The sequence below is a fragment of the Neoarius graeffei genome, chromosome 5 (assembly GCF_027579695.1).
Source record: "Neoarius graeffei isolate fNeoGra1 chromosome 5, fNeoGra1.pri, whole genome shotgun sequence".
Classification (NCBI taxonomy): domain Eukaryota; kingdom Metazoa; phylum Chordata; class Actinopteri; order Siluriformes; family Ariidae; genus Neoarius; species Neoarius graeffei.
The window spans coordinates 12297233-12369321 of NC_083573.1; the positions used below are offsets into that span (position 1 = coordinate 12297233).

Sequence of the window (72089 nt, forward strand, 5' to 3'; positions counted from 1 at the left end):
GGCAAGCTGGAGCCTATCCCAGCTGACTACGGGCGAAAGGTGGGGTACACCCTGGACAAGTCGCCAGGTCATCACAGGGCTGACACATAGACACAGACAACCATTCACACATATGGTCAATTTAGAGTCACCAGTTAACCTAACCTGCATGTCTTTGGACTGTGGGGGAAACCAGAGCACCCAGAGGAAACCCACGCGGACACGGGGAGAACATGCAAACTCCGCACAGAAAGGCCCTCGCCGGCCACGGGGCTCGAACCCGGACCTTCTTGCTGTGAGGCAACAGCGCTAACCACTACACCACCATGCCGCCCCAAAATGTTTTATATTTTAGGTTTTTCAAAGTAGCCACCTTTTGCTTTGATGACAGCTTTGCACCCTCTTGACATTCTCTCAACCAGCTCCATGAGGTCATCACCTGGAATGGTTTTCCAAGCACTTGTTGGTTGCGTTTCTTTCATTCTGCAGTCCAATTCATCCCAAACCATCTCAATCGGGTTTAGGTTGGGTGATTGTGGAGCCCAAGTCATCTGGTGCAGCATTCCTTCACTTTCCTGCTTGGTTAAATAGTCTATGCATAGCCTGGGGGGGGGGGGGGGGGGGGGGGGGTTGGGTCACTGTAATGTTGAAAAACAAATGATGGTTCCACTAAGCGTAAAACAGATGGGATGGCATTTTGCTGTAGAATGAGGTGGTAGTGATGTTGATTCAGTGTGCATTCAGTTTTGAATAAGCAGCCCCACACTATCACACCTCCTCCTTCATGTTTCACAGGGGGAACCAGACATACAGACGGGCTCTGTTCCTCTTTTCTATGTCTCACAAAGATATTGTGGTTGAAACCAAAAATCTCAAATTTGGAGATTTCCACTGGTCTAATGTACATTCTTGTGTTTCTTGTCCCAAGCAATGCTCTTCTTCTTATTGGCCTTCTTCAGTAGTGGTTTCTTTGCAGCAATTCAACTGTTTGATGGGTTTTGCAACTGCACTTGAAGATGCATTCAAAATTCTTGCATTTTTCTGGATTGATGGACCTTTATGTCTTAAAGTAATGATGAACTGTCATTTTTCTTTACTTAGTTGACTTGTTCTTGTCATAATATGGATTACTACATTTGTCAAATAGGGCTATTTACTGTATACCAACAGTACCTCAACACAACACCACTGATGATCTCAAACGCATTAAGGCTACTAAAGATTGACAAAACCCAAAAATAAACTCCTTAATACTGACAGATAATATTCATACAAGACATCTTTGTGTGTTCACTTGTTCATATTTGTACCTGTATACTGTGTATATATTTTATTTTAAAAGAAAAAAAAAAACAAATGTCCCTGGGTGCTGCCATCTCACTCTCTCCGAGGTTCAAATATCACATTCTGAGTACAAATTGTGACACCACCTAAACCCTACATGAGTTACAGAGGCTAGTGGATCTCATGGGTACTGTAATGGCACTCCGTTAGCTCTTCCTTGGTTACTGTACCATTTCTAGAGTCAGTCGAAAAAACACTCTTTTTCCACGCGAGCGACGAGACATGACAACTTCCCTTGTCTTTCTCAAATGTTTACTTAAAAACAACAAGGTAAATCACAAGGTCTGGCGCACGGTCAAAAGACTGTGTTGCTTCCACCGTGTTCTGACTTGAAACTAAGATATACACAGTCAGTTACCATAGTTACCACTATAGTGATGCCACATCATAAGATTTAAAACATGGAACTCTTTTCTATGTTCTAAACTCTTTTCTATGTTCTTTTTCTATGTACTAAACTCTTTTCTATGTTCTTAAATTATCATCATTCATTTTTAACTGTTTTTAACTTAAATTATTATTGCTTAACTGGCCCTTACATTACCCGGCCCCTAATTGGTTAGGCAGGAAGACTAAGCAATTACAAACTTAAACATTCAAATTACTTTCAATATCTCTGAACAGTCCAACTGGCTTCTTATGATTTTTCCTTTTTTCACATCTTCTCACTCAATTGTCTCTTCTGACGCTGCTTCTTCCAACAAGCACAGTTTGTTGACAGGTTTTTCCAAGATGTTGGTCTTGGTTTTTATCTTCACTCTTCGCACCATTCCGCTGGAATCCAGTAATGTTTCGACTACTCTTCCCATGAGCCAGGAATTGCGAGAAGAGCTGTCCACTAGTAACACAACATCTCCAGTAATAAAGTTTCTCTTTGGTCTCGACCATTTCTGGCGTTCTTGGAGGAGAGGAAGGTACTCACGCATCCATCTAGTCCAAAATAAATCTGCAAGATATTGGACTTGCTTCCATCGCTTTCTTGTATATGTGCCATCTTTGTTGAAGATGCCTGGTGGCACACTGGGTTGAGACTTCAGCAGCAATAAGTGATTAGGTGTTAGAGACTCAAGGTCATTCACATCATCTGAGATACTTGTGAGCGGCCTGCCGTTGATGATACTCTCGACCTCACACATTATTGTCTGAAGACAATCATCATTCACAGCTTGTTCTTTCAACAGGGAATTGAGGATTCTTCGCACTGTGCAAATCTGTCTTTCCCAGATCACGCCCTGGTGGGAAGCTGCTGGACTGTTAAATATCCACTTTTTTCCCTTTGGTTGCAAAGCTCTTTCAATCTTATCATTATCCAGGTGCTGTATGGCTTCTCTCATCTCCCTTTCAGCACCCACAAAGTTTGTGCCATTGTCAGAGCACATGATGGTGACTTGACCCCCTCTGCTTACAAAACGTCGAATGGCATTAATGCAGGAGTCTGTATCGAGGCTGTCTGCAACTTCAATATGCACAGCTCTGAGGGTGAGGCAGGTAAACATCACACCATATCTCTTGACTGTACTCCGGCCCCGCTTGACATCAAACGGCCCAAAGTAATCAACACCTGTGTTCGTAAAAGGTGGTTTGTCGGACATAAGGCAGTCCTCAGGTAGGTTCGCCATCTTTTGCTCTCCGACCTTTCCATTAGTCCTGCGGCACACTGTGCACTTATTGATTATCTTTCGGATGGCAGAATTGGCTTGTGGGATCCAATACTTGCATCTTAGTTGTGACAAAACATAACTCCGTCTGCAGTGTCCTGTTCTTTGGTGTATGTCTCTCAAAATCAGTGTGGCGACTCTACTGTGCTTAGAGAGTATCGCTGGATGTTTGACATTTTCTGGCATGGCCGACTTGTTAAGTCTTCCTCCGACTCTCAAAATGCCATCTTGAAGGACTGGGTCTAGTTTGAACAGCCGACTGTTGCAACTGACTTGTTTGCCTTTTTGCAGAGCTTTGATTTCTTCTCCAAATTTCTGTCTTTGGCTAAACATAATTATCTCCTTTTCTGCGGCAGCCAGATCATTCAAGGTAAGTGATTTCCGTTCTATTGTTGTTTTGCATTTTTCCATATGCTGTCCTAACTTTGACCTTTGCCTTTCAGGGTCCTTTTCAGTTTGACTGATTGTTCTTGTGAACTCTTTTCTTTCATCCTTCAGTTGCTGCAAAGTTTTCTTTACCTTTAAAATCCAGGCAACCAACCTTTTTAGCTTATGCCAGTCAGAGTAGTAGTAGATCAAATTGTTAATTGGTTCCATGTTATCTTTGACTTCGATTGTGTTGACTGTAACTGTGCTTTTGACTTCTGGATCATCTTGAAGGCTTTCTTTCCTTTACATAGGTTGTGTTGGCCAATCGCATTCATTGTTCAGCAAGAAGTTTGGTCCATTAATCCATGTTCCTCCTTGCATCAAACTCTTGGCCTTCAAGCCCCTGCTAGCTTGATCTGCAGGATTTTCTGCTGTTCCAATCTAGTTCCATTGAGAAGGCTTGGTGGCTTCTCAAATCAGCGTGACTCTGTTTGCAACGAAAGTTTTGAATCAAGCAGTTTCACTGTCAATATATCTGAGCACGGTTGTGCTGTCTGTCCAGAAGATAGACGGTTGCAGTGGAACTTGAAGTTCTTGACATAACATCTTGTCTATGTTCACTGCGACGACTGCTGCCGTCAGCTCGAGTCGGGGAATTATGACCTGTTTGAGTGGAGCCACTCTTGCTTTCCCCATCAGGAAGGAACAATGATTCTTGCCTTGCTTGTTCTCTAGCAGTAGATAAGACACAGTGCCATATGCGTACTCTGAGGCATCTGAGAAATGATGCAAACGTGCTGCAGCGATGCATCCGAAGTCTGATGGTTTCAAACATCTGTCCACATGGAACTTGGAGAGGTGAGTAACATCTTCTTTCCATTTTTTCCACTCCTCAGCATGTTTTTCAGCGATGTTCTCATCCCAATCACGTTGCTCTTTACAAAGCCTTTTCAACAGGAGTTTAGCAGGCAAGATGACCGGAGCCAGGAACCTGAGGGGGTTGTAGATCGAATTGATGATTGATAAAATGCCCCTTCTTGTTATCGGTTTGTCTTGCAGCTTCATACTGTAGGTGAAAATATCTGTTTCTGTATTCCACTGTACGCCGAGAGCCCTCTCGACTGGTAGAGCATCGTGGCTTAGATCCAGATTCTTTACTTCACTGGCTCGGTGTGCTTCTGGGATGGACATTAACACCTTTCTGCTATGGCTCGTCCATTTTGTTAAAGTGAAGCCTCCACTGGCACGCAAAGTGCGAAGATCATGAACCAAGGTCACTGCATCATCTTCTGTAGCTACACCTTTCAGACAGTCATCTACGTAAAAGTTATGCAGGACTGTTTGCACTTTGGGGGATGCAGTGGCTTTGTGGTTCTCAGCAGTTCTTCTCAGTGCATATGAAGTGACACTTGGCGATGAGGTGGCCCCGAAGAGGTGCACTGACATCCTAAATTCCTCCATAGGCCCATCCAAATTGCCTTTGGGCCACCATAGAAAGCGGAGGAGATCTGTGTCCTCTTCTGGGACCTTGACTTGGTAGAACATAGACTCAATGTCTGCCATCATGGTTATTGGCTCCTCACGAAATCTTAAGAGGACGCCAACCAGTGTGTTGGTCATGTCGGGTCCCTGAAGTAACTCATCATTTAAGGACCGGCCCTGAAACAAGGCTGTGCAGTCGAAGACCACTCTTAACTTTCCTTTTTTAGGGTGGTATATTACCCCGTGATGTGGTATATAAAACACCCTGTTGTCATCACGGTTCAGCTGATGTGCTGGAACTTGAACAGAGTAGCCTTTGTCAATAATGGTGTCCATGAAGGCCTTGTACTCTTCATAGAACCCAGGATTCTTCTTGAACTTTCTGAGTGGAGTGGCTATGCGCTGTTCTGCCACACAACGATTATTAGGCATTTGAAACCTTCTGTTCCTGAGTGGCAATCCAATGCTGTAATGTCCATTCTCTAAAGTTGCTGTTTCCTGCACAGACTGCAGGAATTATTTGTCTTCTTGTGACAACTCTTCTTTGTCGTCATAGTTACGCTCTGGGAAGTCAGCATTGTATTGTTGGACCAGCAACTTCTCAATTTCCATCACAGAGATCCTGTTCACTGAACATTGAGGTGGTTTATTCTCTGTGTTGTCCAGCTCTTTTCTTATCAGTCCCCCCAGGATTTCGCGGGCCTTTTTTGTGATTGTTGCGGGCTAAAATGTCTGATGTTGCAGGGGGTTTTCAAAAAAAATTGCGATGAAAGTTGCGGTGTTTTTTAGGTTTTTGTTGCGATTACATTGTGGGAGGAAGTGAAAGTAGGGAGAAATTGTTGTGATTTTCTTTTTGTGATTAAAATTGAGTGATATGTTAAATATTAAGTTATTACTGAAAAAACTATTGAATAAAATAACAAATACACTGAGAAATGATCCTATAAAAAACTTTACCAATATAAAAGATTACCAGGACTACAAAAATGCAGAAAAATAGGCTTTACTTATCCGAATGCACCTGTTGGTTCAGAAGTTAAAGTGCATAGAACCTCACAGCACAACATGAAGTTACCTTAAAATATAATATAAATGCCTCAGCTTTCATGTAAGAAAAAAAACTATTAATACTAGTACTGTGTGCAGGCAGTCTCTCCTGAAGACTAAATTAAACAATAATTATAAACTAATAAAATAAATGGCTCAGGCTTCATAGAAGGAAAAAAACAATTTGAACAGAATCTCACAGTATGATGCTGAAGCTGCCTAAATAATGGAAAATAAAATACCATTTTGGCAAAAAATGTTGGCATCCATTAATTTCTTGTATTAAGTAAAAAAAAATAATATAAAGTGCACACAGTCCTTCACTGTAAACATAACACACTTTCAGTAACAGAATTTAAGCCTACAAAAACAGGGCATCTGCACATTTTTCAAGTACAAATTTAAAGACTTTTAAGACCTTTTCAAGATCTCTAAATGGAAAAATTAAGACTGTACCATGGCAAAGAAAATGATAAATATGACAAAACTGTTTTCTGCAATAGTTTTTTTTTTTACTAACTTTAAGAAGAATGCACCCAATTGGTGAACAACAGGGTGCATCAATGGCAACTGTTAGACATGCAAACAGCTGAAGCAAAGTCGTGTGTTTTGGGCCTGCAGAACTACTGTAGCAGCAAGGAGAAGACTGGTGTTTACTGGAGAAAACACCATGAATCATTTCAAAAACGAAAACAATAAACGGCAAGTAGAACCAGCTGAACAACCTTAGCCGGCATTATTTCAATCTCCAAAGATTATCTTTGATGATGTGTGATTTTGTGTCCGACAGCAAAATCAGTCTGAGTGTCGTACAGTATACAGCTGGCTGAGGAAGTTCTCGAGTATCTTCTGCATTATAGCAGGTAACAGCATAAACCTGTTTATGCAGTCATACAATCATCAGAGCGTTACATTAAAACACAGAAAAATAACTGTCACCTTTCATAACCATTATCAATATCAATCAATGTGTTGTAATAACTGTAAACTAATTATCAGTGCAATTGTTATATCAATGTTCATTATTCAAAAATAATCATTAATTATTATCTATAATCCATGAATAATTTTGTATTACTACTACTAATAATAATAGCTACTTTTTTAATAATAATAAAAAATTAACTCAATTTTACATTTTAATAATCACTACTTATTAGCTATATTAATTAATAATTAATAGAGTAGCAATTATAATTCAGTATTATTAATTACTACTTAATTAATAAGCAGTGATTATCAAAATGTAATTTAATAATAAGTAGTAAATATTATCAACCAATAAATTATACTAATAAATAATAGTGATTATTAAAATGCTATAAAATTGAGTTAAGATTAATTAAAATTATTATTAAAAACGTAGTTATTATTATTAGTAGTAGTGATACAAACAATTATTCATGGATTATAGATAATTTGTTTTTAATAGTGAACATTGATATAACAATTGAACTGATAATAATAACATTAACAACAAGTATTACTAGTAGTATTATTGTTTATTATTATTATTATTATTATTATTAGTAGTAGTAGTAGTAGTAGTAGTACAGTTATTTTATATCAATGTTCACTATTTAAAAAAATTCTCTAATCCATGAGTATTTGTTTGTTTTCTACCAAGTACTACTTTTTAATAATTATTTGTAATAATTTTTAATAACTTAATTTTATAACATTTAATAATCCCTAGTACTTATTAATCACTAATTCATAAGTAGTAATGATTAATAATCAATAATAATTACTATTACTACTAATTATGTTAGGGTTTTGCTGGGATTCGAACCTGGTTCGTTGGTGTGATGATCCAGCAAATCCCCACTAGGCCACCAGGGGAATGACTCAAATGCAGAGGCGTGAGGCGGAAGTAGAAAAAGAATCAAAAGGTTTATTTATACTATATACACTATATACAGGGCAAAACAAAAAACAACAAACAAAAACAAAGAGTATAATTCAAAAAGAAAAAAGGCAAAAATGCAAAAGCTCAGAAGATCCACAAAACACAGTACAAAGGAAACTGGAGATAAACATAACAGCACAAAGACTCCGTGACAAGAGGACTGAACTCAGGGGTATAAATACACAAACTAATTAAGGACACAGGTGAAGATAATTAGGACTAACAGGCAATTAACAAAAAAAAAAAAACACAAAACACAGGAACAGTGGCGGCCTCTAGAGGCCAAAATAAATATGACACGAAAAGGAAATAACAGCGGCCTCTAGAGGCCAAAACAGTCCAAGTCCTAACAGGACCCCCCCCCCTCTAGGAGCGTCTCCTGACGTTCCCAGGGCGATCCGGATGGGCCGAATGGAAGTCCCGACACAGTTCTTTATCCAGGACATCCCGAGCAGGAACCCAGCAGCGCTCCTCAGGACCATAGCCCTCCCAGTCCACCAGGTATTGCAACCCGCCGCGGACCCGGCGGGAGTCAAGCAGGCGATGCACAGTGAACACAGTCTGCCCCTGGAAGATGCGGGGGGGTGGGGGGTTCCTAGGGGCAGGGGCATATGTAGACGTCAGTACAGGCCGCAACAGGGAAACATGGAAAGTGGGGTTGATCCTCAGAGTCCGGGGCAACTGAAGCCGGTAGGAGACAGGGTTCACCCTGCGCACCACCTTGAAGGGGCCAATGTAGCGAGGAGCAAGCTTGCGGTTCTCCACCCGCAGCGGAAGGTCCTTAGTGGACAGCCAAACCCGCTGCCCAGGGCGGAAAGTGTGTGCAGGTCTTCTGTGGCGGTTGGCCTGAGTCTGGTTGGTTCTGGAGGTCTGTATGAGGGTCTTCCTGACCTTGCTCCAGGTCTTGCGACACCGTCTCACATATTGGTTGACCGAGGGCACCCCCGCGTCCTCCTCCTGGTCCGGGAACAGAGGTGGCTGGAACCCGAATTGGCACTGGAATGGCGACAGCTTGGTGGCCGATGACTGCAGGGTGTTGTGGGCGTACTCTGCCCATGGCAGCCAGGTGCTCCATGATGTCGGGTTATCCATAGCCAGGCCTCGCAGGGTGGTTTCCAGGTCCTGGTTGAGCCTCTCCGTCTGACCATTGGACTGTGGGTGAAACCCAGAGGAGAGGCTGGCAGTGGCTCCGATGACCTTGCAGAACCCGTGCCACACTCGGGAGGAGAACTGGGGCCCTCGGTCTGAGACGATGTCCTGTGGAAGACCAAAGACTCGGAAGACATGATTAAATATAAGTTTCGCTGTTTCAAGAGCAGAGGGGAGTTTGCACAGAGGTATGAAGCGGCAGGCCTTGGAGAATCTGTCAACAATGACCAAAATGACCATGTTACCTTGTGACTCAGGGAGACCCGTGATGAAGTCGACTGCCACGTGGGACCAGGGACGCCGGGGAATGGTCAGAGGATGCAGGAGACCCTGGGGACGCTGTCGTGGGTTCTTGGTTCTGGTGCAAACCTCACAGGACAGGACAAATGACCTTACTTCCTGCTCCATGTTAGGCCACCAGAAGCGTCTTTTCAGGAAGTCCAGGGTCCTCCGAGCTCCCGGGTGGGCGGTGAGAGGGGAAGAGTGACCCCACTGGAGAACCTTGGCCCGGGCTTGATGTGGGACGTACAAGAGGCCCGGTGGCCCCGTCCCAGGACCGGGGTCCTGGCGTTGGGCTCGTCGAACAGCCTCCTCAATATCCCAGCGAACAGGGGCCACAATCCGGGACACCGGGATAATAGGCCCGACTTCATTCTCCCTGTTAGTGGCAGAGAACAGCCTGGACAGTGCGTCAGGTTTGGTGTTCTTGGAGCCGGGACGGTACGAGAGGGTGAAGTCAAACCGACTGAAAAACAGGGCCCACCTAGCCTGTCGAGGGTTCAGTCTCTTGGCTTGCTGGAGGTACTCCAGGTTCTTGTGGTCAGTCCAAACCAGGAATGGATGTTGCGCTCCCTCCAGCCAGTGCCTCCACTCCTCAAGGGCCAGTTTGACCGCTAGCAGTTCTCGATCCCCCACATCGTACCGGGACTCCGCAGGACTCAGGCGGTGGGAGAAGTAAGCGCAGGGGTGCAGCTTTCCTTCCGAACGTTGAGAGAGTACCGCGCCGACACCACTGTCCGAGGCGTCCACCTCCACGATGAATGGTTGGGAGGTGTCCGGGAGGACCAGAATGGGTGCCGTGCAGAAGCGGGCCTTGAGGTCTTTGAACGCCTTTTCTGCCTGAGGAGACCAGCCATAAGATCCACCTGTCCCTTTGGTGAGGTCTGACATGGGTGCTGCCACAGAACTGAAGTTCCTGATGAACTTGCGGTAGAAGTTAGCGAATCCTAAGAACCGCTGAACCTCCTTAACGGACTTGGGAGTAGGCCAGTCCCGGACGGCCAGGGTCTTGGCAGGGTCCATTTGGAGTTGGCCTGTCCGTACAATAAATCCCAGAAAGGAGACCTCGGGAACATGAAATTCGCATTTCTGGGCCTTGGCGAACAGATTGTTCTGTAGCAGCCTCTGGAGAACCTGGCGGACATGGTGGCGGTGCTCCTGCATGGTCTTGGAAAAGATAAGGATGTCATCGAGGTAGACAAAGACGTACAGGTTAATCATGTCCCTTAAGACGTCGTTGATTAGGGCCTGAAAAACAGCTGGTGCGTTGGTGAGTCCAAAGGGCATGACCTGGTATTCGTAGTGCCCAGACGGGGTGTTAAAGGCAGTCTTCCACTCGTCTCCCTGTCGGATACGGATGAGGTGGTATGCGTTCCGTAGGTCCAACTTGGTGAAGACGGTGGCGCCTTGGAGCAGGTCGAAAGCAGTGGACATCAGCGGAAGGGGATATCGGTTGCGCACAGTGATCTTGTTCAGGCCCCTGTAGTCAATACATGGTCGAAGCCCCCCATCCTTCTTGCCGACAAAGAAGAAGCCGGCACCAGCAGGTGAGGTGGAGGGTTGAATGAACCCAGAGACCAGGGCGTCTTTGAGGTATTCCTCCATAGCCTTGCGTTCTGGCTGAGAGAGGGAAAACAGTCTGCCACGAGGAGGGGTAGTCCCAGGGAGCAAGTCGATGGCACAGTCGTAGGCCCGGTGCGGAGGAAGAACGGCAGCCCTGCTCTTGCTGAATACCTCCTTGAGATCCCAGTACTCTGTGGGAACTTGAGATAACTCGGTGAGATCAGGGGGCTCGGCAGGAGACACAGGAGAGCTAGAGAGCAGACAAGAGGCATGGCATGCAGGGCCCCATTCCACAACCTGGCTTGTTACCCAGTCTATGCGAGGGTTGTGGCGAGTAAGCCAAGGAAGGCCTAGAATAACTGGGAACTCAGGTGAAGGAATCAGGTGCAGGGATATTTCTTCCTTGTGACCTTGAGACTGGAGGAAGACTGGAGAAGTAACTTGGGTGACTCTTCCATCACCTAATGCTTGGCCATCGAGGGCAGACACAGACAGAGGGACTTCAAGAGGTGCAGTAGGTATATTGATGCTTTGGGCGAAGTGAATATCCATAAAGTTCCCAGCCGCCCCTGAGTCTATCAAAGCTTGACAAGAGTGGACAGACTCACCCCAGGAGATGGAGACCGGGATGTAGATTCCTTGGCCAGGGAGTCCGGGAGAGAGGGTAGGCCCCGTCACAACCCTCCCTCGGCTGGACGGGGCGGTCCTTTTCCCAAGAGTTCGGGACATGATGCTCGGAAGTGACCAGGCTTGCCACAGTAGATGCAGCACTTGTCCCTCCTTCTGCGCTCCCTCTCAGATGCGGAGAGGCGAGTACGACCCACTTGCATGGGTTCTGGACAGTCACTGAAGGAGGTAGACGGTCTCCAGGTAGAGGTAGGGAGGCTGGGGGGGCTCAAGGCTTGGTGGCGTTCTCTCATCCTGTTGTCCAGACGAATAGCATGTGAGATGAGGGTTTCGAGGTCACTTGGGCATCCAATAGAGGCCAGACCGTCCTTGATGGGGTCAGACAGACCATGGTGGAAGGCTGACACCAGGGCAGTCTCGTTCCATCCACTTACTGCTGCGAGCGTTCGGAATGAGATGGCGTAATCTGCGACGCTTCCTCCTTGCCGGATGGACATGAGCTTTCGGGCTGCGTCGGTACTGATGTCTGCCTGATCGAAGACCCGAAGCATCTCTTCAGAAAACAGCTGGAAATCAAAGCACTCCGGTCCCTGTCTTTGCCAGATAGCAGTAGCCCAGGCTCGCGCCTTACCAGCTAATAAGGTGATCACAAAGGCAATCTTGCGGCGATCCGTAGTGTAGGTGGTAGGCTGAAGCTCAAAGGTGAGTTGACACTGGGTAAGGAACTCTCGGCACTCACTGTGCTTGCCGTCATACCTCTGTGGTGCAGGAAGGCTGGGTTCGCGAGGTGAAGAAGGCAGCATGGCAGGAGGCACTGGAGCAGGAGTGGGAGCTGGATCAGGAGCAGGAGATGCAGGCAGAGATGTCAGCTGTGCCAGGGTTTTCCCAATTTGCTGAAGCAGTTCCTCGTGGCGAGCAAGGGCCTCACGTTGGCTGGTGAGCGTACATGGTCGCTCCGAAGCGTGTCAAAGCTGCCATAATTCCCTGAAGGTTGGCCGGGTAGACAGTTGAAGCAGCCTCTGCTGAGTCGGTCATGACGGAGTCTTTCTGTTAGGGTTTTGCTGGGATTCGAACCTGGGTCGTTGGTGTGATGATCCTGCAAATCCCCACTAGGCCACCAGGGGAATGACTCAAATGCAGAGGCGTGAGGCGGAAGTAGAAAAAGAATCAAAAGGTTTATTTATACTATATACACTATATACAGGGCAAAACAAAAAACAACAAACAAAAACAAAGAGTATAATTCAAAAAGAAAAAAGGCAAAAATGCAAAAGCTCAGAAGATCCACAAAACACAGTACAAAGGAAACTGGAGATAAACATAACAGCACAAAGACTCCGTGACAAGAGGACTGAACTCAGGGGTATAAATACACAAACTAATTAAGGACACAGGTGAAGATAATTAGGACTAACAGGCAATTAACAAAAAAAAAAAAACACAAAACACAGGAACAGTGGCGGCCTCTAGAGGCCAAAATAAATATGACACGAAAAGGAAATAACAGCGGCCTCTAGAGGCCAAAACAGTCCAAGTCCTAACAAATTATTTTTAGTGGTTGTTAATATTATTCTTATTATTATATTAAAAACACTGTTGTAGACAATAAGTAATAAAACTAAAAAACTTTTTGTACAAATTATTTATATTGTACTATATTTAGAATTATTGTATTTTCTGGAGTTCTTTTTAATTGAGTTTTGAAATAAAGGTTGTTTATATATTTATATTAAACTTAGTACAATAAACAATGTTAATTATGTAAAACAATGATGCTAATCATTATTATTATTATTATTATTAGTAGTAGTAGTAGTAGTAGTAGTATTTCCTATAAGTCCCATTTTCCACCTGACTCTTGTGCCCATGCGTGAAGGCCTCTTGACCGCTTGACCTCTAACACACGCGCGCGCGTCATGTCCATGAAAAACCAGTTTCCCAGTCCGCCGTGTCCCCAGTGCTGCGTTACCGTCTTTAAACACATTTGTGCGATCCAGCGCTTGTTATCGCAAACGATTCGTCTCCTTATTTTGGGGGTATTCGTCATCCCCCAACCACTTGTCATTAAACAGACATCTTCCCATAATTATCAATGCTTTCTACCGCCCACGTAAGCTATCCGCGTATCTCTCACTCTTCACAACCACCACACCATACCACACTGCCTCCAGTAGCCTCCTAACGTTAGTTCTTGATCTACGGAATGCACAGAACACACAGAACCAATGCTGCCCCCAAAAGGTATGCAGGTCACTTTTAAAATTACGGTTAAAAAAATACCCCAAACCGGATGGAGACATTTCACTCGTTCGGTCCAATATTAAATTTAATACCTCCCTTTCGAAAATCCCAGTCATTCCAAACAATTTAAGACGTTTTTAGGCCTTGAAAACCGAAAGTTGTATTTAAGGCTTTTTAAGGACCCGCGGGAACCCTATTCAAGCAGGGCTGCATGTTCCGCTTCTTGTTTAATGCGTGTTGCTGAGACTCGTCTTGTGGATGACGTGCGACTAACTTGAGATCCACATGGGCGGCTGTGCCCATCATCATTGACATCTACCTGAGAAACGCTGTCACTTGGTGTAACAGTATCTTGGAGGTCAATGTCCTCATCCTTCTCTCTTTGCAGTACAGATTCGTGTACGTCTGCAATCCATTTTTTAGTTTCTTTCATAAATTTTGTGATGGATGCCATTTTGGGTTCAAACCATTTTTCCTGGTCATATATTTTTTCATCTTCAGCCAAAAGATTTACGACTTCATTGCTGTGGCGACTAAGCCCCTGTAAATGAAGTGCAAAATCATTTTCCATCACTTCTTTGACTCTTTGTAAATTTTGAGCATCACTCTTCAATGTCTCCATGTCCCTTATTTTACTTGTGAGAGCTCCCAAGTTGTGTTTCCTCAGTGCTATGTGCCTTTGTAATTTCTCCTGTAGTGCTTTCTCTGTCAGCTTGCGTGACCTTCCCTGTTCCATTGTATCCTCAAGACATCTTGGCTCCTTTTCATTAGCCATCTTATATTGCAGAGTAAAGGCTCAAGTAGTATGCAAAAGTTTAAAAGCACTTTTCTTCAAAGTCACTTTTCTTCATAAAACGAGTGCAATACAACCTTTCAAAATAATGCCAAACTCCACATTGTTTGACTCAAGACTTGCATTACAATTCACAGGGGAAATCCGCAACTTGTATTTTTTGTTTGCAATCGTCCTTTAATTTTGGCTCGAGCTCCGTAATTATCCACTTCACGTCTGCTCGTCTTACTGCACTTGGATATTACGAGGATCTATCAGTACCTTGTCTTGGAGAATATTTCAAACAATAGTCCGTTTCTGCTTCAGTATCCTTGGGTGAGCTCTCCTTCTTTCCTTTCATGCAACAGGCCGCGCTCTCTCACACATACACAGTGCAACTCCAGCTCTGCTGCTCCGCTCGTTAAGCTAGTCTTTTGACTAAATGTAATGGCACTCCGTTAGCTCTTCCTTGGTTACTGTACCATTTCTAGAGTCAGTCGAAAAAACACTCTTTTTCCACGCGAGCGACGAGACATGACAACTTCCCTTGTCTTTCTCAAATGTTTACTTAAAAACAACAAGGTAAATCACAAGGTCTGGCGCACGGTCAAAAGACTGTGTTGCTTCCACCGTGTTCTGACTCGAAACTAAGGTATACACAGTCAATTACCATAGTAGTTACCACTATAGTGATGTCACATCATAAGATTTAGAACATGGAACTCTTTTCTATGTTCTTTTTCTATGTTCTAAACTCTTTTCTATGTTCTTAAATTATCATTTTTAACTGTTTTTAACTTAAATTATTATTGCTTAACTGGCCCTTACAGGTATATCGCTTCTAAATTGCTGTAAACAATCCAAAAGATGCCCGAGTGTCAAACATTTGGGTGTAAAAATAAGCCCAATCATTGGAACAAATGGATAAACTGTTGTTATAAAGTTTTATTTTTAATTTAAATGTGCAGAGGGCACATCAGGGCACTTGCCGTGATCAGCAAACAGAGTTTATTTCTGGGTTTTGTTTCACTTTAATTAACTTTTGACAAGGCACACCTGTTAATTGAAAAGCAATCCATGTGACATACACTACCGTTCAAAAGTTTGGGGTCACCCAGACAATTTTGTGTTTTCCATGAAAAGTCACACTTTTATTTACCACCATAAGTTGTAAAATGAATAGAAAATATAGTCAAGACATTTTTCTGGCCATTTTGAGCATTTAATCGACCCCACAAATGTGATGCTCCAGAAACTCATGGAGATATTGCACCAAAAACCAGACATTTAGTAGAATTTAGCTAGAATAGTCATTTACCACATTAGCAATGTATAGAGTACATTTCTGATTAGTTTAAAGTGATCTTCATTGAAAAGAACAGTGCTTTTCTTTCAAAAATAAGGAAATTTCAAAGTGACCCCAAACTTTTGAACGGTAGTGTACATACATACATACATACATACATACATACATACACTTTATTTAAAACACGGTAAAATCATCAGTGGTACATACAAACAAAAACAAAAGTTTACATGACACTGGTTTCCATGATTGCCGTGTGTGAGCCCGCCGTCGGGAAATATTTATCAAGACTTTGCTTAAAAATAGAAAGCGAGCTAGCACTTCGCATTTTGCTAGGCAAATTATTCCATATCTTTGCTCCATAATAACTAAAACTATGTTTCCCATAGTTTGTTTTTGGAAATGGAAGTGTTAACTTATTTTCATTATTTCTAAAATTATATTTTGAGTCACAGGTATGAAACATATCTCTTAGGTACGTGGGAAAGAGACCATGCAGTGTTTTAAACATCGCCACCCCTAGATGCTTTTCTCTTCTAGTGAAGATGTCATCCCACTGCAAGAGGTGTCTAAGGGTAGCTGACCTAGTGTCATAATCTGACTTTGTTATAACTCTGGCTGCTCGATTTTGCAATTTCTGTAATTTTTCATTTAGCTTGTTACTAATATTATGCCAGACTGGACTGCAGTAATCAAAATGTGGCTCAATTAATGCCTTATAGATATCTACTGAAGTGCTAAGTGAGACATATGGTCTCACACGTTTAAGTGTGCCAATGCCTGAGAAAATTTTTTTTACATAACTCTGATATTTTTATCCCAATTTAAATTTTTATCTATATAAACACCTAATGATTTTGTATAATCTACGCGCGAGATCCTTTTCCCTTCAATATTCACATTTATTATATGACCATTTGTTCTCGCTTTTAACCATTGCCTTGAGTCCATTATCATAAATTCTGTTTTTGTGACATTCAAACTCAATTTATTTGCCTTGAGGCATTGATTCAAACTGGTCAGTTCGATGTTAATTTGTTTTTCAAGGTCATCAAGGTTTGGGGCCGAAAAACTAATGGTCATATCATCGGCATACATCCTGGGGGTGGAATTTTCTAAGCAGTGTGGAAGATCATTAATATACAAAAAGAACAAGAGAGGGCCAATTATTGACCCCTGTGGTACACCACATGCCAATGTACAGTTGTCAGACATGTGTCCATTGACAAAACATCTATGTTTCCTTTCACTTACGGTAGGTATGACCTGAACTAATTTAAGCTATCATTATTTACCCCATAGTACCTTAGTTTTGTGATGATAATTTTGTGATCTGTAGTGTCAAAGGCCTTCTTAAGGTCGATAAAAATCACACCATTTAGAAGGCCTTTGTCAATATTGACTGACCAACTATTAGTTGGTTCAAGAAGTGCTGTTAAGGTACTATGGAGTGATCGAAACCCCGACTGACAATTTTTCAATAAATGATTGTTATTAAGATATTCATATAATTGATTATAAATGACTTTTTCGAATATTTTGGTAACTACTGGTAAAACAGAAATAGGTCTATAATTACTAGGATCAGTTTTGGTGCCTTTTTTAAAAATGGGAGACACCCTTGCATATTTCCATTCAGTTGGAAAAATAGCGCTATCAATAGAGCGATTAAAGATAACAGTTAGTGAGGGCAATACAATTTCCACTGCCAATTTTAAAAGTTTGCAGGGGATCTTGTCAAGTCCAGTCACCTTATTTTTCTCAAGTTTCATGATAAGTTTGCAAACTTCTATTTCACTAATTCTTTTAAAAGAAAAGGTTTTCTCAGTTTGGATGAGATATGATTCTGGCTTAATGTCGGTATCTGGAATTTCTCGAGACAAATTCTCACCAGTATTCGCAAAATGAGTATTCATTGCCTCCACAATATCATCTGCGCCTGTTAAGCTATCTCCATCTATTTTAAGTTCTACAATACCTGTAGGCTTTTGCTGGCGTGAGTTCAGCTTGTTTATCAATTTCCAAGTTTTGCACATATCGCCTTTGTTACTTTGAAAATTATTTGTGAAATAATCACTCTTTGCTTTTCTAATAGCACTGTTAACGGAGTTTCTTTCTTTTCTATACTCGCTCCAAATTGAATAATCACCCGTTTGTTCGGCTTTCTTTTTAAGAAAGTCACGTCTATGCATTTGAGATAACAAATCGTTAGTTATCCAAGGCGAGCATTTTTTTCCCTATTCTTTGTTGACACAGCTTGTCTAAACAATTTGAAAATTTGTTTTTCCATAAACTCCACATGTCGTTATGGTCCGTTAACGATGCTATTTTGTTCCATTGTTTATTTTTTAGGTCATCGAGGAAATTTTCCACATTTAAATTTTTAAAAGATCTTCTTTCAATTATTTGTTTGGTACCTCGATTTACATAATGAATTTTTCTTGTCATATAAACAAGGGAATGATCGCTTATTCCTAAATGCCTTACATCTGAGTCTATTATTTTTTCAGGCGTGTTTGTAATGCATAGGTCAATCAGAGATTTGGAAGTTTCGGTTACACGGGTTGGTTTCGTGATTAACTGCTTAAGACCAAATATGTCCAGCACATTCAATAATGAACGCGAAACAGAGTCCAAGCAGCCTGGTAATAAATTTGCATTACAATCACCAGCTAAGTAAAAATCGAGACCCAGTGAATCTATTTTTGCGATCATCTCTTCGAAAGCTTCAAAAATTTCTGGAACCGGCCATGAAGTTCTTTGAGACCTATACCACGTAGCCACTAAAAATGGCCTGGAGTGTGGGTTTGTGATTTCGATGGCAAGAAATTCAAGTTGTTCGTGTTGAAGATCTTTTTGAATTCTGTAACTGAGATTACTTTGAACATATAAACAAACTCCACCGCCATTGTGGCCATTTAAAGGGCGATCTTTCCTTATAACTTCATAGCCAGGTGTGTGTATATATATATATATATATATATATATATATATATATATATATATATATATATATATATATATCATTGTCCTGCACAGATTTGTCAATTTTCATTTCATTTATGGCTAAGATATCTATCTTTTGTTCCAAAATAAATAATCTAAGTTCATCTATATGTGTCAATAATCTATTAATATTAAGGCAGGCAATCAAAAATCCTTTACTCGATATAATATTAGAATCTTTCAAAAACTTACCCTGCGCAGGATGTATATTATGAGAATTCTTGTTTACCTGTGACTCATTTATAACATTGGGCTCACAGGCAGCAATCATCTAATTTTCTCCCTTATTATTGATATGCTTAATGAGATTCTTTGCTAGTTCGGCCGTTCCGTCCTTATTTAGGTGAAGCTTGCTGTTGTTGACATGAGCTGGCCCAATCGAAGAATTGTCGATAAACCCCCAAGAATTTTGGGTGCAAAACTTTTGCAAGATCTTATTTGTTTGCCGAATCTTTCCTTGTAGGGCAGGTTTATCATTTCGCTCTGTAAGACCTGAAATGGATACTTTGACATGGGCGTCTATACTTATCTCATTTGCCAGGTCGACGACCTTCTCAGCAGTTTCTCTTGGCGAGTTGGTATCCAGATTGTTTGTACCAACATGTAAGATAATTTCATTCGTTTTTTTCCAGAGAAGAGGTTTTACGTGATCTTGCATATCTTCTGTGGTTGCACCACAGAAAGAATGTACCTCTACTTGTTTGGTTCTTGACATCTTGTTTCCCTGTAGAAACTTAACAATCGAGTCTCCAGCTACTACAACAAGCCCTTTTCTACGCTCGCTGCTTCCATTATCCTCGTTGTTTCATTGCGGTTTTTGACCAATCGGCTCAGTCGAGCTGTTTTTATCCTTCCTGTTTTGTCTTTTACCCTGAACTATCATCCATTCTGTCCCATTTGCCGATTGATCTGCCAGTGGCATGTTATTTTCTGTAGAACGAACATTGTGTAATTCTCTTGCCATTATTTGGTGGCCAAGATTAAGTGAATCTCGTTCCTGCGTCAGTGCCATGCAACATTCCTCCAGCATTTTCACTCGAAGCCTAAGTTCGTCATTTTCACATTTTAATGCGTCAAGGGGCTTGGCGTCTTCAATGGAAGGCTTTAGTTGGTTTATAAATTCCCAGATTTTACCCACTTCTTTTTTTAAGATCTTCGATATCGTGGTCCGCTGATCTTTCGCCAGCTTTGGATGGAGGCACGGGGTCAGAGATCATGCAATCACCGTTCCCTTCATCGGCGTCTTCATGCAGTCGGCCATGTTGGGTCAAACTGTCTGATATAAAATCTTCATCAGTTTCTTTTTCCCTAATCTGGTACTTCTCCCCTTTCCAGCCATAATATTCTCACGAACTTAGTGTTTTATATTAAATGGAAGCAAGTTATGTTACAAAAATAAAAGCTTTTGGTGATTTTTGGTCATTTTTTCGGGAGCACTTCAAATATGCGTCTTTCCTGTTTCCTGCTCTCTCTCTCTCACCTCATGATGCTGGTTAAGCTTATGCCAATAGCGTGCAAAGCATCATCAAGGTAAACGGTGGCTACTTTGAAAAATTTTAAATATAAAATATATTCTGTCTTTTCTTTTTCCACATAAGCCCATACATGTTCCATGTTATTTCATAGTTTTGTTGTCTTCAGGATTGTTCAATTATGTAGAACATAGTCAAAATACAGAAAAACCTCTGAAGGAGTAGGTGTGTCCAAACTTTTGCCTGGTAATATAATGTGCACCTTATCTGATGAACCAGATGCAAAACAACTAGGAAAAGAGGAAACCAAGAAACCACAGCTTAGAACTGAAGTATAACAAGACTGCCACATTCAAGACAAACAGAGGCAGTTATACAGACCTGTCAAACCTGAAGACAAGCAGTGTGTAATTGTAGTTCCGGAGGGGATGGGATGGTGGTGGGGTGGTGGTGTTTATGGTAACCATGAGTTGCTTGGATGTAAAATGCCAATGCTCTGTTAAAAAAGCCAATGCTGTGTCAATACAATGTGACAAAGCAGCAATACTCTTTGTAACAGTGCAAAGAAAAGTTTGCAAGCAGGAAAGTAGAAAAATTTCACAAATATTAATAACATTAAATGTAACTATAAATGGATCAATGCTATGAAGTGTCTTCCTATAATCAATAAAAATGCATAATAATTAGTGGCTGTGGTGTCAAAGGAATAAACACCATGGGACCCTGGGGGTTTTGTTTGTTTGTTTGTTTGTTTGTTTGTTTGTTTGTTTGTTTGTTTTAAATTTAGGTAGAACAGTATGTTAGATTATATTTAGCCCCCATTTTCAAAATTCTTTGTTATATATTTGTAATAATTATACAGGAATTACATAATAATAGTTCAATCTTTTAAGCAGTGCGAAGAGCAGAGTCAACTGATAAACCGTATATGCAAAATCTTTATTCCATTTATCATCACTAGTGAATGAATGAATGAATGAATGAATGAAATAGCCATGAATGTCAAGGATGAAGTTGTTTTGTCTCCAAAGGTTAAAAAAAAAAAACTAAGCAGAATTTAAGACAGCCTCCACCAATTGACCAAATTTCTGACGAAATGAAGTCACTGCGCATTTTGTGGGAACTAGGGTTTTGCCCAAGCGTCATCATAATCTTAAGAAGTAAGCGCACGACCTGTAACACTTCTAAAATATTGGTTTCTTTGGGTGGTTTTTTGGATTTCCTGTGATTGTGGTCATGAGAAAATTGTAAGCCCATCCTTCCACAGCCGTGTGAGTAGTGGTATGAAACCTAAGTATGAACAAGCACAAAGACTCAAAGAATATATAATTGCAAACTTGCACATTTTTCTGCCATTCTAGACATGCTCACAATCATCATTAGTGCATCATAACCTAATATTGAATGTATAGTGTCTTGCACAAGTATTCACCCATTTTCCACATTTTGTAGTGTTACAACCTGTAACTGAAATGGACTTAATTTAAATTATAATGTCGTGAATCTACACAAAATAAGCCAAAAATATTTACAAATAAAAATGTAGAAGTTGTCATTTCATAAGTATTCACACACTTTTTTGAGACATTCAGATTAATAATTTGTGGAATGGAGTTGAGCTGTGTGCAAGTCACATGACCTCTACTTAAAAACACATTCCTGAAAGGCCACACAGTTTGTTAGAGAACCTATTGAAATAAACAGCATCATGGACATAATTTTCTGGAACTAAGCTTTGGAAAAGTGTCAGAGTTTGATTTAAAAAAAAAAAAGTCAACACCTTGAACACTGTGCTTAGTATCTACAACCTTGACTTTGGTCAGTAAAACAATCAAGAGGCCAAAGGTAACTATGAACATAGCACTACCAGCACCATGTTTCACAAGGGGTGACAAAATTAGTTCTGATATAACAATACATTTTTATTTGTAAATAGTTTTGCAAACTACATTGATCTACTTGCACCCACTTACTCACTCACCCACTTCAACATTTTTAAATGTAAATTTGTGGCATGTATTTTCAGTGAAGTCCATTGCAGTAGCACTACAAAATCTTCAAGACACAATCAGCCACTCAAAACATGTTTAGTTTCCTGTGTTGCCTTCTTTGGTTTTGCACTCGAGCCACCAGGCTAATTTTGCAGAGGAAAAATAGAAGTAATTTTTTTTCTTCAAATAACATCAGAATAATGATATAATCTAAATGAACATTTTTTTGTGAAATAGCAGGGATAATGCTTATTTGTAAGCAGAATAACATGATCATCTGATGTTTTGTTCATGTTTACAGTTGCACTGTGGCCTAAGTCACATCAGCAAGTCTTTGTCATGTCATTGAAGAACCAGATTTAACAAGAATAATTTAAAATATATTCACAAACACAACACATATGTTTTCAGAGACAAAGGGGCATCAGTATAAGCTTTTTGGGAATTGTTGGCATCTACATCAGATTTTATCTGGTGACAGATACCATAAAGTGGATTATTTAATATTTTTTGTGGAACCACAAATGGTTGTAAGAAAACTATACAGAATGTTATGACAGTGACATTTTTCAGTCTGCTTCTCTGACACATCCATCACTACATTTACTTGCACAACATATTCCAGGTTTTGTCCTTATTCTGAAAAAGACAATACAAAATTATGCCTAAGCTGTTTAAATGGCTAATGAAAATGAATATTCCGGTAATATTCCTGTTTACACGCAGCCTTGCATACTCTATCATAACACAGCCCCTTGTTGGTTTATGTACAATGCACAGAGCTGACCATAAACAGGTAAGAGGCCGTGCGTCACATGCTGCTGGAAAACCCCAACTGAGACACGTATTACAAATGCACTGTACATGTCCAAAGAATGTTCCTAAAACCTGAATAATATCAACATATCCCACATGTTTTTCTCAGAAAATACTAAATTCAGAATAAAGCCAAATTTGGAATATCCAACTGGAAAATGCTGTTTACATGACCTGTATCAAATAATGACATATCAAATAACACAATGTGTCAAATAATCAAATCATAGTAGCATATTAGGAACTTGTAATGCACAAAACTTTGAAGTCACAACCGCAATTGTGGATCTGCCCACTGATCTAATGTCACATTCAGTCATCCCTGGTATGACCTCAAATCAAAGCCTGAGCATCACAAAACAATTGCATAAGTGACTACATTCTATGAAACCACTGATAGTCTGATGATATACTGTACATACTGTAGCACTTAGATTTTTCACTGGCTGTTACACTAAGCCACTTGAATTTGCTTAGTTTTCAGATGAGAACTGTACTAATGGGTGGAGGAAAGTTTTTCAGGTTTTTCGTTACACCTCATGCACGAGTTTCACAAACAGAAGAAGTCTTCCTGAGTAGTCAATGCCTTGCAAGCTCAAAACAATGTTCAACATTAGTGCAAAAGAACAACAGGCACTAGTTTGGTTTCAATACGTCAAGAGCCAATCGTGTGCTTGCTCTGAACAAATATAATTAAGTGCAGCCTCTTATGCACTTTTGCAAAGAGCCCCCATACTCTTCACAAAACGGAAGTGTCAAAACCAGAGACCTCAAACACCTGTTATCTTATTTCAATTTTGGCTTTGAGGTGCATAGGCCAAGTCCATCAATTTTGAATTTTGTAAGTATTTTTGTCATTATTATCCCCCGTACTTATTGTTTGCACATTTTATTATATAGTTATTTTGATTTTTGTTGTATGTATGCATTCATTTTGATCTCTTTGTCTTTTGTGGTTCTTCACAGACATTCATACTTATTTTTAAGTACAAACTGTACAATTTAGCAGTTTAGTGACTCATTTTTTTTTGTTGTTGTTTTTGAGCTGGTATTTGCCCTTTTCTGTTACCAAGCACCATAGAAACCTGTGGTGCGCAAAACATTTCTGTGTTCACCTTCACAGGCGGTTTACCCAGCTTTAGACATTTTATCTCATTTTGACTTTTTCTTTATGTCTATCTCAGCAAAATTGTTTAGCATCATTAAATGGCAGCAATGTTGAAAAACAGTAGCAGTCCTTGGCCAAACACAACACACAGGTGAGAAATTTTAACACATATTAGAGGCAGTGAGTATAATGGCTAGTCGAATAGACTTTTAAAACAAATCAACTTTTCTGTATTTATTTAAAATGGTGTACATTCATGGGTATAAATTGTAGTTCTCTTGTGTTTTTTTTTTTTTTGCACTACAGTGTTTCATCAAGTCTCAATGCCACTGAAGGGTTGGAGAGAAATTATCTAAGGTGAGAGAGACTGCAATATCTTAAACATCTTCTTGGAAAAAAATCTTCCTTCATAAGGACATGCATATAACCAGCATTAATGAAATAACACAGGTGTAGACATGAGCAGGTTATTTCAGTATTTTCAGAATGACACAAAAAGTTTAATAAAGTAAAAGAGCTTGTATTGGCTTTTATCTGCAAAGTGTTGAATTGAAAGAATTTATCTGTCATTTGTACCATGTTCGCTGCAACAGAAAATATAAAATATATTTTAGAAGTAGATATATTTAAAATAACATTAGTACAATAATAAATATACTCCTGGCGACTTGTCCAGGGTGTACCCCGCCTTTCGCCCATAGTCAGCTGGGATAGGCTCCAGCTTGCCTGCAACCCTGTAGAAGGATAAAGCGGCTAGAGATAATGAGATGAGATGAGATGAATAAATATACTGCAGCCTTAAGACTTTGAAGAAGTTACACCTTTACTTGAGAAGCAAAAAAGGTTCACACCAGTGAAGTAGAACTCATTCCAGGCTTCTTCAGGTATTGCAAAAGGTGGTGTCATTTTGGATTACTTTAAGATGTGGTTTTGGTTTATAGAACATGGTTAGATCATTTGATACAGAAAGTCAGTACAGTGTGTACCTACTTCCTTTGTTCAAAGCCTTTATTCATGTCCTAACCCTACCTCAAGAAGTAATGTGACCAGTCTATACTGAAGAAACACAAAAATAAAAACAGGGAGCAAAATGACAGCATTGGTGCTTGCAGATGAAAAATTCTTGATCTTTATGAGACCATCGGTGCAGGTCACATGGTAAAATGTGGTGTAGGGAAGAAATAAAATGCTGATTCATAGGATTTATAATAAGCGCAATTTATTGTCTTCTTTATTTATTGTTTAATAAATAAAACAGCAAAACAATTTACGTCAGCCCTGTGATGATCTGGCGACTTGTCCAGGGTGTACCCCACCTCTTACCCATAGTCAGCTGGGATAGGCTCCAGCTTGCCTGCGACCCTGCACAGGATAAGCGGTTATGGATCATGGATGGATGGATGGATAAGACAATTTATTGTTTTAGTCACGTACTAATTTCTATGATAAATTATGTAAGGAATAAAAAAAATCACTTTATAGTAAAATAATCAAAGGCAGGTGATGTTATAAGGCTTTTAAATTTTCCTATAACAGTACTTCATGGATCCTTTTATTCCTCTTCTACAACAGAACTTTCCCAGCAATTGCATTTTTTATGACTAATGAACATATTATACGCTTTATCCCTTTATTATTTAATGGGTTTCATTTATAAACCTGGATACAAAGGAATTTATTCAAATATCATGAATCGGAAGTGTGGAAAGGTTGTCATCACAAATATCCTGTCAGCTGGAAAAACGTTCATGTCCAATCAAGGCTTGATTGATCAGTTTCAAATTTTATATTTGGTGAGTTACTGCAATGTATTTATGAATTATGTGGTCAAGGATAAATTATTTATTTAACTTCCGCATTTAATGAAATTAATTTTATATGAATGACTTGAAAGACAGCAATCCAAAAGAAATACATAAATCAAGAAAATGAAGACTCACCATTGAATTGAATGGTGGGAATTTGGTTTGGCTTATTAAAACATTTATACACAAGTTTCCCAACATTGTGGAACATTCACAAAACAAATTTATTAAAAACGTTTTTAATATAACGAAAAAACGCGAAATGCAAAGTTCTTTGTCCTGAAGAAACTCCTGTTGTGGAAAACTCATAAAAATTTCAGCTTCACGTCTGACCATTACAAAGTGCTGACACTGGAGACTCTATCCAAAAGTGTGAAATAATTGTCTCTAGGCTTTACCATATCAATAATTATACTGTATTGCCAAATGTTTGTGGACACCTGACCATAACATCCACACAAACTTGGTAAACAAGGTTGGAGTGGAAGCACTTCGAGTGGGACATTCAAAAAGCACAATCGGTATGGATGTGATGGTCAGGTGCGGTATAGACCTCACTTTGTGTGCAGGGGCCTTGTTATGCTGAAACAGGTCTGAACCTTTACTTCCATTATAGGGGAATTGTAATGGTAGAGCATATAAATAAATCCTCAACAATTGTGTGCTTTCAAGTTTGTGGCAGCAGTCTGGGGAAAATCTTCATGGGGTGTCATGGTCAGGTGTCCATAAACTTTTGGCAATATAGTGTATATCATCCACCCCAGTCCCTGTCTAAGTTGTTATAGAAATGAAAATATATTCAAACGAGTGCAGGAATAACGTGTATTAGAAATAAGATCAGTACTTGCCACTACCTATAGACTTTCTCAAGTACTGTTCTATAATATATATATATATATATATATATATATATATATATATATATATATATATATATATTAGTATGATCGTTAACTATTCTGGCCAAAGGTTTTTTGCCCATATGTAGGCCTTCCCCAGGATTAACTATGACTATAAATGGGTATTTAAAAAACAAACAAAAAAAAAAAAGTGTTGTAATAATAATCAACTTTTTGGTGGAAACAGAAACTCCATTTAGTGTCAAGTCAGATCACATTAGCCACTTGTAAATTATTTTCCTATAACAGCATACCCATGTGGGCGGCACGGTGGTGTAGTGGTTAGCGCTGCCGCCTCACAATAAGAAGGTCCGGGTTCGAGCCCCGTGGCCGGCGAGGGCCCTTCTGTGTGGAGTTTGCATGTTCTCCCCGTGTCCGCGTGGGTTTCCTCCAGGTGCTCCGGTTTCCCCCACAGTCCAAAGACATGCAGGTTAGGTTAACTGGTGACTCTAAATTGACCGTAGGTGTGAATGTGAATGGTTGTCTGTGTCTGTCAGCCCTGTGATGACCTGGCGACTTGTCCAGGGTGTACCCCGCCTTTCGCCCGTAGTCAGCTGGGATAGGCTCCAGCTTGCCTGCGACCCTGTAGAAGGATAAAGTGGCTAGAGATAATGAGATGAGAGATGAGATGAGCATACCCATGTGTGTGCATCAGGACTGGGATCCTGCAGGAGAAAGCAAAATAAAAGAAGCTTGTGGGAAAGGGTTGCCAGATTTGATCAAAACTTACACCCTAGCTACACTTCAAAAACTATACAAAAAGGCTTAAAAAAATCCCAAAATGTAAAATAGGAATATAAGAAAACAGACATATTGTTGTTCTTTTTTCTCAGTTTTGTAATGAGAAAGAAGTTAGCAATTGTGCTCATGATTTGTCATATCTATAATATGCAGAGATTATAATATGGAACCTGGCAACCCTACAGATGGAAGCCAGACCAACGAGATGCCCGAAGAGATGAACTATTCATTTTTTTTTTCCATGAGTGGTTTGTTCATGAAGCCTGACCTAAAATAAATAAAATCATGTTTCTACTATATTTCTTTACAAACTAAATAAAATATGCTTTCATATAAAGATCTGAAGCTCCATGTACATCACTCATGCAGACAATATGCTGTGTACAGGGCTGCATGTGTCTGCTGGAGTCTCCAAAAATATTCATTTAATTAACTGTGGTTTCATAAAAACAGCAAAAGCTTATTCACTTTGTGTTCTCTTCTCACTGTTTTCAGCTTCAGCCCACCATATGACTACTATGATTATTACAAATATGGCCCTGGTCACGAAAAACCATGTGATTACCAAACCCAAGCAAGCCATTTTCTCCCAGTACTGTACTCCCTGTTCTTTGTGGTGGGCTTCCTGGGCAACATGCTAGTGCTGTGGGTGATCCTGAGAGGTGCTCAGATGAAAAGCATGACTGACGTGTCTCTCCTAAACCTGGCCATCGCTGACCTCCTACTGATCTTCTCTCTCCCCTTCCTGGCTCACTATGCCCGAGGTACCTGGGTTTTTGGTAGTGTCATGTGCACTCTGGTCCTCAGTGTGTACCACATCGGCTTTTATGCTGGCATTTTCTTTATTGTGCTGATGAGCATCGACAGATACTTGGCAATCGTCCATGCTGTGTTTGCCTTAAGAATCCGAACAAAGACTTATGGGATTTTAGCTAGCATGGCCATCTGGATTACAGCTACTGCAGCATCATTTCCTGAGTTACTATATCTTGGACTCAAAGAGAATGACACTGAAGTTAGATGCAGTTCTTATCCAAATGATGCAATTAACAATGATGTGAGAAGTGCAGCGTTCATTAAAATGAATGTTTTAGGCCTGCTGATTCCTCTGAGTATCGTGGGATTTTGTTACTCGATGGTGCTCCGGAGGCTTCTGATGCTTCGTACATCCAAGAGACTGGCCATTCGTCTTGTTGTTGTGGTGATGGTGGTCTTCTTCTGCTGTTGGATACCATACAACATTGCAGCATTCCTCAAAGCACTGGAACTGCGGGGAATCCTGCCTTCAGATTGTAACTTAAGCAGAAAGATCCAGCTGATGCTGCAAACCACTGAAGCCGTGGCATACTCACACAGCTGCCTCAATCCATTCCTCTATGTGTTTGTGGGTGAAAAGTTCAAGAGGCACCTCGCCAGGCTCCTGCGCAAGACACCGTGCTTCCAAGTACAGTGTATGAAGCGTTACATGACCCAGGCCGCGGTCTCTGTGTATTCACACACCACAAGTCTGGATGAACGCTCATTTGGCGTCTGATTTAATTTGTGTATACTGTATGTATTTCTACTCCTGAGCATATTCAGAGTTGAGTTACGTATATGTAGTAAGGATTTAATACCAAAATGGAGCACATCATTATTCAGACATCAGACATAATTCCAGCAGATTTAAGAGCTATTCAGAAGTTACTCAAGAGTTATACATGTTGGGTGGCATTTGAGTAAACCACATGGGTATCTCAGTTGCGTACAAATCTGACCCATGGTTGACATTGGAGGCGATGGCGTCTTAACTGGAGACATTGCTAATTCTGAGGACTTTTTTTTTTAGATGAAATTATGAACAACACGTAAAGTGAGCTCTAAGTGTAGCAGATGAATGCTCCATCAGCTTATCACTCAAACTTTAGCCAAACCATGGCTACATAAAGCATTGCATATAAATCATATGGTGGTACAAAAAATACTGGAGGTGGCCTAAATGCTAGTGAAAAACCCTATCCCATCTCTGATCCACCAAAAATCTTGCAACCTCAGAGTGTTAATTACAGTTAGATCATTTCAATAATCTACACAGAATTCCAAATTGAATACCCTTCTAAAATGATTCTGAGGAACTTTCCCTGGGTAAATATTCAAAAATTTTTGGGCTTAAGTTGCCAACTCTGAATATGCTTCTTTAATTTTTTTCTCTCTCAATGCCTGGGTCACTAAAGGATAATTGGGCTGATGTTGAGGGCAATACGCTCCCACTGATGATTGCAGAAAGTGTCCAGATTAAAGTTGGGTGCAACCCAGATAAAAACAACTTATATTAATTATGTTCAGTACTTATGAGTTTAAATCCTATTGTGTGTGGGTAACACAGATTGCCAAGTGTGAAAAACCTGATATCCTGTTTGAAAGATAGGAATTAACCAGGCATTAGATGGGTGTGAGGTTGTATATGTATAGGTGATTTTATCTTTTATGTTAAATTTTAAAATAGAGACTGACTTTAATATTAGTCTAGTTTGCATATTGTCACATTCTTGTGTAAAATATTTCAATCTGAATTGGTAGTTTTGTTGATTAAGTGATCTTTATTTATCAAGAATATACCTGTATATCACACACACATACGTATATATATATATATATATGAGTGATTCCACGCTTATGGGTACTGAAATGGGGACATGAACTCATGAACTTATTTTTAAAAATTCACCTAAAACCATTAATTTTTTTACCATCAGGTCACAAAACATGTAATCTTTAATGAATGATATGTTAAAAGATAACTTTAATTTTCTGAGATGTAATAAAAACATATTTATATGCCAAAGTCAGAACGTAACAGAAGTGTTGTGGACATATATATTCTCAATTTTAACAATGTAGAATTACTTTTTGAAACATAGGAAGGTGATGTTTTAGCAAATATAATTAATAAACATGTGTAGTAGAATAAACATACACATTCTTCAATAAGATTAACATGGTATATAGCTAGATTGTAATTAATTTGTAACAGACGCGAGATGGACAATCGTAACAGAAGTAATGTAACAGACATCATTTTGGAACTCATAGGCTTGACTTTGGCATATAAATATGTTTTTATTACATCTCAGAAAATTAAAGTTATCTTTTAACATATCATTCATTAAAGATTACGTTTTGTGACCTGATGGTAAAAAAATAAATGGTTTTAGGTGAATTTTTAAAAATAAGTTCATGTCCCCATTTCAGTACCCATAAGCGTGGAATCACTCATATATATATATATATATATATATATATATATATATATATATATATATATATATATATATATATATATATAGCTGGTGGTTTTTTTTTTTGGCTTATTAACTTCAAGAGAGGGAAACTCAAGAGGCTGGGGAGGAAATTACTTTCCATAGCTGCTAACTTTGTTAAATTGTTGTTGTGGTATAAGAGGAATACAACACTTGATGTCTCAGCATGTTTAGCATTCTTTAACGTGTGTGTGTGCACACACACACACGTTAAAGAATGCTAAACATGCTGAGACATCAAGTGTTGTATTCCTCTTATACCACAACAACAATTTAACAAAGTTAGCAGCTATGGAAAGTAATTTCCTCCCCAGCCTCTTGAGTTTCCCTCTCTTGAAGTTAATAAGCCAAAAAAAAAAACACCAGCTGGCCATGTTGCCAAGAAGCTACAAATCGCAAAGTCCCCTGTGGCAGAACCCTTACTAACACTGGCAATGGAGAATCCTTCCATGATTACAATTATTTTGTCAAGTGGCAACATGTTTTTAATCATTTTGTTATTGGCCTTAAATTACTGTATGTGAAGCATCTGATAGACATGTCCCTTTGAGCGAGCAGTTAGGAATGCATTTTTAACCTTTAATTTGACTTTCAGTCAGAACGACTGTCAGAACAACTGTCAGAACCTCAGTTACTGTATAGAAAATTAATCAACACCTTCTGACAAATCAGAACTGAGAATTCATCAGTGCTGTTTTCAAAAAAGCATTTATGCCATAAATAAGTGTAACTACTAAACACCTGTAAGGAATTACCATTTTAACTTGCTTTTGCCTTGTCTTAATTGTGCACTGGATTTACAGATGTCCTTAACTTTCTTATTGGACTCATGACTGACATTTAAAATTAAAAAAATTAAAAACAATGTGGCCTCTCATAACTCATGTCAATGATTTTCTTTATCCCTTAATGTACAGTATGGGATACGGTCATAACATACATCAGCAACAATGAGGCCCAAAGTCTTTATGTAATTCTGGAATTGAGATTTATTTACAGTATGTGGGTGGCACGGTGGTGTAGTGGTTAGCGCTGTCGCCTCACAGCAAGAAGGTCCTGGGTTCGAGCCCCGTGGCCAGCGAGGGCCTTTCTGTGTGGAGTTTGCATGTTCTCCCCGTGGGTTTCCTCCGGGTGCTCTGGTTTCCCCCACAGTCCAAAGACATGCAGGTTAGGTTAACTGGTGACTCTAAATTGACCGTAGGTGTGAATGTGAGTGTGAATGGTTGTCTGTGTCTATGTGTCAGCCCTGTGATGACCTGGTGACTTGTCCAGGGTGTACCCTGCCTTTCGCCCGTAGTCAGCTGGGATGGGCTCCAGCTTGCCTGCGACCCTGTAGGACAGGATAAAGCGGCTAGAGATAATGAGATGAGATACAGTATGTGTTTGGGAAATAAAAGGTTTTAATATTTTTATTTGAACCATCATATTTCATCTATGGTTTAGCTGTAAAATTGAAGATTTTTAACCCTATGGCAAGACGGGTGCCAAATGAAAACTAAGCTTTGCTCCTTCGGTCAAATCAAACATGAATAAAATTCACCCTGCAGGAGAAAGGATGTGGGATGTGAAAAATTTGCTTTTGGTAGTGATTATATTTGCTTCTCAGCCACTTCTTTTTTTCTCTCTCTAGATCCTTTTTTTCTTTTTCCTGTGAGGATTTTCATGTCAGCAATGTTGGTGACCAAATGTTTTCCCGAGTTTATTCTCATTTCAGAATATATTGCTTTAAAAGCAGGTTAATTCATTTCAAACTGGTTCAGAAACCTTTGTATTAACATTTTAAAGTATATCTAAATACCCTGCTTACACACAATCTCTCTTTTTTAATTTGTGTGATTTGTTTATGTGTTCGTATTTATTTCTGTAAAAAGAAAAAAAATGCTGTTTTGCTTGGTAAAAAATGGTGGAACCTGGTTTAAGAAGTTCTCAAGAAGTTGTTTCTGAGATATTGCAAAATAACAGTAGTTCTTGGTAGCTAACAGTCCTGTGAGAAAATAAAGAGAAAATAAAATAAATGAACAAAACAAGTGAATACACTTACGATTATGTAGATGTTGTTCAATTTAAAACCTCAAAACTAGTATCATATTATAAGGTGTGAAAACTAGGTCAAACCGCAGCCCCCTTACCATCAACACTACCAAAGCAGGCTTGTGCTTACTTCATATGAAACTTTCTCATGCAGCAACATATCCAAAAACACCATCGCACAGTGCAAATAAATCTACTTTTTTTTTTTTTTACAGGAATCTTGAGTTCTTTTGGATGATACATTTCTGTCATTCAGTCTGCCACAGGTAGAACTGAGTCATAATTTCATAACCAGCTACAGCAGGAAACTCATTTTAAAAATATTTGGATGTCACTCATGGATACTTGCAATCTCTCTGAGTCTTAAGGACATGAACTACAACTTAAATAGTCAAGTTTGCATTGCGATTACAAAAGTTGAATTCACAATCTTGCAATTATTTGCTCCTCCAGATGATGAACTGTAACATCTGCAGGGTGATTTTTTTCTTTTTTTTCCTTTTGTGGTATCTTCTTGCCAAGACAGCAGCATGATTCATTGTGTGCAGCATATGAAATTGAACTTTGCTGTTTGAGATACCAAGTTTCATACATTTATTTTTACAGTGTAAGTCTGCACTAACTTTTTGTCTTCAGTTTTGTTAATCTAGTTCAGTATATAGAGTTGTAGTAGAGATAGTTAGTGTAAATGACATCTGCTACTGTGATGAGGAGGAGGAGGACAGGAAGACACAGGAGCAAGCCAGTTTGTAGATTCAAGATGATCTAGCCAGTTTCTAGATTCAAGCCAGTTTGTAGATTCAAGATGATCATTCAAAAAATGACAAAGATATTTGTCCTGACCAATAAACAGCTCTTCTCAAATAAAGCCTGGTTGCTGTTGAGAAAGTTTGAGAATATCTGCTCATACAGTATATTCTCATCTCATCTCATTATCTGTAGCCGCTTTATCCTTCGACAGGGTCGCAAGCAAGCTGGAGCTTATCCCAGCTTGTGCGAAAGGCGGGGTACACCCTGGACAAATCGCCAGGTCATCACAGGGCTGACACATAGACACAGACAATCATTCACACTCACATTCACACCTACGGTCAATTTAGAGTCACCAGTTAACCTAACCTGCATATCTTTGGACTGTGGGGGAAACCGGAGCACCCGGAGGAAACCCACATGGACAACATGCAAACTCCGCACAGAAAGGCCCTCGCCGGCCACGGGGCTCGAACCCAGACCTTCTTGCTGTGAGGCGACAGCACTAACCACTACACCACAGTGCCGCCTACAGTATATATATATATATATATATATATATATATATATATATATATTTAAAAATAAATAAATAAATATACACACACACACGTTCAAAAGTTTGGGGTCACCCAGACAATTTTGTGTTTTCCATGAAAAGTCACACTTTTATTTACCACCGTAAGTTGTAAAATGAATAGAAAATATAGTCAAGACATTTTTCTGGCCATTTTGAGCATTTAATCGACCCCATGATGCTCCAGAAACTCAATCTGCTCAAAGGAAGGTCGGTTTTATAGCCTCTCTAAAGAGCTAAACTGTTTTCAGCTGTGCTAACATGATTGTACAAGGGTTTTCTAATCATCCATTAGCCTTCTGAGGTAATGAGCAAACACATTGTACCATTAGAACACTGGAGTGATAGTTGCTGGAAATGGGCCTCTATACACCTATGGAGATATTGCACCAAAAACCAGACATTTGCAGCTAGAATAGTCATTTACCACATTAGCAATGTATAGAGTGTATTTCTGATTAGTTTAAAGTGATCTTCATTGAAAAGAACAGTGCTTTTCTTTCAAAAATAAGGAAATTTCAAAGTGACCCCAAACTTTTGAACAGTAATATATATATATATATATATATATATATATATATATGGTGGCACAGTGGTGTAGTGGTTAGCGCTGTCGCCTCACAGCAAGAAGGTCCGGGTTCGAGCCCCGTGGCCGGCGAGAGCCTTTCTGTGTGGAATTTGCATGTTGTCCGTGTGGGTTTCCTCTGGGTGCTCCGGTTTCCCCCAAAGACATGCAGCTTAGGTTAACTGGTGACTCTCTACATATAGAGAGTGTGTATATATACACACACATATATATTGTGTGTGTGTGTATATATATATATACACACACACATATATATTGTGTGTATATATATATATATACACACACACAATTTTTTTTTACTTTTAACCATGAAATTCAAGTATGCTTGTTTTTAAATCATGAACTGGAGTAAAATTTAATATCAAATCTCTTGCGCACCTTTTATTTAGTATGGCTAAGATCATGGTTTGAAATGCATGAACATATAATTTAGTTTTTTTCCACGGTGAACACTATTATTACCAAAGCATTATTTTACAGGACACAAACAATGGTACAGGAGCACTCAAAAATGGCCAATTAAGACTTCTGGTTCTGCCACATTGGAGTAAGACACAAGGGAAGAGCGCGCCATCTCAATTTTGTACATTTATCTGTTTCAGAATTGACCAGTTTGTTTATTTCAAGCAGTAACCTTGACCTTGACCATACCTGCAGACGCATTTGACAAGATAAGTCTCACACAAAGGAAAACAAACCAATACACCAAATTTTACAACTTGACCTTCGCCAGGGCATCTCAAAATGGCGAGCAAAACAAAGTCAACTTTATCACTCTGTGTACTGAGAACCAAGTTGAGGTTGTTGCGGGAGGCAGTGCCAAGGCCCTGGTCACACTACAGCTCACAATGGGTTTGCAAATACTTGGTGATGAAAATTTGGTAGCATCACCACCAATCACGTGATGCATGGTGAACGTTCTCCGAGCTTCACAAGTTGTTTTTTGGTGCGTCTCCACCCTGTGAGTGGCCAAAAACATCACAAAAAAGAGTCAATGTTTTTGTCGGCAAACTAACAGTGAATACTCACAGATGGGTTTGGGAATACTTCCTGAAGCTCAGGGAACCTTCATGGAGCATCTTGAGATGTATTTGTCTCAAATCCCTGTCCCCGATGCTCATGGGAGCCTCATCAACACAGCAGCTCGGCATAGCCTAACTTTCCCCAAGACTTGAAAAGTGCATTTACATTTGGGAATCCTTCAGAGTCCATTGTGCGCATGCTTGGGACCCAGTCATTCAGGGAAATGTATGATGCTGATTTAAGTGCATGTGATATGTGCATAAGGACGCTGTTTTCACAGAGACTTTGTGAAGTATTCTGTTAGGTATGCAGCAGTAGACGGAAGGAAGTGCAGGAAGAGAGTGTTTATTAGCAAGCAAGATATTTACAAAAAAAGGGATCCAAGGTCAGAGTAACAAAACACAAATGAAACAGAAACCAGAGTATTTAATCAGCACCATAAACATGTCTAGAAACAACCTTGACAGTGATGATAATACTTTGCAAAGTCTCTGTGAAAACAGCATCCTTATCTATGCATATTGATTGCACTCTTATCAGCGTCAGGTGTTTCCCATAACAACTGGGTCCCAACAGCTTGCACGTCATCCTCCTTGGTCACGTGGCCACTCGAGCTGTGCCAGGCTCAAGCGCACAAAGGGATGACAGTCAAGTGTTCACCTGTTGTGTGACCACAACTTTTAGCTCACCAGTATATTGCCACCAAAATGCCTCATTTTCATCAACAACCCATCACAAAACATCACAAGCTGTAGTGGAACTGTAGCTTAAGTGACATTAAATCTGAAATAGCCAAACTGCACCAATAAATTAAAAAAGACATTTCAGCTCTTCATGAGAAAACCAAAGCAGACATGTGCTCTATTCACTACGAGCTAGCTAACGAGCTATCCATGCTCCATGCCACAGACACAGAGATTTCCAAGGAGCAAGCAGAGATGGGCAAAGCACTGAGCGACACTATGGACCAAGTTGTGCCATTCGAACAAATACAGAGCTCAATGGCAAGGGAGTTTACAAAATTACAAGACAAATGCATGGACCTTGAAAATCACTGCCAGAGACAAAACCTGATGTGAATTGGGGTTGAAGAGGGAGCTGAAGCTGGAAACCTGACAAAGCTCGCCACTGCCTTCTTCCCCGTGGTGCCTGGGGAGAGTTACTTTAATGGCCCAGTGATTATTGATCGTGCACACAGGACGCTTGGACCAAAGCCCCAAAGAGGAGAGAGGCCCCATGCTATCATTGCTAGTCTTCACTACTTCTCAGACAGGGAGATGATCATTTTCAGCTTGTCCAGAGTAAAGGCCTCTTAACTTACAAAGGGTCTACAGTACACATTTTCCCAGACACGAGCAAACTACAGGCTGCATTCAATCCTTTGAAAATGAAACTACAGGACGCCAAAATTGACAACAGCCTTTATTATCCAGCCAAGCTCACACTTGCCATAAATGGAAATCAGGTACTCTTTTGACCTGCCCAGCTAAGGAATTATTCGACAAGAAGGTTGCACCTACAGTACAGAGCACCATGATTAAACAGTCATTCACAATTATAATAGCCGGCTGACTAAATAGTTAACGTTAGCAGACATGCTCGTAGATTTTCACTGCAAGGTAATCCATAGCCAGCTGGCTCAGAACATTGTTTACTGTGTCTCTTCCCTTAGTCTCGTGAAGGCTGACATGAATGTGAAACCTATCTTGAGATGATACGATGCCGGATTTATATTTTGAATGATTGTTAACGTTCAGTGAACAGTGTTGGATACTATGGTAATGCAAATCAGAGCTAACATGAAGACCAACACTGCTACAGTACAAGTCTGACTAAACAGTTCTGTCTAAAGACATGAACACAGTACAATAGGCTAGTTCTGTCTCTTCACTGCCACTTTGAAAGTAAGGAAAGCTTTTTGATGTTTTCTTTTCAATGCACATGCACACATTAAAGTTGTTTGTAGACCACTGATCTCTACACAAAATATCTGGATACCTCATTAGCCAGTCAGACTGAAGCCATCTGGCCCCCATATTACCACACACATCAGATTGGTATAATTTTATCACTGCCTCGGAAGCGACACAAAATTGGATGTTATTCATCTAATTGTTGGGCGGGGGGGAGAACTGGACATGTTATTTATACACGTGTGAGAGGGAGAATGGTTGATTTTTGTGGGGGTGTTTGTTTTAATCATACTGTCCAGTATTCATACATTTTATCATGGATACATTCAGGAAGTTTACTGCACATTTATTATTACTACATCAAATAGAAAATACAAATACATGCACAACAGAAGAAAAAGTTGGAATTACAACATGACAATTCTGGTTTACACAGAGATGGAGACAGCATGTGGGTCACAGTCCACAAAAGTAACATCATTTCCTGCTACCTGGACGCATGTGAACCCTCAAAGATAAAAAATAAATTAAAAAAACCCCACACCATTCTACTGCACAGAATGAAAAATGAAATGAAACTAATCATGCAAATAATTGATGGAACAGAGAGTTACATGTAGATTACAAATTAACCATTTCGAAACAGTGATACCAATCCATAGTTACAAATTGTGTAATCAATCATCTAAATACAATTAAACTGCATAATTAAATTCTAACACCATTTACTAAAAACATATTTCCATACACATTAATATTTCAAAAACATTAAACATTGACAAATTTAAAGAAAACCAAAATATCAGGCAACATAACTATCAAACAAAAATAAGATCAATATATCAATTTAATGGTATTAAAAAGACCCAATAACAATGAAGAGGTGTGCTATAAAGATAGGTAAGGAATGTGGGTTAAGTTGAGAAAATAAGTGGAGGTAATGGAAGGAAGGGGGGAAAAAGGAATTACTTTTCTTGGGGCAAATTTGATCAGATACGATGGCTTAATACATAAACCAAATACATGCAATGCGTGTGGTAATTTGGTGGCCAGATGGCTTCATTCATCTGTAGTGTATACTGGCCAATGTGCTCTCCAGATATTTTACATAAAGATCAGTGGTGTAGACAAGGTTAGTTCATACCTTGGCTCATGGTGGCAGCCATCTGTTTCCAATATGAAACTGCCTGCAATGGTGCACAACTGGGTTCAAAAAGGGTGGAGGAAAGGGGCAGAAATAATTTAATGATATGAAAATAAGGGTGAGGGTTTTTTTTATTTCTCTTTTTCCACCCCCCTTTTTTTCTGTTGCAGCATTGCAGTTATAAGTGGTTACTGCTGCCATTACTACATCTGCAGTTATTTTCTATGCATTTCTTATATGAAACTGTTTCATTTTGTTATTCACTTAAATTTGAAGTTACTCTCTTTATTCCGTCACTTATTTGTTCTTTTTTTGTCAGATACATTGGCTGTATTTAGAGGAATAAACAGTGGGAAATCTAACTGCTGCAAAACTCGCTTAAATATTTCAGACAATTTCACCCTTGGTCAGATTGTACTACCTTGGGGAAGTCCAAAAATTGAAAACCTTTACTGTACGAGGGCCTTGAGAACATTGGGAGCAGTTATTTTCCTCAGTGGTATTGCCTCAGGAAACCAAGTGGAGGCACACAATAGTCAAAAGATACCGTACTAGCTTCCACTTCAGGTTTTTGGCAAAGGGCCCACACAATCCACCAAAACTCTGCTAAAAGGCTCACCAAAGGCAGGGATTGGATAGAATAGAGAAACTGGTATGACTTGATTAGGTTTGCCTGTCTTTTAGCAGATGTGGCAAGACTTGCAATAGGCTACAACATGTTTAAGACCAGGCAAGAAAATAAATGAAGAAAATGTATTCCACAAGATACAATCATAGGTCTTATTTACACCTAAATGTACAAGTCATGAGCCAACCTCAATCTCTCTATGAAACAGAATTTGAAATACCATCTGCCAGTCATCCTGCACAGATACAGTAGGACACCAATTTTTCATCAGAACCCAATCCTTTTCAAAATATCCTACAGCAACATGAACTCATCCCCAGGAAGTACTTCAAAGACAGGAAGAGAATCTCAATTCCACAATTAATTGTTTTTTAAAGACAAATCATCAGCAAGGGCCTTTTCCATTTTCACAAGCCCAAACAGGCTCATCTTTGAAGGTTGTACAAGGGAAATCACTTCAGGAGACTTATCCTCAGAGGGCTCACACAGCGCAGGACTACATATAAAAAGGACTCCGATAAATCAGACAGAGGAATCCTCTACATGAGAGGGTCACTCAAAGTCTCTTTGACCTAACCCAAGCAACAGCACAGGCTGGGAACACGGCAGGATTTTCTGCAACAGCAAGTCAGGACTATCAACAAGTAAAGAAACCAGAGTTATCTGTGGGTAAGTTTGGACTACCTCCTGCCAAGTCATTACCTAGAATAAACAAGCTTGTCTACAGGTAAACTAGGTCTAATGCCCACAACAACTTGTCCTGAAACAAGAGGAGAGAGTTAAATGCAATCTGGTGCAAAGGCACGTTAACAAACCCCATCTCAACACCTTGAATTAACACACGGGAACCAGTGGCAGTTTGTTCAGAAAAAAGTAACACCCTTCCTAAAATGATTAGCAATGGCTCTGCTTTAGTACAGCACTTAAACTGCCCCACAGAAGGAGTTTCAATAAACATTTCCAAATCAAAGTCCATAATGAAACAAAGGAAAAGCAGCAACAACAGCTGATAGAAAAAAACAAACAAAAACCTCAACTATCACCTTCCACAAGGAAGGCAAAAACAACTCTGGCAACACTGGTGCAATCCACTCCAAACTGGAGCCCATACAAATGCAAACACGGGTCTCAAGCCTGTAAAAACACAAAAGGAGCATCAAAAGCTTGTACAACAAGAATCCAGTGACTAAAAGTGCAACTGCAAAAACAAAGCAGCAAAGACACAAAACATCACTGAATAAAACAGAGCATGCTACATACAAACATAGCAGCATGCAATTCTTCTCAGATCCTAGACAAGCCCCATTTGTTACAGCATAGCCTGAACTTACCCATATGATAAAGCCACCATAATGAACAAAGAAAACCAGAGTTGCAGATATAACCCCAAAACTTAGGCCCTGTCCACACGGCAACGGATTCAGGTGACTCCGATACAATTGCTTATCGTTTAGGCCTGGCGTCCACACAGCACCGGCGTTTTGGGTGCCCAAAACGCAATCTTTTTGAGAACGGGTTCCAGAGTGGAAAGATCTGGCAACGTTGCCGTTGTGAAGTCGTCTGGATGAGTAGAACGGATTTGTTTATGATGACATCACAACCACATGACTGTGAGTGCTTCACGCCGGGTAGAAGTGTAACGAACTCGATGCGAGTTGTCAACAAATCCTATAACTTGGTTCATGAAACGCGCTTACAAAATATTTTCACTGTGAATATTTATTGTGTAATGGTGCAAAGTGAGAGAGAGAGAGACTCTGCCCTTAGGGCAGAGTCAATCCCGCCAGCAAAAACAGGGAAAAAAAAAGGAGCGATCTCACCTCTTCAGATGTTGGTTTAAGTCCTACAATACATTCCTCAAAAAGGGCGTAGAAGAAATTAATCCGTCAACGTGTATCATTCAATTTATTCCGGACCATTAAAGACGCCACCTTCCGCGTAGAATCATACGTCATCCTCGTCGCCATATTGGATAGGTCAAAGCGGAGAATAAAGATTCATGTGCTGCGTTTAACTGTACCAACAGGTTTACCGTCCAAACGAGATCATATGGGATTACCTTTCACAGGTGAGAAACAACAAATTAATCCATCAACGTGTATCATTCAATTTATTCCGGACCATTAAAGACGCCGCCTTCCGTGTAGATTCATACGTCATCCTCGCCGCCATTTTGGAGAGGTCAAAGCGGAGAATAAAGATTAGCTGTGTTTAACTGTAACAACAGGTTTGCCGTCCAAACGAGATCACATGGGATTACCTTTCACAGGTGAGACTGGAAAAATACTTTTCATTGTATTTGGTCATTATAATGTAATTTTACAAACAGATTTTCCTGACTTTGTGGCTAATATGAAGTCTCGCGCATAATAGTTTATGCGCATGCGTCCTTACTTCTTCTATGGTTCTGGTGTCTCCGAAGGGACCGTCTTACAGCGCCCCTAGAGGTGTGGCATGTGTATTGCATCGTTTTCAGCAAACGTTGCATTGCCATATGGACCTGATATTTTACTGATTGTTGCCCATTTGGACGTGATATATTTTTAAATAACATCTCGTTGCCGTTGTCGTGTGGATGTAGCCTTAGTTTTATTAAGGGACAAAATACCTCAAAAAACAAAAACAAACTGATCAACAAATCAAAGAATAAATAAATGGGGGGGGGGGGCTGGGACCCCCTACAACAGGTCCTCCCTATCTAATAAATGCAACTCAGAAAATAAATGAAAACACACACACAAAAAAAAAGCCACAAGAGCTGCCAGCCTGATATGCAGACCAATAAAAAAAGCCAAAACCAACAACAAAAAACACTTGATTAACATGAAACAGTTGCCAAAAGAACCCCAAACTGCACTAATCTCTTACGCATATGGCCTAAAGATGGGATCAAGGCAAAATCAAGAGCAAGAAACAAAGAGGCAGCATTATATATAATCAGGGCAGGTGCACTGCATTGGCAATCAAACAGGGAAGCTCCACCCAGAGCAAGCCACTCCTCCCACCATGGATAGCTCCTCCCACCATGAACAGCTCCTCCTTTCAACAGAAAGGTCAGGGGCCATAACACATTACAATGTATTTATTGAAAATTTGGCGATTTCAAATAGGCTAAAACAAATTGCCAAACTAGTGTGCATAACACAGAAATAAATTAACATAAGGCGATTCAACACAAGCCATGGTAACACAAATGCCCTTTTGCTCTATCATTCCAAGACAAAATTGATCAAAATAAAACCTTAGCCTTGTACCATGAAGGGCCTTTATGGATCCTGGGTACAACATCTGGCACATTTGTGACTGCCACAAGCCAATTATGTATTGTCGTTAAGGCTTCATTGTTGATCGGCCACTGTGGGAAATCCCCTTCTATAGCACAAGGAATTTAACATATTTCCTGTGTACAGTGCCTTGCAAAAGTATGCACCCCTCTTGGCATGTTTTGGGTTTTGTTGCCTCACAACCTGCAATTAAAATGGATTCTTTGAGGGATTGCATCATTTCATTTACAGAACATGCCTACAACTTTGAAGTTGTGATTTTTTTTAATTGTGAAGCAAACAACAAATAGGACAAAATAACAGAAAAGTTCATTGTGCATAACTATTCATCCCCCCAATGTCAGTACTTTATAGATCCACCTTTTGTGGCAACTATAGCTGCAAGTCGCTTTGGATAAGTCTCTGTGAGCTTGCCACATCTTAGCCCCTGGAATTTTTGCCCATTCCTCAAGGCAAAACTGCTCCAGTTCCTTCAAGTTGGATGGGTTCCACTGGTGAACAACAATCTTCAAGTCTGACCACAGATTCTCAATTGGATTGAGGTCTGGGCTTTGACAAGGCCATTCCAACACATTTAAATGTTTCCCCTTAAACCACTCAAGTGTTGGTTTAGCAGTATGCTTAGGGTCATTGTCCTGCTGGACGGTGAACCTCCGTCCCAGTCTCAAATAACTGGCAGACTAAAACAGGTTTTGCTCAAGAAAATCCCTGTATTTAGCGCCATCCATCTTTCCCTCGATTCTGACCAGTTTCCCAGTCCCTCCTGCTGAAAAACATCCCCACAGCATGATGCTGCCACCACCATGTTTTACTGTGGGGATGGTGTTCTTGGGGTGATAAAATGTGTTGGGTTTGCGCCAGACATAGCGTTTTCCTTGGTGGCCGAAAAGTTCAATTTTAGTCTCATCTGACCAGAGCACCTTCCTCCATACATTTGGGGAGTCTCCCACATGCCTTTTGGCAAACTCAAATCATTCTTTCCTATTTTTATCTTTAAGTAATGGCTTTTTTCTGGCCACTCTTCCATAAAGCCCAACTCTGTGGAGTGTACGGCTTATTGTGATCCTATGGACAGATATTCCAGTCTCTGCTGTGGAACTCTGCAGCTCCTTCAGGGTTACCTTTGGTCTCTGTGCTGCCTCTCTGATTAATCCCCTCCTTGACTGGTCTTTGAGTTGTGGTGGGCGGCCCTCTCTTGGCAAGTTTGTTATGGTGCCATGTTCTTTCCATTTGATGATGGGTTTGGTGGTGCTCCAGGGGATCATTAGTGATTTGGATTTTTTTTTATAACCCAACCCTGACTTGTACTTCTCAACAACTTTGTCCCTGACTTGTTTGGAGAGCTCCTTAGTCTTCATGGTGTTGTTTGAATAGTGGTGCCTCTTGCTTAGTGGTGTTGTAGCCTCTGGGGCCTTTCAGAAAAGGTGTATATATACACTGACAGATCATGTGACACTTAGATTGCACACAGGTGGACCTTATTTCACTAATTATGTGACTTCTGAAGGTAATTGGTTGCACCAGAACTTTTTAGGGGCTTCATAGCAAAGGGGGTGAAGACATATGCACACGCCAATTTTCAGTTTTTTTTATTATATATATATATATATCTCATCTCATTATCTCAAGCCGCTTTATCCTTCTACAGGGTCGCAGGCAAGCTGGAGCCTATCCCAGCTGACTACGGGCGAAAGGCGAGGTACACCCTGGACAAGTCGCCAGGTCATCACAGGGCTGACACATAGACACAGACAACCATTCACACTCACATTCACACCTACAGTCAATTTAGAGTCACCAGTTAACCTAACCTGCATGTCTTTGGACTGTGGGGGAAACCGGAGCACCCAGAGGAAACCCACGCGGACACGGGGAGAACATGCAAACTCCACACAGAAAGGCCCTCGCCGGCCCCGGGGCTCGAACCCAGGACCTTCTTGCTGTGAGGCGACAGCGCTAACCACTACACCACCGTGCCGCCATATATATATCTCATCTCATTATCTCTAGCCGCTTTATCCTTCTACAGGGTCGCAGGCAAGCTGGAGCCTATCCCAGCTGACTACGGGCGAAAGGCGGGGTACACCCTGGACAAGTCGCCAGGTCATCACAGGGCTGACACATAGACACAGACAACCATTCACACTCACATTCACACCTACAGTCAATTTAGAGTCACCAGTTAACCTAACCTGCATGTCTTTGGACTGTGGGGGAAACCGGAGCACCCAGAGGAAACCCACGCGGACACGGGGAGAACATGCAAACTCCACACAGAAAGGCCCTCGCCGGCCCCGGGGCTCGAACCCAGGACCTTCTTGCTGTGAGGCGACAGCGCTAACCACTACACCACCGTGCCGCCATATATATATATTTTTTCACTTCACCAATTTAGACTATTTTGTGCAGATCCATTACATAAAACTCAGATTAAAAAAACATTTAAATTACAGGTTGTAATGTAACAAAATCGGTAAAAAGGCAAGGGGGTGAATACTTTTGCAAGGCACTGTATGTATAAAATTAGCAAACTCAAAATACATGTAGCCAAACTGGGCCTGCCTCATAACATCTTAATGAGGCAATGTCGTGCGGATTATAATTTCCATTTTTATAATGAAATGGAATAGAACAAAGAAATACAATACTGGCTGTCATTCACTTTTTACAATGTTTTGCAGCCGTGAAGCAGCTGCCACTTGCCAGCTTGTAGCGTAGAAATTGTGTTTTAGCACATTTTATTAAATTTCAAATTATGTGGAGGGAATTATTTTCATTGGACATTGTGACGGGAGAGATTTAATTTTGTCAGACTTTGCAAGATTTTTCCAGTCAAAGTCTGGTGTGGTACGTAGCAGGGGCAGGGTTGAGCATTGGCTGTGAATAGCAAGAAGGCAGGTTGAGCCAGCAGGTAACGTGATGAGCTGCACCTGTGTTAAATTATTGGCTGTCTATTAACCTGTGTCTCTGTGTGTCTTTCAGACAGTCCGGAACGAGAGAGAGAACTGTGATACCCCAGGTGTGTGTGCGTGCATGCGCGTGTGTGTGCATGCGTGTGTTTTTTTGCTTGTTTGGTGAACGAGTCACTGAAAAGTGTGTACAAATAAAGAAACTCACCTGTTCTGAAGCCTGTTTCCCCTTCCTCTGTTTCCAAAAACCAGAGATCTGTCACACTGGTGCCGAAACCTGGGACTGAGGAACAAACACTACCACGGGATCAGAAGCAGTCCAAGACCTCCTCCAAATGCTCGCCAACAACCTCCAGCGCCAGCAGTATGCCCTCGTCGTGCTTTCCATCAACCTGGACTGGCGCTTTTGGGATCTGCTTGAAGCCCAGGCAGAGGATCGGCAGGTAATATGGAGCTGGGTACAGTCTGCAGGTGCTCCAGCCAGCGTTCCTGCGGCCAGCATGCCTGTCCAGCTGGTGAAGATGGAGCCGCAGGACTACCCCAACGCCTTCATTGAGCTGTTTGAGCATGTTGCGGAGGCAAGCTCCTGGTCAACCACACAGTGAGCGGCTTGCCTTCTGCTCCTCCTGTTGGGAGAGGCCCAGCTCATGGCTCAACAGCTCACGGCCTCCAATATGCTGGAGTACCCTCACCTGATGCGAGCCATCCTACAGCGGGTTGGACACAGCCCAGAAGAACAGCACCAGCGCTTCTGCTCACTGGCTTATGGCAAAGTGGGCCGGCCATTTGCACTTGCCCAACAGCTCCGGGATGCCTGCTGACAGTGGCTTCTGGCCAGTGAGTGTAACATCAAAGCTATCATCGAGCAAGTGGCACTGGAGCAGTTTGTTGCTCAGCTGCCGAGCGGGACATCAGCATGGCTCTGGTGTCACCGAACAACATTGCTGGAGGAGGCGGTCCGACTGACTGAGGATCGTCTGATGGTGTATCCAGAAGCAGGCTCTGTGACAACTCTCTCTCTCAATCACTTTCTCCTTCCCCCTCTCCCTCTCCTTGCCCCTCCCCTATCTCAGCCCCACAGAAACAGGGGCCAACTCCCTTGAAATCTGCTCCCCACACCCTTGTCTATCCCAATGTTTCCACTCTCCCTTCTCCTTCTGTGACTGTGCCGCCATTAACCCTCTCTCTCTCTCTCTCTCTCTCTACAGATGAACTCATCCATGCCCACCAGAACCACAAGCAAGCCCAGGCAGGTCTGTAAGCATGGAGAGAAGGGAAATCAGTGCTTCCATAAGGAGGCAGGGCTACTGGTTTACATTCCTGATGCACTTCAGGCTTCCCCTGATCAAGCAGGGGCATACAGGATAACTGTGAGTATTCAAGGGGGTACACATCAGGCTTTGGTGGATTCAGGTTGTAATCAGACCTCCATACATCAAAGCCTGACTCAATGCGGGGCACTGGGAAATGCACTTGTGGTGAAGGTTAAGTGTGTGCAGGGTGATATACACAAATGTCCACTGATGCCCGCCACTATCCACTTCCAGAGAGAAAACCATAGAGTAGAGACCGTGGTTAGTCCAAGTCTCACTCACCCACTGATCCTGGGGACCGATTGGCTGGGGTTTAAAACATTAATGAAACAAATAATAGTGGACAAATAATAGTCCTGCAGTAGCACATTCCAGGGGGATCCTGCCACAACGTTGGCTGGGGAAGTGGTCTCAGGCACTTCTGCATCAGCTCCATGTCGTGATGACACAGAGAGTGGGGAAAACCCTCCTTCCTCTCTGGGGAATCCCTTAGGGGACTTCCCATTGGAGCAGGTGCATGATGAGTCCCTGAGACACGCCTTTGACCAAGTGAAAGTAATTGATGGTCAAATCTTCCAGCCTAATTTTGCGCTTTCCTACCCGCATTTTTGTATTATTTATTTATTTAAAGGTTTAGTTATCAGGGACAATGCACATTAATAAAACATTTAAACAAATGTAAATATGCCAGAATTAGCCAGAAGGCTATTTTGCATCTGCTGTCCCTGGACTGATGTTAAAATAGTGACCCTAAAATCAAAGATAGGCTGTATTGAGTGATACAGGACACTCAAACTAAAGAAAAGATCACACAGTTGTTGGTCCCAAATAGCTGTAGGGAACTCTTATTCCATGCGGCTCATCACAATCCTATGGCTGGGCATTTGGGGCAGGATAAAACACTAAATTGCCTCATGGCCCATTTCTATTGGCCAGGGATTCACGTTGATGTCCGCAAGTGGTATGCGGCTTGTCGCAAATTCCAGCTGGTGAATCCAGCGGCTACACCAAAAGTGCCATTGCGCCCATTGCCACTGGGCAATGGCCTCTCATCAGGCCATTAGATTGTTCTACACGCAGGTATCGCTTTGAATTAATCATTGTGGATTATGCAACGTGATACCCGGAAGCAGCGCCTCTCCGCAATATCTCAGCACGCAGTGTTGCGGAGGCATTCTTCTGCATTATCTCCTGAGTCAGAATTCCAAAAGAAATCCTGGCTGATTAAGGTACTACATCTATGTCACATGCACTGTGTGAATTATACAAATTATTGGTGATTAAATCAATTCGTACAAGTGTTTGTCATCTGCAAACAGATGGGCTGGTCGAACGATTTAACCAAACATTTAAGATCATGATTCATAAGTTTGTTCATGAGGATGCTAAAAATTGATACAGGTGGCTCAACCCTCTGTTGTTTGCAGTGCGCGAGGTCCCACAAGCCTCCACCGGGTTTTCCCTGTTTGAATTGCTGTATGGGCGTAAGCTCCATGATGCCTTAGACATCATGAAAGAAAATTGGGAGGAGGGGCCTTCTCAAAGTAAAAATGAAATTCACTATGTTCTTGACCTGAGAGCAAAACTCCACACACTGAGTCACATAACCCAGGAGAATTTGCTACAGGCCTAAAAAAGTCAAGCTCGTCTGTACAACAGAGGGGCATGACTAAGGGAATTTGCACTGGGAGATAAAGTCCTCATTTTATTGCCCACCTCAAGCTCAAAATTGCTCGCCAAATGGTAAGGGCCCTTTGAGGTCACACGGTGAATTGGGGAGGTTGACTATAAGGTCAAACGGCCAGATGGGGCAACACAGGTCAAATTTACTACCTCAATCTCCTGAAACCATGGAGAGAGGAGGTTCCTGTGGCTCTGGCAAGGGTAGTTCCGGAGAGAGCAGAGCTGGGACCAGAGGTAAGTCCTAAAAGCGCGGCTCAATTCACCCTGGTCCCATGTGGAGACCACCTCTCACCATCCCAGAAAGCACAGGTAGTTAGGTTGCAGGAGGAATTATCCAATGTGTTCTCACCCCTCCCTGGTCGCACTAACCTCACAGAACACCACATTGAGACTCCCCCAGGGGTGGTGGTGCACAGCCACCCATATCGGCTGCTCGAACACAAGAAAAACGTGGATCGGGATGAACTTCAGGCTATGCTTAACATGGGAGTAATTGAGGAGTCACACAGTGACTGGAGCAGCCCGGTAGTCTTGGTTCCCAAAACCAACGGGTCAGTCCGGTTCCGTGTGGACTATAGACAAGTCAATGCGGTGTCTAAATTTGATGCATATCTGATGCCCCACATTGATGAACTGCTTGATTGTTAAAGTCTGTGCCACACTGTCTCGTATCTTGCCACGTAAGTGGCGTATGAGTCAAACGCCAAGAAATGAGGCGTATTTTGTCCAAATTTTAAGTCCTGTGACGTACACACCATACTGTATGTGTGACGTTTCTGTGGCATTCCTGTGGCATATCTGGGGTTTATATGGGGTTAAGGGGATGTAAAGATATGGCTTACTGAGGCGTATGCGTGGCGTTTGATGCATTGCCATGGCATAACTGTTTAGTTGCTTTTGTTGGTGTGGCATTTCATTTCTATGTGTGACGTTGCTGCTGTGTACCTGTGGCATATTGGCAACACCTTGTACACTGTTTAAAAAAAGGCATGTCTAGGGTATTTACATGAAACACCACAAGACATGTCTTCTAAGTGTTACAATTAAGGGTATTTAAATAAGACATGTCTAAGCCCTTTTTTATTTACAGTGCACCTGCCACTCACCAAACGTGAGTTGTGAAATCTAATGGCGAGTAAAGATTGCCCTAGACTCGCCTTTCTCGGTGAGTGTGTTCAAAACAATGGGTTCCTACCTAGTATTCATGTAAAATCCAAGAAATATTCGACAAAAACTCTTTCCTCAGGCAGGACTCTCAGGTGCACTCCGGACTGCGCATGTGCCTTAAGACTGGCTATATGATGAATTAACAGCTTCACTGGACTCAAAGCTCGGAGAGCAGCCTGTCCTCGTAAGGTTCACTCATTTGCTTTACAAAAGGTAAATAAGACATGTCTAAGCCATTTTTTTTAAACAGTGCATGCAACAGTTATGTTGCAGGTCAACTAAAGCGTTCGCATGGCGTAATAGGTGTTTGAGTAACGTTCCCGCTGCATCAGTGCTGCATAGCTTTTGTTTTTCTGGCGTACATGTGACATATGTGTGACGTATCAAAGTTGCTACATACGTGTTACAGATTTTTAAGTGCAGACTTAAAATTACACCGCACCCTGGTGCACAAGGAGATCGTGTTAAACATCCTAGAGTATTAGCTATAGAAGTTGATGCTGTGACATTCCTTTCTTACTGCCATGTATCCTGATATGCCGTACATATGCAAGGCTGAAACGCCATGTGTGACACAGGCATTAGGCACGGCTAGCTTTTACTTGACACTGGATTTGACAAAGAGATATTGGTAGAGCCCCTTGACACATTATCCCACAAGAAACTGCCTTTTCCACTCCGTTTGGCTTTCACCAATTCGTCACCCTTCCTTTTGGGTTGTTTGGGGCTCCAGCGACATTTCAGTGTCTCATGGACTGAATTCTCTGTCCCCACAATGTGTATGCGGCGGCATACTTAGATGATATAATAATTTAGAGTCATGATTGGGAGCGGCTTCTAGAACATCTGAGGGCGGTTCTTAGGTCGCTGAGGCACACCGGGCTCACAGCAAACCCGAAAAAAAGTGTGCAATTGGATGGGTGGAAGTACTGTATCTGGGCTTCCACTTGGGTCATGGGCAGGTGCATCCCCAAATTGAAAAGACAGCAGTGATTGCAGCCTGCCCGCAACCTAAGACCAAAAAGGGGGTGAGGCAGTTCCTGGGGCTGGCTGGTTATTATAAGCAGCTCATGCTTAACTTTTCAGACGTCACCAGCCTGCTGACTGACCTCACTAAAAAGGGGGTGCCAGATCCAGTCCAGTGGACAGAGCTGTATGAACGGGCTTTTGCTCAGCTAAAGGCAGTTTTCTCTCCCTTTTGTTTTACAGACCGATGCATTGGACAGAGGGCTGGGGGATGTTTTGTCCCAGTTGCTGGAAGGGGAGGAGTGTCCAGTGCTGTAAATCAGTCACAAGCTCTCCATGTGAGAGTCAAAATACAGCACCATAGAAAAGGAGTATCTGACCATCAAGTGGACAGTCCTCACTCTCCGCTACTATCTGCTAAGACTCCCATTCACCCTCTGTTCCGATCATGCCCCATTCCAGTGGCTCCACCGCATAAAGGATGCCAACGTGCAGATCACTTGTTGGCATCTAGCCCTTCAACCCTTTAAATTCAAGGTGGTCCACAGGCCAGGGGCGCAGATGGTGGTGGCAGATTACTTCTCCCACCAGGGCGGGAGTCAGCTGCAGGCTGGACAACTCCCTAGCCTGAGTCGGGCCATGGAGGTATGTGGCAGTGGGGGCGAGGTCAAGCGTCGACTGTGAACGGCAAGGAGGCAGGTTGAACCAGCAGGTAACATGTGATGAGCTGCACCTGTGTCAGATTGCTGGCTGTCTATTAACCTGTGTCTCTGTGTGTCTTTCAGACAGTCAGGAACAAGAGAGAGAGCTGTGATACCCCAGGCGTGTGCATTTGTTTGGTGAAAGAGTCACTGAAAAGTGTGCACAAATAAAGGAACTTGCCTATTCTGAAGCCTGCTTCCCATTCCTTTTTTTTTCCAAAATCAGAGATCTGTCACATCTGGTAATTACAGTGGTGCTTGAAAGTTTGTGAACCCTTTAGAATTTTTTTTATATTTCTGCATAAATATGACCTAAAACATCATCAGATTTTCACACAAGTCCTAAAAGTATCTTGTTGTTCTCCATTGTGAGCGTGGTATTAATAGTAAACTTATGTGTAGACATATGGATATACATATAAATAATTAATTATATGATATAGTCATAGAGAATTGATATCTGAACAGTTGTGTGTGTGTGTTTAAATAAGGAAGCTAGATAATCAATTTATATTGACTAAAGAAGAGGGGTGGGATTAAATAGGTTTTTACTTCAGCCCACTCCTTTTCGGACATGTAAACTCAAAACTGCTTTGTGCATCCTTGTTTGTATTTTTGTTTTGATTTTTATTTATTATTATTACCTATATTATTTATGTCAAAATAATTAGTTTTTCTTTTGTTTCAGACATGTAAAAGCTTTTTTACCTTTACCTGACATGTTTCGACGGTGTAACTTCCGTCTTCATCAGAGGGTCACCCGGATGTTGGTGTGTGACGTGCCTTTATAATCAGCTGATGTTGTGGAGGCGTGACCTCCCTGCCAATATTGACAGGTCGGTCACGCCTCCCGCTGTCAGTGTTGCCCCCTCAGGACGGCGCTCCAGGTGTGGGAGAGCATGTACTCCCCCTCATCCCTGTTTATTGTTCTTGGGCTACGCTTTCTGATTTCTATTGACTCCTTGATCCAACGGTGGTATCTGTTGTTCTCTTGCTGTATGATCTGAGCATTGTCCCAGTCCATTATATGATTTTCCCTTCTGCAGTGGTCTGTTATTGCTGATTTCAGGTTCTCTTGCATAGCTTTTTCTTTTATTGCTCTTGTTTGTCTCTGTTCTGTTTCTTTTTCACATTCTTTTTTATGTTCCTTTTTTCGTATGCTAAAACTCCTTCCTGTCTCCCCAATGTAGGTTTTATTGCATGACAGGCATGGTATTTCATATATGACATTACATTTACTGTTTTGGTCGATTTTGTCCTTAGGGTGAACTAGTAGCTGTCGTAGTTTGGTGTGTGGTTTCACGGGTGTTTGTATGTTGTGTTTTTTCATGGCTCTTTGGATTTGTTCTGTGACTCCTCTGACATACGGTAGAGTCACTACTGCTTTACTTTCCTGTTTTTGGGTTGTCTGTTTTCTTCCTTTTTCCTGCGTCTTTTCTTTTGTTTTCACTTGTTGTGTGCCTTTGTGTATGGCCCATGGTGGATATTGACATGTGATCAGAGCTTGCCATATGTGTTGTTCTTCTGTTGCGCGTTCTGTGGGGTCGGTTATGATTGATGCACGTTCGTAGAGTGTTCTGACAACTGACAGTTTGTGTGCGATGGGGTGTTCGGACGTCCAGAGCAGATATTGATCAGTGTGTGTCGGTTTTCTGTAGATTGTTATTTTGATGTCTCCATCGTCTGTGTGGTGAACTTTTATGTCCAAAAACGCTATTGATTTTTCTGTTTCCTCTTCGTGCGTGAATTTTATGTTGCCGGTGTCGTCTATAGAGTTGAGATGATCTGTCAATTGTTGGGTGCGTCCGACTTTCACTTTCTCCAGGATGTCATCTACATACCTCCTCCATAACGTGGGCCTGCATTCTTCTGGGGCAGATGTAATAGCCTCTCTTTCAAGGTGTTCCATGAAGAAGCCGCACATTATGGCGGAGAGTGGGTCCCCCATCGCAAACCCCTCCTTCTGCCTGTATATTGTTCCGCGGAACTGGAAGTATGTGGATGTGGCAATGAAACTGAGCAGTTGACTGATGTCTTCTACTGATAACTGTGTACGTTTCTTGAGAGTCTTGTCTGTCTTGAGGCGCTGTCGTACGATTCTCAGTGTAGCTTCCACCGGTGTTTTTGTGAATAGGGAGACAACGTCGTGTGATATTAATATTTCATCCTTTTCCACTTTTATCTTACTGAGTTGTTCTGCTAGTTGTTTTGAATTTTTGCAGTGTTGTTCTGTTTGGCCCAGTAGTGGTTTGATTATCTCCGCAAGCGCTTTAGACAGGTTGTAAGTGATTGATCCGATGCTGTCCACAATTGGACGTAACGGTGCTCCTGGTTTATGTATTTTTGGTGTGCCATAGATCCGGGGGGTTATGCTGGCTGTGGGTATTAAATTGTTGTATGTCTGTTTATCAATTTTGTTGGCTTCCAATAAAGGCTTCAGTAAAGCTTTTAGTTTTTTCTTCTTGTCCTCTGTGGGGTCTTTCTTGAGGATCTCATATGTGGTGGTGTCTGCCAACATACTGTTCATTTGGTTTTCATATTGTGCTGTATCCATTATGACTATTGTTCTGCCTTTGTCTGTGGGTAATATCATGATGTTTTTATTCTTGGCCAAACTTCTTATTGCTCTTTCTTCCTGCTTTGATATGTTACTTGGTGGTAGTTTTGCGGATTTCAGTATTCCTGCTATTTTATTGCGTAATTCTGCTTTATGTCCCTGATCCTGTATTCTTTCGCATGCCAGCTCCGTTGCTAGGATGAAATCCTCGTGTGGGATCTTGTGCGGTGTAACGGCATAATTAAGTCCTCGCGTCAGGATGCTGCGCTCTGCTTCAGTCAGTTTATGAGTTGATATATTGTGTATCCATTTCTTATTTGTCGTGATGTTGTTCTGCTCTTGTTGTCTTTTCTTGGTGATTAATCTTTCCAGTTTTCCGATGTGCCGAGTCTTCGTTTTTGTAAATTCCTTTTCATGTATTTCGTGCAGGTGTTCTTGTATCAGTGTGTCCATTTCTTTGGTGAGGGGGAAAAGTTGTTTCCAGTGTTTCAATTGTTGTTCTAACTCCGCGCTGATGTTTTTTATTTTGTTCGTTGTGCATCGTATCCTTTCTTTGATTAGTGTCTTTTTCGCTCTGTCCACGGCCTTCTTTGCGTTTTTGGTTGGAATGGGAGTCTTGATGTTTAAACTTGCCGGCGTAATTCCTTCATCTCGGCATCGCAGGTTGAATTTTAAATGATTTCTTTGGCGTGCCTGTTTCTTCGTCAGTTGTTCTAGGCGGCAAAACTCTTTTATGCACTCTTTTCCATAACTTTCGTTTAATAAATATATTACATTCATTATGGGTCGCGGGTCGCGGACCTGTCAATATTGGCAGGGAGGTCACGCCTCCACAACATCAGCTGATTATAAAGGCACGTCACACACCAACATCCGGGTGACCCTCTGATGAAGACGGAAGTTACACCGTCGAAACATGTCAGGTAAAGGTAAAAAAGCTTTTACATGTCTGAAACAAAAGAAAAACTAATTATTTTGATTTAAGAAGAAGACATAATGAACGTAATATATTTATATTATTTATGGTTTATTTTCTAATTTAGTGGCTTTTTACGTGTTCTTGTTGCAAATGCTGTTTTGCTTTTCTTGTTTTTGTTTATTTATTCATTGTTTGTTTACATGTTCAAAATAAACTATCATCATCAAAAGTAGATAAAGAGAACCCAGTTAAACAAATGAGACAAAAATATTATACTTGATCATTTATTTATTGAGGAAAATGATGGAATGTTGATGCTCATCAGGCTGGAAAAAGGTTACAAAACCATCTCTAAAGAGTCTGGACTCCACCAATCCACAGTCAGACAGATTGTGTACAAATGGAGGAAATTCAAGACCATTGTTACCCTCCCCAGGAGTGGTCAACCAACAAAGATCACTCCAAGAGCAAGGAGTGTAATAGTCGGTGAGGTCACAAAGGACCCCAGGGTAACTTCTAAGTAACTGAAGGCCTCTCTCACATTGGCTAATGTTCATGAGTCCACCATCAGGAGAACACTGAACAATAGTGTGCATGGCAGGGTTGCAAGGAGAAAGCCACTGCTCTCCAAAAAGAACATTGTTGCTCGTCTGCAGTTTGCTAAAGATCACGTGGACAAGCCAGAAGGCTATTGGAAAAATTTTTTGTGGACGGATGAGACCAAAATAGAACTTTATGGTTTCAATGAGAAGCGTTATGTTTGGAGAAAGGAAAACACTGCATTGCAGCATAAGAACCTTATCCTATCTGTGAAACATGGTGATGGTAGTATCATTGTTTGGGCCCGTTTTGCTGCATCTGGGCCAGGACAGCTTGCCATCATTGACGGAACAATGAATTCAGAATTATACCAGTGAATTCTAAAAGAAAATGTCAGGACATCTGTCCATGAACTGAATCTCAAGAGAAGGTGGATCATGCAGCAAGACAATGACTCTAAGCACACAAGTCGTTCTACCAAAGAATGGTTAAAGAAGAATAAAGTTAATCTTTTGAAATGGCCAAGTCAAAGTCCTGACCTTAATCCAATCGAAATTTTGTGGAAGGACCTGAAGCAAGCAGTTCATGTGAGGAAACCCACCAACATCCCAGAGTTGAAGCTGTTCTGTACGGAGGAATGGGCTAAAATTCCTCCAAGCCAGTGTGCAGGACTGATCAACAGTTACTGGAAATGTTTCGTTGCAGTTATTGCTGCACAAGGGGGTCACACCAGGTACTGAAAGCAAAGGTTCATATACTTTTGCCACTCACAGATATGTAATATTGGATAATTTTCCTCAATAAATATGGTAAATGACCAAGTATAATATTTTTTGTCTCATTTGTTTAACTTAGTTTTCTTTATCTACTTTTAGGACTTGTGTGAAAATCTGATGATGTTTTAGGTCATATTTATGCAGAAATATAGAAAATTCGAAAGGGTTCACAAACTTTCAAGCACCACTGTACCAGAAAACAGAAACATAGACCTAAACCAGCATAAATATTCTTTTTTCTCTCATACATGACACATATTCAAGGAAAGACTATTTTTTGATTGACTGCAAATTTCTTTCTAATGTGAGACACTGCAATCATGATACAATAGTATTATCGAATCACAGCCCCCTCATTCTTAAATTTGCATTTCATAATAAATACATGCCTATAACCTGGAAATTCAATCATATCCTGTTGGTGTGCAAACTGTTTGTTGATAATATAACATATCAAATACACTTCTCTCTCACGACAAATGACACAACAGATGTCTCTAAAAGCATGCTCTGGGAAGTGCTCAAAGCATATATTCGGGGCCAGGTCATCTCCCTAAAAGCATCAGCCATTCGAGAGTGCAAAGAGCATCGCAAAATTCTGACAGATAAAATTCTCTATCTCAATTGGTGATATGCTGTTTTTCCTCTCACCTGAACAATATAAGAAGAGGCTCTCCATCCAGACAGAGTTTAATCTCCTCTCTACCTCAGAGATGACTAATTTGATGACATGTACTCATCATAGGTTTTATGAGCAGTGTGAGAAGTTGGGCAAAATCCTTGTGCAGCAAATTAGAGAATCAGCTGCTTCTAGATTAATCACAGAGATCTGAATCAGGGCTGGACATGTAACAATAAACCAGCAATAAATTAATGCTGAATTTAAATCCTTCTATTCCAATTTATATTCAACAGAATCAGTTGGGGACCCCAAACTGATTGATAGTTTTCTTGACAAAATAACTATACCTTCCATAAGTCCTGATGACAAGGCCTATCTTGAAGCTATCACTTTGGAGGAAATACACCAAGCTATACATAATATGCAGTATTCGAAAGCCCCAGGCCCAGACAGGTACACTTCAGAGTTTTATAAAACATTTATGGTACATATATCCCCCTTATTACTCAATGTATTTAACGAATCTCTAAATACAGGTCATGACCCACCAACTTTCTATCAGACATGTATTTCCTTACTTCTTGAAAAGGATAAGGATCCACTCAACCCAGGCTCATACAGACCACTAAATCTTCTCGATATGGATACTAAACTTCTAGCCAAGATCTTAGCAACACACCTTGAGAGAGTGCTCCTGACTGTAATATCATGAGATTAAACTCATCTCATCTCATTATCTGTAGCCGCTTTATCCTGTTCTACAGGGTCGCAGGCAAGCTGGAGCCTATCCCAGCTGACTACGGGCGAAAGGCGGGGTACACCCTGGACAAGTCACCAGGTCATCACAGGGCTGACACATAGACACAGACAACCATTCACACTCACATTCACACCTACGGTCAATTTAGAGTCACCAGTTAACCTAACCTGCATGTCTTTGGACTGTGGGGGAAACCGGAGCACCCAGAGGAAACCCACGTGGACACGGAGAGAACATGCAAACTCCGCACAGAAAGGCCCTCATCGGCCACAGGGCTTGAACCCAGACCTTCTTGCTGTGAGGCAACAGAACTAACCACTACACCACCGTCCTGTGTGTTGTTTAAAAAAAAAAAAAGGCATCTATTTTTTAAATATTTGCCAATTACTTTTTTTTTTTTTTTTTTTTACTTTTTATTGTTTTTTCACAAAATATACAGACAACATACAGAACAACCCCTACCCACCCACCCCGCCCATAAGACAGCTATCAGGGAGCAAACAGAAAATACAAGTAACATAACTGAATAACCAATACTAATACAAAATGACATGTCATTCAATACATAATTTAAAATAAATTCAAATAATAATAAAACAATAACAGAATTACAAAAAAAAAAAAAAACCACACAGTATGTTCACAGCAAGAAAATAACAGCTCTAAGTTATCACTAAAATAAAAATAAACATTTCGCGTCATTTGGGATTATGAGGGAGATCTAGGCCTGGTCTGTGACCAAAACTCACTCAGCTCCCCTCTCAGGAGAAGAGAACTCAAATCTTCTGGAAGATAATTTATGAAGGGGGACCAAATTTTGTGAAACATATCTTCTTTCCCCTTGGCCAGAGCCATCAATCTTTCATGTGGCAGTGTACAGAAAATCTCCTTATACCACTGTGTAATGGATGGTGGGCGCTCTTTAATCCAGTTCAGTAATATGCATTTTCGCGCAGAGAGGAGCAGCTTTTCAAGTAAAATGTATCTTGGTGCTGGGAGTTGTAGCACCTTAGACGGTAACCCAACCAGAAAGACACTTGGGTCTTTTTTCACTTCAACCTCAATGACTTCACTAATTATTTTGGCCACCAGAGTCCAGAATCTTGCTATGAATTTACAATCCCAAAAATAATGGAAATAGGTCCCTCTTTCAGAGTTGCACTTAGTGCAGAGAGGAGAAATTGAGCGATCCATTTTATGTAATATGACCGGAGTGATGTGTAATCTATGCAATATTTTATACTGAGTTTCCCTTAGCCTATTACAAGTGGATGTTGACCTGATGACACTAATGGCCTCCAACCAATCATCCTCAATAAATTCAGATCCTAGGTCTCCCTCCCATTTTCTGGGAATATTGTGTAGTTCATATGTGCCACATGAAAAGAGTAGCGAATAAAAGCCTGAAATAAACTGTTTGATTTTTTTTCGGTTAAGAAAGAAAGTTTCTGGAGTATGAGAGAGAGGGGTCGGAGGTGGAGAGTATGACAAAGAAAAAATAAAATGTCTTATTTGTAAGTAGCCAAAGAAATTGGACCTGGGAATATCAAATGTCTCCTGCAATTCCTGAAAGGACATAAGTGTATTGTCCTTGAACAACTGGCCAAGGAGAATGATTCGCTTATCACGCCAAGTGGTGAAGACAGATGAGATGTTACCTGGAGGGAAATCAGGGTTCTGAGTGATAGGTGCCAATAAGGAATTCCCATTTGCCAATTACTTAATATTATCCATTCTCCCAGCACTAAACCTCACACTTCTGATGTCCTTGTCTCTCTCGATGCTGAGAAAGCTTTTGACAGGGTTGAATGGGACTTTCTCTTCTCGGCCCTGTCCAAATTCGGATTTGGTACAACTTTCATTTTTTAGATTACGTTGCTATATGCCTCGCTATTAGCTGCTGTACACACAGATGGGCTCAGAACTGATCATTTCCCACTAAGTTGCTCCACCAGACAAGGCTGTCCTCTTTCTCTGCTCCTTTTTACACTGGCTATCAAACCACTCGTGATTTCCTTATGCACGTCTGATACTTACACTGGAATTATCAGAGATAAGTGAGATAAAGTTTCATTCTGTGCTGATAATTTGTTACTATACATTTCATACCCTTCAATATCTATTCCCAACATTTTGTCAATTTTGGAGAGTTTTGGTAAGGTATCAGGGTATAAGGTTAACATCTTCAAAAGCATCTTATTTCCTATTAGGACCACAACCCATTCACAATCATTTAACTCCCTCCCATTTAAATTTGTAAGTCACTTTCAGTACTTGGGGGTCATTATTGCTAAAGAGCTATTCCACCAAATCGGTGCCATTTCCAGCCCTAGAAAATTATATGTATAAATGCACATAACTTTAAAATACATTTCCTTATTACGCAGAATGTCCTGCACATTGATCTGATTTCAAATTTAAGATATATAATTGTAAGGATTAATAAAAACTACCTAAAACACTGAAAAATAGCATGTGTTACCTGTCCCCGCACTCTAACTTTATACTTAACTATGAAATATTATGATTAAAATCCTTCAGAAACAGTATTTCTTTTGCACTGTTGTGTGACTCCATATCCTTTCCATGGTTTAAATATATTTTTTTCATAAGAAATCCACAATATCTTAGTGAAAATACACATTTTAGTCGTGTCCCTGGGTTTTCACTCAGTCCTGTTACCCAAACATATTACCCCATCTGACAAATTTGGAACATTCCATAAATCACATGCTCAACAGGAAGTTACATCAGTTGTGTCTACTGAAGGCCATGGGAAGACCAAAAGTTCTCATCTCATTATCTGTAGCCGCTTTATCCTGTTCTACAGGGTCGCAGGCAAGCTGGAGCCTATCCCAGCTGACTACGGGCGAAAGGCGGGGTACACCCTGGACAAGTCGCCAGGTCATCACAGGGCAGACCAAAAGTTAGTTCTCTCATTTACTTTTCTGTATATTTGATGATTTTTTAACGTTGACTGATAAGGTCAATGTCAACATACTGTCCTGTTACTTAAATTATTTCTTTGATGATATTTGTTTATTTTAAAAATACAGATTTTTGGTAAATCACTAGAATGTGCTAAGTGTGGTCCAGGGCCGCGTTAACCCTTGCCGAGGCCCTGGACAGACACACCCCCGAGGCCCCACCCCCTCCTGTTGTCAACTGCGCTCAGCAAATTCACCCCCTCAGACGTGCCTGTCTAACTAGACACAGAAACTTAAATAATGACAGTGGCACAATTAGAAATACTATTGAACGATAAAACTTTACATCCATCAACACCTATTTAATCGAGAAAAAGCAATGGTGAAATAGGCAATTGCATGGTGAAAAAATCCATCAGACATCACGGTTAACGAGTCTGGTTAACTAAAGTTTAGCCTCAAGAAGCCTTTGAATGAGTGAGTCAATGAACAACATGTCAAGAACATAACCTAGGCCTACAACAGTTTCTTTCGTATTCAGAACAAGAACGTTCATTTGGTATATAACCGTTCGTTTTCATTTTGGAATCCAGGTGACTTTTAACTTGTGAAAACAAAGAGTGATAACAAAGAAAGAAAAATATCTTGTGTCTCAGAAATAAATCTCAAAATATTAGGCTATGTGAAACATTTCATCCTTTCACACACGTAAAGTCCCAAACAGCAGTGGCACACAGCTTTGCGCATTCAGTTTGACAGCCATGAGTCAACTTACAAGGGCACTTTCCTACTTTTCTGGAAAGCAAAGTCATTAATTAAATCATTGAACTCAAGCTGGCGTAGTGTGTGAAGACATGGTGGACAGTGATCATTTTGACAATGACAGGTGATTTATGCGACGGGACAAGGTGGGCTTCCTTACGGGTGACGAAATGCATCAAAAATGTTATCAATATGATCAAAACTTCTGAAAATATCGTTTCATATTTTCCGATCTCGCTACCTCCGAGGCCCCCTAGTGGCTGAGGCCCTGGGCAGCTGCCCATGAAACCCATTAGGATAACGCGTCCTTGGTGCAGTCATGCTATTAGCGATGACGCCATGTGGCTTAATTCCATGTATCAGCTAATCCTTGGCTAAAAACTCAGTCCTGTTACTTTCAGTCCTGTTACTCATATAAAGAGTATGCAGCCATCTTTGACTTCCAAACCTTGTAAAAATATAAATAGCATAGCCTGAGGTTGACCAATACACATTTTGAATAGTTAAATATGTGTGTTATTATAATCAGTGTTGAAAAGATATAACAAATTAAGTTTAATTTGGGAGTGGTACAACAAGCAAATGGCGCCCATTCGGTGGAATGTCCCTAAAATATTCTCTTATCTATTTAAGCAATTAAAAAAAAAAACCTTTTTCTTTTTTTTTTAAAGCCTACATTGCCATTTTTGTTCTGTTTGTGGCTCACTTCAAGTATGTTTAGTACTGCCCTATAACCATAGGAACCATGTTGGTAATTTGGGCTCTTAATACCTAAATACCTCTCAGAGAGCACATTGAGTGTGTTGATCAGCATTGGTGTCTGGTTAACAGGTTGGACATCTAAGTACAAGAGTTGGTATTTCAATGTTGGTTTCAAGAAATCTTTTGGAAATGTAACAGACATCTTTCTGTAACCTTTCATCCATCCATTATCCGTAGCCGCTTATCCTGTCCGACAGGGTCGCAGGCAAGCTGGAGCTTGCCTGCGTCCTATGGGCGAGAGGTAGGGTACACCCTGGACAAGTCGCCAGGTCATCGCAGGGCTGACACATAGACACAGACAACCATTCACACTCACACCTACGGTCAATTTAGAGCCATCAATTAGCCTAACCTGCATGCCTTTGGACGGTGGGGGAAACCGGAGCACCCAGAGGAAACCCACGTGAACACGGGGAGAGCATGCAAACTCCACACAGAAAGGCCCTTATCAGCCGCTGGGCTTGAACCCAGGACCTTCTTGCTGTGAGGCGACAGTACTAACCACTACACCACTGTGCCGCCCCTGTAACCTTTCAATTTGTACTTAAAATGTGTGCATTACCCTCACTGTGAGAATGTAGTGCAAACTAAATGTTTTGCTGATGTACACACAAAACTTATAAACATTGTGATTTCATTAACTGTAACATTACCTTTTTCATATAGCATCTGTCTTGTTCACGTGAAGAAGGCTTTGGTCGACAGAGCCTTTCTGTGTGGAGTTTGCATGTTCTCCCCATGTCAGTGTGGGTTTCCTCTGGATGCTCCAGTTTCCCCCACAGTTCAAAGACATTTGATTAGGTTAATAAATATGCATAAGTACAAATATGAATATTTATACAGCATTGGAATGGCAAGGCCAGTGCTTTTGTTTTTGCTATACATTGAAGGCATTTGGGTTTGAGATCAAAAGATGAATATAAGACAACAGATCAGAATTTCATCTTTCATTTCCATCTAGGTGCGTTAATATGGGGCGGCCTTGGGCTGAAGTGCCCTGAGCAAGGCACCTAACATCCAGCTGCTCCCTGGGTGCTGTAGCATAGATGCCCACTGCTCTGGGTATGTGTGTGTGCTCATTGCTCACTTGAGTATGTGCATGTGTGTGTTCATTGCTTCAGATGGGTTAAATGCAGAGGACAAATTTCACTGTGTTTGAGTGTGCATGTAACAAATAAAGGCTTGTTGCTCTTCTAATTTGTAAAATGTGTAATATATATATATATATATATATATATATATATATATATATATATATATATATACACACATTATTTCTGGGTAATCTCATTTCATGCTTTTTTTCTCTTTTTCTTTAAGGGTCATGTAACTGTTGTTACTATACAGGTAAAGACCACACCTGGTTTGCTTATTTTTTAAAGCCCTGATGAAGACCAACATTGGTCGAAACATGTTGGCATTGCAATGAATTCTCATCTCATCTCATTATCTCTAGCCGCTTTATCCTGTTCTACAGGGTCGCAGGCAAGCTGGAGCCTATCCCAGCTGACTACGGGCGAAAGGCGGGGTACACCCTGGACAAGTCGCCAGGTCATCACAGGGACACATAGACACAGACAACCATTCACACTCACATTCACACCTACGGTCAATTCAGAGTCACCAGTTAACCTAACCTGCATGTCTTTGGACTGTGGGGGAAACTGGAGCACCCAGAGGAAACCCACGCGGACACAGGGAAAACATGCAAACTCCACACAGAAAGGCCCTCACCGGCCACGGGGCTCGAACCCGGACGCAATGAATTATCTACTATAATCAAGGGTTTCTTAGATTTTCTTCCTTGCTTGTTCACGTTTTCATAAATTTCGAGTGCCTGGACTGTCTTCTTGCTTTAACACCTCCCCCCCCATTTTCCAAGAGCACCCAACACATCTTTTTTGATAGGTTTGTTGTACATTTGATTATGCAGAGCAACCAGTCATCTGTTTTCCAAGTTCAGTTTAGACTGTGAAACTGTGGTCACATGAGAACCAATATCTAAGAGACAGTTGCAATCAGCACCAATTATGCTGAATAAAGCTGTGCATTTGGATCCTACTAACCCTTTGGGCAACTTGTAAGCTAGTTTCTCGAGAAAGGATTGAGTTGAGCACACTGCAGCACTTGATCAAACTACTACAGTCCCCATACTTACCATAGCAAAGACTGTTTCTAGACTAACTGTTCAGTTGCAGCTGCAGGGTTTTCCATTTCCCATATTCTTTGCTTTTCTTTTCGAAATTTTCTTTTCTCTGTGACCAGAACTTGACTTGCATCATTCTCACAGTTGGGTTTAATGTGACCATTTTCTCCACAATTGAAATGGCACCATGGTCGAGGTTTGGGACTTTGATTTTTACTTGTTTGGACCCTTTTGCCAGTTTCTTAGAGTTCTCTTTTACACTTGGCTTGTTATAAGCTCCTTTAGGATTGGGGGATCACTTTCTCTGTTGCTTTGTTGGGCGGCACGGTGGTGTAGTGGTTAGCGCTGTCGCCTCACAGCAAGAAGGTCCTGGGTTCGAGCCCTGGGGCTGGCGAGGGCCTTTCTGTGTGGAGTTTGCATGTTGTCCGCGTGGGTTTCCTCCGGGTGCTCCGGTTTCCCCCACAGTCCAAAGACATGCAGGTTAGGTTAACTAGGTGAGGGCCATATGTATATTATCATGTGATATTTCATGCCACCCTCGATAAATAAAGTTCATTATTATTATTTTATTCTTTGTACTTATTGATGCTCAATAACTTTGAATCTCTGCTCCTTGTTGAGTGAGTCCTTGGGTGAGTGTACTTAAGGCAGCATATTGTGACAGCAGCTCAAGGAAACCACCGCCCAAGCAGTGCATCACTCCACCGTTCTCGTGGTGCTGAAAAGACAGCAACACTTCAGCACCACTGTAATGTATGGCCTAAAGCAGCATGGCTGACAGGGCAGGGCCTGCTGATTGCGCACGGCTAGAGTGGCATGAACGGCACCTCAACCTACCCTCCTTGAGCAGCCAGGGCGGTATAAAGAGGCACCACAACAAACAGAGGTTAGTGGATTTTTTTTCCATTCATACCAACTGATTCTCACTTCTTCTCTCTGCTCAGGCAACTTCACTGACACTGAAGATGACAAGGAGGATGACCAAGATCACTGCGATTTCACCAGCGATCACCCCTACTCTCGCTGCCTCTGGAGTATCATCAAAAGACCCAGATGCAGCCAGTCCCTGCCTGCAACTCCATTTTAGGCTGGCTCGGACCCTCTGGCACTTACACCGACTGCACCACTCTCACTCCCTGCACTTACTCATCCCTTATTTTCTCATGAAAAGAGCATTTATCTTTCCACTGAGAACCTGGGTTGTGTGATCTTCCTCTGTGTAATAGCAAATACACACTCAGAGAATGATGGCAAGATTGTTCTCTTTTGCTTTAACTGAAGTTCAGAAAGAAAGGACTTATCCCACCATCCCCTACAAAACTTGAAACGTTGCCTCTTTTCACAGCTAGACTCAGTGCTGCTTGAAGGCACTGCAGGTATGCAGATGGCTTCCCTCCTGCTTCCTGGAATTTGTCAAGGATGTAGGTGTACAGCTCATTACTATTGTGAACTGTCCCATAAGCAGAATCAAGCAACTGAATTTAAACAGCAGGTAAACTATTGGTTCTTAAGTGCCTAACCACATCAGCTGCTGAAGGTAAGATATTTTCAAGAATTCTTCGAGATAATTGAATGACTGATATGGGAAGATCTGATTCATGATCAGTTCAACAGTGGAACACCAGGTATCATAATATGGTTCATTAGTATGTCAGAGGACTTTTCCGGGGGAATGCATTGAATCTCAGTGAAGCCTGCATCTGCGGCGCACTATCGTCCCTTTATGTGCTCCACCACCAAGCGCTGCACTTCTAGAGGACTGAGGTCATGGGCAGTGATGGCTGGGATACACTGGACTCCACCATATTGAGCTGGAAGTTGTGATTTATGAAATTTCAGTGGGGTAGCTTTAACAAAAGATGTAGCTGCAGAGGACTGGATTTCAACTACATGTAACTCAAGTGGATCACTTCATGCTGATTTGATCCTTTCTGTGTGGAGTTTGCATGTACTCCTCATGTATGCATGAGTTTCCTCCAGGTGCTCCAATTTCTTCCTATAGTCCAAAATCATATAGATGAGGTCAACTGACTACACTAAATTGCCCATAGGTGTGAATTGACTACTTTCACATGACCCACAATGCTTTGCACCTTGAGGGGTAACCAAAGTATAAACAAGTTAAAACAACAGGCTGTCACACACTGACAGTAATTTTTCTAATTTAAATCTCCCAAAAACCTTCAAAGAAGTGTCAGAATGAACTAAACCAAAGTTTAAAGAAATCTGCAAAGCCTTTTCTGTGGACTTTGAGAAATCAATCGGTAAAAAAGTGCTTGTAAATGGTGTATCGAATACTTTGAACATTTCTACTTTGAGTGACAGTCAGCAGCCTTCTTCATCTTTCAACACGGGTGCTCCAACAATTACTAACCTGCAGAAGTTAAAAGATTGGCAGAAAAGCTTTGAAAGATCAACACTGATCATAGAAGAATCCACAGTGAAATTGTTTTTGCTGGGTGCTGGTTACGACAAGAAGGCCATAAGAAAATACAAAACGCTTTGTGCATGGGAACACAAGCAAGGAATTCACTCAGTCAAGTAAGTACTGTAAACACAGCAGAACTGTCAAATTTATTTTTTTAAGTTGAAGTTGATTTTGATTTCCATCACTCTGATTTTCCTCAAGCTCATATGCTTCCAGATTAGGACAATCTTTGGGCTGCTAAGGGAAGCTGTTCAGACTACAGGGTCAAATACTACATTCAATCTACCTACATAAACACTAAAAGGGGAAGTAGATGTAAGCTTACTTACACTGCATTGTTTGCGCTTTGTTTTGTGAGTTGATCCTTCAAAAAAGTTGTCTTTTTCAATTCTTTGACTTGTCCTTGTTTTTCAGTTTTTGCACTTTTTATGACTAAACACAAAGACAGAGGGGTTGTAGGCTTCGTGACTTGGATCATCAGACTTTACTCCACTACTGAAGTGTGCAGAACACACTTGTGTGTTATCTGTCGATGTAAGATTTTTACAGCGAATTCTGTCAAACCACGCTTTTTGACGCTTAGCCTCTTTGGGTATTTTATAAAACTTTAAATCAGGAAGTCATTTTTCCCCATGTGAATTCGAAGAAATGACTGAGGATATCTGACTTAGTAAGCAAATATAGTGCTTGGTTAACCCCCAAGGCGCAAGGCATTATGGGTATGTGAAAGTAGAGAATGTGTGTGTGAATGGTTGTTTGTCTGGCGAAACCACAACAGGCCTAGCAAGCTGTCAGTGGATGAAGTGTGCTCAAAATAGATGCAGACAGCTTCATAAGAGGCTGGCATCTGATTAACAAACATCAGAGTGAGTGACTGTAACTTTACTTGGAATAAACGTCATCATTTCTCATTAATGCTTTTCTTGAGAAGTCAGTTAGCTCAGTATGTTGAAACAGAACCACAAGCTCTGTGTGGTTGCAAAGAAGAGTATTAGCTGTTATGAACCATGTGCCAAACTCCATGCATATCTCTATAGAGCCCTGTTACTCATCACAAAAACACAAGTGTGAATACTAGAGACTTCAAACACTAACATCTCATTTCAGTTTTGACTTTGAGCCACAAAAAAAATGTCTTTTACCAAATTTTTTTACAGTGACAGTATTACTCAATATTTGTGTTTGTATCTATTATTTCAATAATGTATTCAGTGTAAATGTTATTTGCTGTGTGTTATTGATTTTGTCAATTGTGGTATGCTTTACAGTAAGCTTGATATCAATGTTGTCTTTGGTTCATCTTCACAGCTAAGAGTTTCATACTTATTTATAAATACAGACTCTGTTGTTCAACAGTTTTCTGACTCATTTTTTGAGATGACATTTATCAGATGACACAGAAGCCCGTGGTGCACAAAACAGTTAGGTGTGCTTAATGTCACAGGTGGTTTACCAACCGGTGACATTAAGTTTATGACAGGGTATTTTTTGCCTTTTTTTTTTTTGCCTTCTCTATTTTTATCCTCAGGTTGACTGTTCAGTGTTTGATGCTGATGAGCAACAATTTTGAACATCAATAATAGTTTTTGTGAAGTCATAGCACCTAGACGAGAACATATTACATGAATGAAATTTTAAAGCAAATCAGCTGTGGTGTATATTCATATAACAAGGAGGGTAACCCCACCAACCTTGTGAAACAGTTAAAAGTACAACATTCTATAATTTTGAAGCAGTGTAGCGTGTTTGACTGCCTTAGCAAAGCGGCTGCTGTATCTATGTCCTCAGTGTAGCTCCCCGGCTCTGATGTTGATGACATTTGCCAAACTAACAATGCAACTGTCTTGCCCTCATCACATCAAGGTAACACTGTTTATCATTATATAACAAAGGACACAATTAGCATTGCTAAATGTTTCTAATTTGTGTTCCTAAATATTCCCATAGACAACATCAGTCAAGCAGGAGCCACAGCTTTGTTATTGGATAGCAGAAGTCAGGACCCGGGCGGCATGGTGGTGTAGTGGTTAGCGCTGTCGCCTCACAGCAAGAAGGTCCGGGTTCGAGTCCCGTGGCTGGCGAGGGCCTTTCTGTGCGGAGTTTGCATGTTCTCCCCGTGTCCGCGTGGGTTTCCTCCGGGTGCTCCGGTTTCCCCCACAGTCCAAAGACATGCAGGTTAGGTTAACTGGTGACTCTGAATTGACCGTAGGTGTGAATGTGAGTGTGAATGGTTGTCTGTGTCTATGTGTCAGCCCTGTGATGACCTGGCGACTTGTCCAGGGTGTACCCTGCCTTTCGCCCGTAGTCAGCTGGGATAGGCTCCAGCTTGCCTGCGACCCTGTAGAAGGATAAAGCGGCTAGAGATAATGAGATGAGATGAAGTCAGGACCCCCCCACACACACACACACATCACTAGCCAAGGGAAAATGACACAGGAATAAAAACAGCAGAATGTCACGGAGCTGTTGCCAAGTTTATTGTGAATGACTTACTACTTTTCACCACAGTGGAGTCCAGTTGATTTAGGTACAGCGCTCAGCGTAAATGAGTCCACCCCCTTTGAAAAGTAACATTTTAAACAATATCTCAGTGAACACAAACAATTTCCAAAATGTTGACAAGACAAAGTTTAATATAACATCTGTTTAATTTATAACGTGAAAGTAAGGTTAATAATATAACTTAGATTACACATTTTTCCAGTTTTACTCAAATTACGGTGGCGCAAAAATGAGTACACCCCACAACAAAAACTACTACATCTCATACTTTGTATGGCCTCCATGATTTTTAATGACAGCACCGAGTCTTCTAGGCATGGAATGAACAAGTTGGCGACATTTTGCAACATCAATCTTTTTCCATTCTTCAACAATGACCTCTTTTAGTGACTGGATGCTGTATGTATATATACATAATAATACACACACAGCCAGATGGAGAGAGAGAGAGAGAGAGAGAGAGAGAGAGAGAGAGAGATTCTAAATTGTTGTAAATAACCCTGAAGATGCCCAATTGTCCAAGCATTTGGATGTAAAATTAAGCTCAATCATTGAAGCAGTGAACACATATACAAACACAAGTAAACAAGTAAAGTAAAGACACATACCCTGCCTTGGGAAGTCTTTTGCTGCCTCTAAATGCTACATCACTCAATGCTCTCTGTGGTTTTATTTATTTATTTTTGAATTAATTATTTTCCTTGTATTTTTATGTAACATGCTTTTGTTTCTTTTTATTAACTAAGAAGAATGATTCTTTTAGATGGCAAGAGTCACATTGCTATGGCAATGGGATTGTTTACTAGTATCTGTGTCAGTACTATGTATGTATTATCTAGCCCAGTAAGATTTAAACTTCATGAAAATGAAGTCTGATTCGCATATTTTGTCACCAGTAAAAATCACACAGTCACAGAAAATTTCTGATTAGATTTTTAGAATTAGCAGCCTTTGTCACATATAGACCCTTTTCACTCACGTGACCTTCGTAAACGCGACCGCCATTTTGGACATGAAGAAATAACGGTTTATGGCACAGACCCTTTCGGTTCTCGCTCATCTAGCTGCTACAATGACTGCTTAGACTGCAACAATAATACCTAACACACATTTAAGTATCCGTCGTAAAGACGTGAAACTCGTCGAGTGACGAATGTGTTCATTGATAAGCTAACACAATCTAAAAGTAGACATACCATCACACTGCCCTGGCGCTGTGTACAGTTTACCTTCTATGGTTTGTGTACTCACTATTTGCCATTACTTTCTCCAACCCAGTGTTCGAACTATGCCGATATTTTCGGGGGGTCCCCTTTTTTTCCCTGGGGGGCGTGCTTGCGCTTGTCTCAGAGCGCGGATCTCCAAACACATGAGAAGCCTATCTTACGCACATATCATGCGGACTCCACACCTCCACACACGCATCGCATCTGAAGTCATAACTCATCAGGGGAAATCGTGTCCGCATTGGCATGTTCAAAAAACAACCTCGCGTCAACAATGATACCACACGCAAGAAAAAAAAAAAAAACAGTCAGGCTACTCAACACATCTGATCCACAGCAGCACCAAATCATGTCAACAACCAATCTTCCATTTCAACACGCGTCAACAAACAAATGGCACCACAAACATGAACGAATTGGTCAGGCTACCGATTCCAAACCCACAGCAGACGAATAATTAAATGCATCTTACCTTAAAGCAGAATCGACCACAAAGGAAGTCTGTTGGCACACTTCCTTTCTACTAGTTTGTGTCCCCAACCTGGCAGCAGTAGTCGTTGTCATATCGGTTTATTTTATCTTTGATGTAAACACAACACTTCGGATATGCAAATGCTTCCCGTTACACACGATTGCTATGTCAATAAACATCATTTTGCCAATATTTTAGAGACCATCCATCTTCTCCGTCGGTCAGCATCTGTCGGGATCCGATAAAATGATAAATCTTGCCTTGTGTGTTGATGGTTACTACATCCAGGTGCACAACAATATAATGGCATGATGGAAGTCTTGCTGAAAGTAAAAACTTTCTTTGATGGCTATATTCCTTTCGATGCTTCGCCGTCGTTCCTCGTTATTGGCTGTGGTAGACTACTGGTAGTTCATGTCCAAAATAAGCCTATTTTTAGCAACATCAGAACTTTTAAAATGGATAAATTTTTGTTAGAAAGTTTTATTTTCAATTTAAATGTGCAGGGGGGCATAAGAGCACTTGCTGTGATCAGCAAGCAGTGTTTATTTTTGAGTTTTGTTTTCCTTTAAGATGTAAGCTGGAGGTCCTTCTTTCTCCATTGGTGGAGGTAGAGGCTACATTTGTTTAACAGAGAAAAATGAAAGTTTGGAGTAACTAGGGAGTAGTTCTAGGTTGTATGTTATAGGGTTATCTTATCTTTTCATTTTAAACGAACCTATGAATTGGGTACTTTCGTGAGAGTAAGCTGAGCTTCTAACAGTTTGTTTCACTTGGTAGCAATGTTTGTCTCCCAGGATCTTCTGCTCGCAGGTTAATTTTTGAAACTGGATGTGTGCAGTTTCCCAGATCTGATTGACCTCCTCATCAAATCATTTACTGCTGGAGCTTCTGTGGGTTCCCCAGACCATGAGGAAGGAATTTTGAACATATACTGTATGAAAACGAGGGTCCACTTCTTAGCTGATTTGGCATTTCTAAGGTTCCTGTCACAGCCCTGACCTCAATCCCACTGATCACATTTGGGATGAATTGGAACATTGATTGTGAGCCAGGATTTCTTATTCAATGTCAGTGCCTGGCATCACAAATGCTCTTTTGCCTGCTTAGGCACACATTCCCACAGACACAATCCGAAATCTTACAAAAAAGT

General features: G+C 41.0%; 1 protein-coding gene and 1 long non-coding RNA gene across 4 annotated transcripts; both read left to right on the forward strand.

Moving 5' to 3' along the window:
- Positions 1 to 23734: 23734 nt before the first annotated feature.
- On the forward strand, positions 23735 to 29905 carry LOC132886512 (C-C chemokine receptor type 5-like). Its single transcript, XM_060921219.1, has 4 exons — positions 23735 to 23851; positions 24195 to 24269; positions 24425 to 24475; positions 28059 to 29905. Exons 2-4 carry the CDS (start codon positions 24217 to 24219, stop codon positions 29095 to 29097), a joined length of 1143 nt encoding a protein of 380 aa, XP_060777202.1. The 5' UTR covers positions 23735 to 23851; positions 24195 to 24216; the 3' UTR covers positions 29098 to 29905.
- Positions 29906 to 39845: 9940 nt separating this feature from the next.
- Positions 39846 to 51679, forward strand: LOC132885889 (uncharacterized). Of its 3 annotated transcripts, none has more exons than XR_009654635.1 (4): positions 39846 to 40183; positions 45781 to 45817; positions 45960 to 47077; positions 51622 to 51679. It is a non-coding gene; the product is annotated as an uncharacterized LOC132885889 (long non-coding RNA). The 3 variants fall into 3 exon arrangements; XR_009654636.1 differs by having other exon boundaries at positions 51626 to 51669; XR_009654634.1 differs by lacking the exon at positions 51622 to 51679 and adding an exon at positions 51080 to 51598.
- Positions 51680 to 72089: the final 20410 nt, after the last annotated feature.

Excerpts from the sequence above, each read along its gene's own strand:
- LOC132886512 (XM_060921219.1), top strand. The coding sequence starts at position 24,217 with ATGGCAGCAATGTTGAAAAACAGTAGCAGTCCTTGGCCAAACACAACA. Across the intron at positions 24,270-24,424 it reads TGGCCAAACACAACACACAG|TGTTTCATCAAGTCTCAATG; the intron begins GTGAGAAATTTT and ends TTTGCACTACAG. Across the intron at positions 24,476-28,058 it reads TTGGAGAGAAATTATCTAAG|CTTCAGCCCACCATATGACT; the intron begins GTGAGAGAGACT and ends CACTGTTTTCAG.